Raw genomic sequence first — 72,089 nt, forward strand, 5'->3', positions numbered from 1 at the left:
TCATGAACATCACGAACAAAAATCCCACCTTTTCCAATCAAATGCATCAGCTTCATATAACTTTGCTGAATACAATCGTCGCCTGCAAGAAGAGAGAAATTGAGAAACCTATAATTTGAGGAAGGAGAAAGAAGACAAAGAGAAGGGGATCGTTAGGTTGACAAAGTCAATGTGTAACCGATGATGAGAGCAATAACTAATAGCCAGAGTAATCCACAAAAATAATGTCTTGCAATGGAGCTTCATCAATGAAGAAGGGCATTATTGCCCGATCCATAGAGTGGCGGAGCTGGAGAAGAAAATCTAGAGGACTTGGGTTTGATGAAGAAAGGGCCGGGGAGTGCAAGGTTAAAGCTGTTACATTTTAATTAGGCGAGATGGAGGGAGGAAGGTGGGAGGAAAGTAAATTTCTGAAAAGAAAAAGGGTTGAAAACTGGAAATAGAGTTAAAAAAAAAGAAGAAGAAGAAGAAGAAGGGACAGGTGGGATTAAAATTAGGCGAAGTGTCACATTTTAATTAGTCCAGAGCACATGCAAGGTGGCACTCTTGGAGCATACAAGAACTTCTCCCAACATTAAGGACCGGAGGAGTACATTATAATATCTCATAAGAGTTGTCATCATTAAACATATTAACTTGTTAAGTTCTTTCTTTGGTTTTTTTTTTTGGCACTTGTTAAGATCTTTCATTACTCCAAAATTATGCTTATTACTTGACACTTCATCAAGCTGGGGATGCTTTGATCTAGCATGAATGATGAGTTGGACTTCATTATCGCAATCAATAACAAGCATTAAGCTTATGTTGATATCCAGTTCCACTGTTGAATATCGAATCAAGTTATGTTTCACTCCAAACAAAAACCGAGCTTCTATATTCAGCCTGCCTGGTTAACACAACAGTTCAGCATTAATTTCTTGATCCATAGAATGCTAAGATTATTTCCTATAAAAGTGAAAACCGTCACTACTGCAGACAAAATTTTTTACGTTCGTTGGTCGGGAAGAGCTTTTCATCATATTGGGAAGGGTAACATCTGCGTGTACGTAATGGTATGTTCTAAATTTACGTCGGTAAAACAAAATCAATTCCTACGTCCAACTGATGTAGACACACTTTAAAATTCTAGTTTAAAGTGCTAACTCATTTAAAAATATTAAGAAAATTAATTAATTTAGTTATTTGTCACAAATGTGTATTGGTCTTTCTAAATATTATATTTAATCATATGCATTAGATAATTGGAATTATTCCTTGCTATAACCACCTACAATTAATAGGAATAGTTTGAAAAAAGATAAGAGATAAAATATATTGAAGTTTTATATTTAGAATTAAATCCAACTTCTTAATTAATTTTTATATTAAGAATTGGAGTTGAGGTAGTATTACATAGTAACGAGAGCTTTTATGCCGGATAGATGAGTTAAAAGTTTTTTAACGTGTCACTGTCTTTTTTTTCCTTTTTTTTTAATTTTTAACTGAGGTAGAAAACTTTTTTATGTGGCAGTGAGTTTGTGTACAATTTTTTATAGTCCAAGTTCAATGCCCAATAAGCATCATATATGGCCCGCCCCTCAGTTGCAAATCTTTCTTTTTTTTAATCTTTTTCTTTGCCGGCTCAGCTGCAAATCCTAAAACCCAATTTTTATATATTTTATTTTATATTAATTTAAAATTTAAATGATAATTTTGAACTTAAATATATTTTTATTTATTATTAGATTGATTGGTTGATTTTTAAATTTTTCATAAAAATTAAAATTTTGGATTAAAAATATCAATACTTTGTGATTTCCTATTTTCAGTTTGTAATTAATATTTTCCTCTTTCCTTGGAAACAAGTCTCATATTTTTAGAAAATTAATTTTTGGAAAATTTTGTAATTTCTTGCCTAATTTTTGTGCATATATAATATTTAATTTTGATATAAATTACATTATATTTGGATATAATCTACATTAATGGATGCAATTAAATTCTTATAGGTCAAGTAAGAGCATATAGGAAATCCAATAATACAAGATTATTTCTTAAAATTTAAGCACAATCTAATGGCTAATATCAAATAAGTCAATAGAGCTGGGAATTCAGGCCAACCCTACAGGACTGACGAGCTTAAAAGAACCAGCCTTACAAGGCCAAAATTTCAGAAATATCTCAATTTACTAAGCTCAGCCCTTAAACTAAGAGGCTTGAGCCGACCCGCGGGCTTTTAGCTTATTTAAGAAAAAAATTATTTTTTATATTTTTCATATTTTTTGTAAAATAAAAATAAACCAATAAAATAATTAATAAAAGACATAACTATAAATAAAATTAAGTTACAAATATGAAATATTATGATATCTAAATATCCATCAACATCTTAAGCATTCATCAACAAAACAACAATATCAAAAATTTCATCAATACTACAAATGTGTAATAAGAAAACACTATAATTAATTTTTTGAAACTTTATCATCACTATAATCAACTGCTCTTTATTTTTGTAGCAAAAATATGAAGTTTTTTTTATAGGAATTTCACTTTTAAATTTCACAATCTGACTGTTATTTTATTTTAGTTTGAGAAGTATTATTATTGAAACTCATAAATTTCTAATTCAAAATATAGAATCACATAACAAGTTACATAAGTATAAAAATACTTTCTTATCAAATATATATATAACTTTAAAAATATCAACACGTATAATATAAATCAAATCACTATTAAAACTCAAATTAACTTATTTTTTAAAATTTAATTGGACAAATAATTTTCTAAAACCAAATCAATTAAACCATTATGTAAAATTTAATTTCAAAATGATAATAATAACTAAATATTTGAAATATAATTAATAATGTAAAAAAAATTAATAATATGATAATTATATAAAAAATTTAAAAAAAATTAAAAGGACTTGAACGGGCCTGCCTTAGGTCCTGTAGGGCCAACCCGTTTAGGCCCTCGTTCCTACAGAGCCAATCCTTTTAAATCCGTTTCTCATTTAAAGGAAAAATTTTCAAGCCCAATCCTTACAATTTTTGGGTCTAAACAGGCCAAACCGACGGATTTGATCTGTTTTTCCAGCTCTCTGAATTAATTAATTACTAATGTACTTGAGTTTTGGATAAAAAAAAAATTCTTTTCTCCCATCAAAGTTCTCCCTTCACGCCATAGTCATGCTCCCATGCTCACTCTCGACGCAATTAAGAAAAGCTCTCTCTTGGTAGTTTTCATCTTCCACGCCTACTCCATCACTTACTCATCAGATATTTGCTATTCCCATCCCTCCAGTCACGCCAATTGTTCTCAATCGTCCACCCAACGTCATTTTTATTACTCATTACGTCACATGTCCATGAATTGCACTATGGAACTTGGAGAAGGAGATATGTTGATGGAAGCTTGAGCTTGCTAGGGAGAAGTATGGATGAGGCTTGAACTTTGGGCTAATATTTGAAAACCACAAGGGAGTAATATTTCATTTATCTTTTTTGATTCAAGGACTTGAGATTATTTAGTTTTAAATAATTTTGAGTTGTATTTTTGTGAGACAATTTAGTTCTAAATTGTCATCTTTATGCTTGGATTGGATTAATACTTAAATTTTATTTGTGCCAAAACACTTGCTGGAATTTATGTTTATGAACATTTGTATTATTAATTGAATTTATAATTGAGTTTTTGTTATGGATTTAATTACCAATTTGGTTTGAATTACAAATTTAGGTTCTTTTGCCTCTTGATTATATTGTTTAATTTAGTTAGTAAATTATCTAGTTGCTTGATTGGATAATTTTAAGCATAATTTCCAGAATTCATTTGAATTATTTTTATTGGTTTTAATAAGTTTAATTAACCAGCTTTATATCATTATGAGTACTTTAATAGTTTAAGGGTTTTTGAAATTAAGGGTTCCTTTTGTTTCAAGTAGGTGATTTAAATTTATTAATTCCACTCTCTTATCACTTTCTTTTGATCTAATTAATTGATTTAAGTTATGAAAATTAAATCCATGTGAATTTTAAGTTGTTCCCTTTACCGTACCTGAAAAGAAACTTCTCAATTTTACTTGTTAATTTTCTTTGCTTTATGGTTAATTTTTTTTATTTATCATTTTAATTTTTCTTCTAAAAAAATCCCCCAAAAATTGCATTTGCATTCAATTTAGTTTAATTTAATTTTCATATAGATTTTAGGACATCTGCATCTTACATTTATAATTAGAATTTTACATTTTAGTTTGGGTCTATTTTATTGTATTTTTCATCACCTAAATTTTTATCTTGAGAAACATAACTTTCTCCTTGAAAGTAATAACCTAGGTTAATCCTAAACTACAAATTAATTGGGACCTAGTTTAATTGAGTGCTTTAACGATAGAGGCATCATTAATTTTGGCGCCGTTGCCAAGGAGCAATAGTTAGACTTTTAGGTTTGAGTTATAGGCGATCTTGCATATTTTATCTGTATAATTTTTTCTCTTGCATTTTTCTCTGTATTTTCTTTGCTTTATTTATTGCATTTTCTCTTTTTAATTAATTTTGCTAATTCATCCTGCTCTAGAAATTAAATTTTCACTGCCTAGATTTTTGTGAGATTTGAGTTTTTAATATTTTTAGGTGTGTTGATCATTTTTTATACCTTTTGGTATCAGGTGTGAGCTATTTTGGCCAAAATAGCCCACACCAAATACGAAAAGAAAATTAGAAAACTCAATAAAAATGGTTGAATTTGGTCAAAATAGCTCACACTTGATACCAAAAGGTATAAAAAATTATCAGCACATTCAAAAACGTTAAGAACCTAAATCTGACAAAAATCTGGGCAATAAAAATTTAATTTCTAGGGCAGGATGAATTTAGCAAAATCAATCGAAAAGAGAAAATACGATCAATAAAAAGCTAAGAAAATGTAGAGAAAAAAATTATGCAGTTAAAATATGCAAGATCACATAGAACTTAAACCTAAAGTATAACCATTACTCCCCGACAACAGTGCCAAAATTGATGATGTCTCTGTTGTTAAAACACTTAATTAAACTATGTTCCAATAATTATAGTTTAAAATCAATTTAGGTCATTACTTCCAAGGAGCAAATTATAAGTTTCTCTAGATAAAAATTTAGATGATGAAAAATGTAACAAAATAGACCTAAACTAAAATGCAAAATTCTAATTATAAATGCAAGATGCAAATGTCCTAAAATCTATATGAAAAATAAATTACACTAAATTGAATGCAAATGCAATTTTTGAGGAGATTTTTCAGAAGAAAAATTAAAGTGATAAATAAAAAAATTAACCACAAAGCAAAAAAAAAATTAACAAGTAAAATTGAGAAATGTCTCTTTAAGTACAGTAAAAGAAACACTTAAGATTCGCATGGACTTAATTTTTTATAACCTAAATCAATTAATTAGACCAAAAGAAAGCGATAAGAGAGAGGAATTAATAAATTTAATCACCTACTTGAAAACAAAAGAAACTCTCAATTTCAAAAACCCGTAAACCATTTGAGTACTTATAACAGTATAAGGTTGGTTAATTAAGATTATTAAAACCAATAAAAATAATTCAAATTAATTCTGAAAATTATGCTTAAAATTATCCAATCAAACAACTGGATAATTTACCAGCTAGATTAAACAATCAAGAGGCAAATAAACTCAAATTTGCAATTTAAACCACATTGATAATTAAATCCATAACAAAAACTTAATTATAAATTCAATTGACAATGCAAAGGTTTATAAATATAAATTCAAATAAGTGTTTCAGCACAAATAAAATCCAAATATCAATCCAATCCATATAAAGATGACAATCTAGAGCTAAATTGTCTCACAAAAATACAACTCAAAATTATTTAAAACTAAATAAACCCAAATCTTTGAATTAAAAAAGATAAATAAAATATCACTTCCTTATGGCTTTCAAGTGTTAGCCCAAGGTTTAAGCCTCATCTATGCTTTTTCTAAGTTGTCTCCTTAACAAGCTTAAGCTTCTATCAACATATCTCCTTCTCCAAGCTCCTTAGTGCAATTCATGGACAAATGACGTAATGAGTAAAAAAAATGATGTTGGGTGAACGATTGAGAACAATTGGCGTGATTGGAGGGATGGGAATAACGGACATTTGATGAGTTATAAGTGATGGAGCAGGCATTGAAGATGAAAACCGTTAAGAAAGAGCTTTTCTTGATTGCGTCGAGAGTAAGCGTGAGAGCATAACTATGGAATGAAGGAGTATTTTAATGGGAGAAAAGAAATTTTTTTTTATCCAAAACTCAAGTTCATTAATAATTAATTGATCTATTTGATATTAGCCGTTAGATTATGCTTAAATTCTAAGAAATAATCTTGCACCATTGGATTTTCTATATTCTCTTTCTTGACCTATAAGAATTTAAGTGCACCCATTAATGTAGATTATATCCAAATATAATATAACCTATATCAAAATTAAATATTAGATATGTATAAAAATTAGGCAAAAAATTACAAAACTTTTCAAAAATCAATCTTTCTAAAAATATGAGAATTATTTTCAAAAAAAGAGGAAAATATTAATTTCAGATTGAAAATAGGAAATCATAAAACATTGATATTTTTAATCCAAAATCTTCATTTTTATGAAAAATCCAAAAATCAACCAATCAATCCAATAATGCATAAAAATCCGTTTAAACTTAAAATTATCATTTAAACCTTAAATTAATATAAGATAAAATATATAAAAATTAAGCTTTATCACATAGATACATGCAAACCAGAATACTAAGGTTCCTTTGAAGAACCTTAGTTAGCACTTCTCCAATTCTAAATATAAAATTCCTTTCTTAGTGTAAATTATACTATAAAAGAGGTCTTATATTTAAAATCAGAAGAGTAGTGCATGTGTCTCAGAGCCTTCAACAAATCAAAGACATTTGGGTGCGGGTGCCTATCTGAATCTGTTCAGTGTCTTGAAGATGGGTCTCCATCTAGTTAGTATAAAACAAAAGGCCCTATCGCATCGCTCGTTCCAGTCTTAATTCATAAACATGACTAAAAATGAATACAGAGCTATGCACTCCTTTTAATACTAGCATCTTTTTTGTATTTGTTTTTTAAGGGAAAATCAATTACAATTCAAAAGCCCAAGATGCAAATTTTTTTTGCTAAGCCCAAGATGCAAATTACCTGAATGAGAAACAAACGTGTCTGTATAGAGCCCAGTAGTGTGTGGCCCAAAGAAAGATAAGGCCGCTTGAAAGGTTCATTTGAATAACATCGAGGGCGTTTTTTGATTTTGTTGAATAAGAACTTACTTTGATGGAAAATACAAGTCAAAAACAAGAAAAGTCTAGAAGCTAACCAGCAGAGTACCCTAGAAAAAGCCTATCCTATCCTTCCTCACCACGACCGACTCTTGCAGAAGACGTGGTGGCTAAGAATATACAAATTTCCTACAAGATCATGAGCAAATTTCGCCGAGCGATACATTGAGGGCTTTCATTGAATTAATGAAAACATTTGTGCCAAAAAAAAATCAATAAAAACATTGATTTTTCTACATTCCTCGTCCCATCAAAATTTAAGACCTTCTACAATACCAAGCTCAACAATAGTGTTACTAACAAATGTTACTTGATAATTCATAAAGTTCTGAATACAGATCTGGTTATTTGATGTAAGGATCTTATTAATAAGTGAGATATAAGTATTTCGTATGCACTCTTTGAATTTGGACGCATGCTTTAATCTTGATAAGCTCTTGATATCTAACTTGTTTAAATTTTTTTGTATAAAAGAAACAGTAATGTTACTTATGGAGTGAGGGTGATATGGAAGCTTTTATGGTTTTTTTTTTTTGTTTTAATAAAATCTCTTTATTCAGCTGCCATTTTTGCCTCGAATAATGCAACCACAGGTGGCAGATCCTCTATGATTAACAGGGCCATCAGCATCTAATCTAACCAACCAAATTAGAGTGGCATCCTCTAAAGATGATGCCCGCTTTATTTTTTGCATTTCATACAATCCAATCCTATAAGAGCTAAAAGCAAACTGTTCCTCCCATCCTAAATATAATACTCCTCCGGTCTTAATTATAAGACCCAATTAACTTATTTGAGGAGATTAAGGAAGTAAGTTAAGTTGGTTATTTATAATAAATAAGTGTTGTCATTCCTAAAATATCCTTGCTAATTAAGTATATTGGCTAAAACTATCATTATTAGAAGGATTATCTTGGGAAAAAATGCATAAATATAAGAGACAAGATGGATTGGGTCTTATAATTAGGACCAAATAAAAGTTAAATGGGGTCTTATAATAAGGACCGGAGGAGTATTTATTTCATAATATAATTTGTACTAAAAAAGAAGTCTTATATTTATGATCAAAAGAATATTTAGTTTGAACTTTGAAGGCCTTGATTAATTGTTTGTATTGTTTTTTTTTTATACAAACGTTAGTGAACATTGTGATGTTGGATCTGATCTTTGATGATCACGGTACAGGAGGCTTTGTTCGGAATAAAGTATTGGGCTTGACCCATTCTGTAATGAGGCTGACCAATGGTGCCAAAATTGGGCTCAAGCCCAAAGTGTCTCAGCCATTAGCAAATAATGATACTCCATCTTTGTTAAAGACTTTGATTTGATTCTTAGTATAAGATCTTATTTATTATTTTATATCACATCAATTATCTTGTTTCAAAGTATTCCTATTTTTCAGGCGTTACATAGTATTCCTACTTAATACAATTTTTTTTAAAATTTATATGAATGAATGTCAATAGTCCAACAAATAAGGGGGTTGTTTCAGCAACCAATTTAAAATATGAAAAGTTAAAGATTACATTTTTTTTTTTGCCAAAACAAACAATTACAATTAATTATTAACCAATATACATTTAATATTTCATAAATTGCACAAAAATGAGATAACATTTAAGGTTTTTATTTGGAAAAAATTGTTAATACTGAATTACTAGCAAGAAGAAAATCTCTAATATCATGTCCAACAATACACACATGTGTGGCACGCGCATAAGATAATCAATAAGCGAAGTTGCAAATGGATTTATTGCATACATATCGAATTCTCGGGCTCTCAAGTCTCACCTCAACTTTAATATTTATTTTATTTTATTTAGTTGAGTTTCTATATGTGAATTTATTCTAAATTTAAATAATCCTGGACAGCTTACCATATTTACTATTTTCATCCTCTTATCAAGTTTAATTTCCTAAGGAAAATGAGTGAGTGATGTGAAGGGTTATCTTGTTTCCTTGATATTTGTATATCTGAAAATCTTCTCAAAGTGTGAAAACTGGTATGTCATTTATTGAGTTCATTATGGCTTTCCCACATATCCAGTCTGTCTTCTCTTTATTAAAAATCACTACTATAAATGATATTCATCTTATTAATGTTTATAATATTTGAAATATTTTTAAGTATTCAATTGATATAACAAGGTTTTTGTATTGAGAAAATCATTAGGAAAGATATAAGAAATTTACATATATTTAATTTTTGGAAAAATTAATCTCCATGTCCTTCCAATTTCACCCGAATTTTAATAAGATCCTCATTTTTTTTTTCTTTTTGTCATGTCCGTATAATTTTATTTGTTTTTAATCAAGTTCACGTAATTCTTTTATCAGGTCTTTTTTCTATCTGGAGAAGTCTACTACCCTACTGTACACTAATTCTTTTTTGGGAATATATGATAATCCTTAATTGGTGTCCTATCGTTTGAGTGCGGTTTTACCCTGCGATTAATAACCTTATATTATTAAATCGAATTTAATTATTCACCAAAGTCAATATCTCTGACAAACATAAAAGTGCACTTAATTCTATTAAGATTTTGCTAAAGTCAAAATCTGAATTATAATGCCAAGCAGTATAAACCGAGGAGGTACATATTTCACTCATAAATGGAGATTGGGATGTTATAACTTCCTAATCTTGGACTAAATAATAAAGAGTAACAAATCATTAAAAAGGGACAGTAAATTAATCGGATTTATTGCAATAAACCAAATATTTAGCAGTATAAATACCAAAATGTTAATCACCAATTCCAACAGCGGTAAAATATTTTGCTTTCTTTTTTCTCCTTCAAACATGAAGAGAAAGTCCAGTTCAGGTCGCCAAAAGATCCCAATTGAGAAAATACCAAAGAAAAGCCATCTTCAAGTCACCTTCTCAAAGCGTCGTTCTGGACTTTTCAAGAAAGCCAGTGAGCTTTGCACGCTCTGTGGTGTTGAAATCGCCATCATCGTCTTCTCTCCGGCCGACAAGGCCTTCTCCTTCGGCCATCCGGAAGTGGAATCCATCGTCGATCGATATATCAGTCGAAACCCCACGTCGGAATCCGGCCCTCACCCGCTGGTGGAGGCTCACCGGAATGCAAACGTCCGGGAGCTCAACATGCAGCTGACACAGCTTCTAGGGCAACTGGAAATGGAGAGGAAGCGAGGAGAAGAACTGGACCAGGTGAGGAAGGCGAGGCAGAGACAGTTCTGGTGGGAAAACCCTATTGAAGAATTAGGGTTTAATGAGTTGCAGCAAGTGAGGGTTTCAATGGAGGAACTGAAGAAGGAGTTAGGGAAAATGGCGAGCAAGATGTTAATGGAGCATAACAGTTTGGCTACTGATTCATCGGTGATTGTTGGAGGAGGACCCGGTGGACTTGGACGTTATATTAATAATGATGTCTTCGAGAATAAACATGTTGTTATGAACAACATTAATGCTGCTTCGTCCAGTAATATTCTTCCTCCCCAACATGCCTATAACAATCTCAATTGTAGGCATGGATATCTATGATTTTTTTTCCAATTTAATTGTGTGTTCCTTTTTTAGTCTTGGTTTTGTTTGGAAAAATATAATAATTCTCTCTTTGGTTTCAATCAGATTGTTCGTGTGGAAAAACTCTCTCTCTCTCTCCCTCTCTCTCTCTCTATATATACATATATAGTTTTATATGTGATTTTGTTGATTTGCTGCTCTTGGAATAAGATGTAAATTAACTTCATCGTATATTCTTGAAACAATTTGCTTGTTCTCATTGCCACTTTCTGTTAGGGTTAATAACACATTTGTTAATTATATTATTATACCACCTCCTATTTTTAATACTACCTTCGGTACTTAATAGTATAAGATTAGTTGACTGATTTGAGTAGATTAAAAAAATTAATTTAATTATTTATAATAAATATGTGTTGTCTTCTCTAAAATACAATTACTAATTAAGTGTCATTTGATAAAACATTTAACATGTGCAACTACTACAAAGATTACTTTGGAAAAAATAGATAAATATGAGAAATAAAATAAATTGGGATCTAATATTTAATTAAGACTAAATTGAAAGTTAAACTAACTTTTATAATAAGGACTATAGTAGTATAAAAATTATTTAGTTAATTTGGATTTATAAGCTAAATAAATTAGTTCAAAAAAAATGATAAATACAAGACAAGATAAAATTTGTAGGACTGGTGTTTGTTTATGGTACTCTCATTGAAGTCAATTTAATCTTACACTTTTTGTTATTTGGTTCGAATGATAATTAGTACACTGCCATAATATCCTGTATCTACACAATAATCACCTCGTTAAATTCCACACTTTTCTGTTCAATAACATTTCCTTGCAACCCTCATTTCAACTAGCAGGAACTTAAAATTTTATTCTGGCTTCCATCCAACTATCATTCCATGTGTATGGTTTAACAAATATATATTAATAAATAACAATATCGATTTTCAAACAAATAATAATATTTGATCATCTAATCCAAGCATATGAAATCAAATGATGAGTTAAGAGCCAATTAAAAATTAATAGCTATGAAAATCAACATCAAAATGGAGACAAAGTAACTCAGAGATCCATCAAAAGATCCCGAATTTTGTGTCCCAGAATCTGCTTCAATGGGAATAGGGGCTGTGAATGTAGGAGGACCCTGGTTTTCTGCAAAAGGAGAAGGAGGAGACGAAGATGAAGGAGAAGGAGCCATACATGAAGAAGAAGCCTCTGTGCTATTATTACTAGTACATGAGTTTCTTGCTGATACATCCACTTCTGACAAGACCCCATCAATCCCATGGCATCGAATGGAAGACCCAGAAACACAAATATTGGGACTAATGATCTTCACATTGTTCAGAACAAAATTACGCCTTCCATTGTTGGTGATTCTGAGCATATAGTTCGGTAACGAACTGGGAACAGTGGTTCCTGTGGGGAATTTCTCTAGGGTTTCGAGCAGCAAAGGTGAAGGGATCGAATGATGAAGCAAGAAATCTGAAACAGATCGTTCGGGCATCGCCATCTTTGCAAGCATCTGATCCTTGGGCATCAAGAAAGTAACATTGGCCTCAAGTCTTGGGTCTGGTGGGCACATATTGATAAGCATCACAAATGTGAAGTAATTAGCTCGCTGCATCTCTTCAATGGCTGCAACTAGGTCGTTAGTTCTTACTGGTGTAGCTGATGGAAGAAGAAGGAGAAGAAGCGTCATCCACAGAGATTTTACCATTAAGATTGAATTGTTATTGCTCGCCATTTCTGAACTTTTTTGCCTCTTGATTGTTTACTGATAGATTGATGTCTTCTTTTGATTTTATCTTGATATGGGTACTCCAAATTCTGAGAAATAACGAAGCAATAATTTTTCTTCTATCTAAATGCAAAGATGATGCTTCACCAACTCTTGTGCACGTCTCTTGGATGACTGGTTTTCTTTAATCAATATAGTTTAAATCAAGTTTCACAAATCTTGGGTTTTGAAGCCAGTAAAAACTCAAAGGATTTTATAAAAAAGTAAAAGAGTCTAAGGATTGATTAAAAAATAGAGAAAAGTGTAAGTATTGGGAGATTAATTTTTCCACATTATAATAATGATGCATCCATGTCGAGATAAAGATTCTATATAACTTGCTAATCTCGGAGTAATAAATAAGATTGAATCAAACATTAAATTCCAGGAAATGCCATAGTAGACCAGCTTGACAACATGATTGATTAATTAATTTATTAATTACACATGTCTTTAGTCCAGCTAGCAATCACAAATTAGTAACCCAAGAAAAGGATTATTCGTTTTTATTGTCTCTTTAATTTATGCTTTTTTTAATTTGAACCACGTGATGATGAACAAGACAGTTAATTGGCACTGCTGTTTTGTCACGGAAATGCTACGTTAAAACGATTATATTTTAAAATCCTCCCAATTAATGACCGTTTGAAGAATTAAAATATTATTTTTTGACTAATAAATATTATTATTTCCTAATTTCGTTTGTTCTCCTTTTTGTTTTTGGAGGGGGTATTGGTGAGGGGCTCTCTTGGGTTGGTTGAATCGTTTCTATATATTCCTTGGCCCATTAAGACAGCCCACTACCTCAACCCACGAGGTTGGGCCCATGAGGCCCAAATAAGTCTCTTTTTTTTTGGGTACAAAATCAGCGTCTCTTTGAGGCTAATGCCATTATATATACTTTAACGATTGTATGGGATTCAATTCCCCCAGAGCCTAGTAGTCTTTTATTTTTAGGGCTCTCTAGCCCTCTTTTTTTCTCCATTAATAACCTCACGTTTCGTGGCCATGTGGGAGTAGTGATCTAAAGGGGCTGAAACCAGGGAGAAAAAAACATGGTGCCAGTATTATTGTGATCATGAATTAATAAATTTTCTTCATTATAAGTTTTCTTCTGTTAATTAAAATACAAGGAGATAAAACATTTTCTGATGTTTTCTTTATTTAATTTTTTCATTTTCTCAATTTTTCTTCCATTTTCTCCCCTTCCTTAAAAAAGGATTGTTCTTCATTTTTTCAATAGTAATATTATCTTCAATCCTAAATATAAAAGATAAAAAATTTATATTATCTTAAATTTTAAATCCACTTTGTTTCCTAAATTTATATATATATTTTAAAGTACTCTCATTGATTGTATATAGTAAAAGGATTTTAATCAATGAATAGTTACAATACACATGATTAAAAAGGATACTTTAAAAAAATTAATATACATTTTTTATAAATAACTTTTTAATTTTTACCATCAGTTGTTAAAATAATTAACTAAACTAATTTTTTTTAACATTCACAAATTAAATATTCAGCTTTAATATTGAGAAAGAAAAGGAGTAATAATGAAAAGTGATGCCTTGGACAAGCAAAGACAGGAAGATGGGTTAACAAAATGTTTGGAGAGCACATTTTTGGAGCTCTCGTGATGGAGAAGGAAGAATGGGTAGCTTTTTGGTTAAAAGAAAAACATTTAAAATAAAATCCAAAAAAAAATTTAAAAAAAACGTTGTACGTACAACTACTAGGAATCATGCTGCTGTACAGGTTGCGGCAAGGTTGTGGATCTCGTGGTGCCAAAGGACGGGGAACTGGAAGTGCATTTGGAAATGAGCTGGATGAGGAAGGAGACTGCGAAGCAGAAGCCACGTGTGTGTCTCTGACATTATTAACCCTTCATTTGCACTCATTTAGGAAGAGGCTGCCCTTAATCATGGTTTTTGGCTTCTCTAAGGAATTTCACTTAATCATTATACACATATACTCCCTTTGCTTCACAATATAAGAAGTCTTTCCAAAAAAAATTTTGGTCCAAAATATAATAGATTAAAATATAGTTAATAATAACTTTTTACTTTTATCCTTTGTTATAAGGAGCTGAAAAAGTTTTAGAAGTATGCGAGAGGAAAGAAATTTTCTAATCACATTCTTTAATAAAATTAAAATAGGTAACTTTTATTCATTTAAAATACGTTTAATGAGTAAACTAACATTTATTTTTATTTGTGAGAAAGCTTAACTAACATCTAATAGACTAATACTACCTCCGGTCTTTAATATAAGACTTTGTTTGACTTTTATTTTGGTCTTAAATATTGTCTCTCATATTTATTCATTTTTTCCAAGATAATCCTTTTAATAATGGTAATTCTAACTAATACATTTGATTAGTAAGGATATTTTAGGAAAGAGAATACCTATTTATTACAAATAATTAATTTAACCTTTTTTTAATCTCTTCAAATTAGTCAACTGGTTTTTGTAATTAGGACCGAAGGTAGTATTATAAATTGGAGGGAATATACCAAATCTCAATAGGCTCTCATCACACGGTTAAAAAACCCATTGAGTATAGATGTCTTGATGTCAGGGATCATGGCTTTGAAGGAATATAATGGCTTTGCTTTGGTCATGATTATTCATGAGTGTTTGTGGGCAATGTGAAAAATCAGTATTCACATTTCCCAGATTCAATTATAATCATGCTGGTTTTCTTCATAATTAATAATGCCTCCCCCCTCGTTCAAGAGGAACTAGATTGATGATGAAGACCGCCACTTTGCAGGATTATGTGGCCGGCTATAATGCAATTCCCTCCAAGTTAATTTTGAACCTACCATCTACTATGTACCCTTATGTCCTTTCGAATCACGGGAATATTAATTAACACTACTTCTATTCCTTCCTATAAAAGTTAGCAATAAGTTCAATTTGTTCCCTCAATTTTCTTTGCCTTTAATATTTATCCATTTCTCCACCGGGTAATCCTTATGATCATTGTACATATCAAGGAGTTTTTACTAAGAAATATTTTCAATATATATGATTAATAAATAATATTTTAGGAAAGACAACATTCATTTATTATAAATAACTAACTTAAACTAATCTTCTTAATATCCACAGCTCTTATATTAAAAACAGGAGCTAATATTATATACACACACTCTATTATACCATTAATATAAGCACTAAATAATTAATTTATAAATATTAAGTTGAGTTAATTACTTATAATATATTCTAAAAAAATTATTTATAATAAGTGTTTGTTGATTTTTTTAAAATAATCATTTTTAATCAAGTGTACTAAAATTGTTTTTAATAGAAATACCCTAAAATATGCATGCAATTCATGGGGCACTTTAAAAAAATTATAAATTTAAAATACAAAGTAGACTGAAATAGAACTAAAATAAACCTTTTGCTTAACTCTTATAGTCTTATGCTTACAATGGGTGATAGTAAATTTATACTCCTTTGATCTCTAGTTAACTAATTTAAACAGATTAAGGATATTAATTAAATTAATTAATATAATATTTTTTTAAAATACCCTAATCATCCTTCTAAATTCTTTCCCTCTGTCTCTTATTTTATTATTATTGAAAATATATCAATAAAATAAATTTAAAAAAATAATAAAAATGTGAAATAAGTGTTTCAAAATTGCGGAGACAATGGATTTCGGCCAAACAATATGTCTGAGGGAGGGATGCCCCTGAAAGATGGGTCGCAATAGTCAGCAAGAATCGAATATGTGGGTTTTTTTTTTTTGGTTTTTGGCGAACAAATATCGAATATGGTTAAATCAGAATCTTTCAGAAAAAATCAGAATGAATTAATCTTTAAATCAGTGCGATTTTGTCTCGCTTAACCGATTTAACAACTGAAAAATTAATTTGATATCCTGATGGCTCAAATTATAAGAAGAGTGGAGTGAAATGCAAATAAAGGCGATTCAAATCTTATTAATGTAAAAAACATAACTTAATTATTTCAATAAAACCCAGTAATATTACATTTTAATTTATCTTTATTGTATAAACAAAATAAATTCTATATACCTCCAATAATAATATGCTAGTATTACTCATGGACCTATGGGTAAAAAAATAAATTAGAATTAAATTTAACTACTGTATATATTGGTTCTTATAATTATAAATTAGGCCGTCGAGATTGCATTGCTTTAGTTAAGATTAAAATTAGCGTCATTATACCCATCGTCCGTGGGTTCAACTGGTGAAGGGGTGAGACATATGACCAAGTTGGCATGTGTTAGATTCTTGAGGAGTACCACTTTGTTGTGGTTCCAATCACGGCGTCTGAGGGTAATTGACGGCTCACCCTGCTCAATATTGGTATGACCTAGGAGGAAAGGAGATTTCGCCCTGTCCTTGAATCGTGGGTGAGCGTTATTATTTGCACCCAAAAAAAATAGCGTTATTAGATTTCAGTCTGTGCCGCAGCACCAAATGATTTCTTCCTAGCGAAGGCTGTGTTCAAATGAAATAAATAAACGCTAATAATTAATACTCCCTCCATTCCTTATTATAAGAGACAAATAACTAAATTACGTTGATCAAAAAAACAGTTAAAATTAGTTGAGGACAATTAATGTGTAAAAAGTATGATGTTTTTTCCAATAATGCCCCCATTAATAAGGAGAGAGAATATGAGAGAGAACAAATAAATTATTAAAAGAAAGAGAAGTGAGAGGGAGAGAGAGTATGAGTTGGATACAAAATAAATAGGGGTAAAATAAAAAACTAATACAAAAAAATAGAGACAACTTTTAAGTGTTTCTTATATATGGGAACATACCATAAGCATCAAATATCTCTTATAATAAGGAACGGAAGGAGTAACAGAGAGAGACCTTTTTTCCCCCTTATAATAGCGAGATCATTATTTAGTTGGCCACTAAAATGATTGTTATTTTGATTTAATTAAATGATCTTTTAATTTTATGTAAGTCATACATATTTACTTAATTTGAAATATATATAATTCAGTATATGTCTAAAAAAAGGGATACAAATATGAAATGAAAAATATTTAGATTAAATTTTTTATATTTATTATGTGAAGTTATCTGATTTCAGTTATTGCTAGTAGTTTGTAGGGCACATATCCATAAACAAAAAACATTCTTGATTATTTTTATATTTTATACTTATATATATCAATATTATTTTGTTGTTAAAATATATTTAGCAATTTATTTAGAAATGTTATAAAAAATCACATTACCGATAAATTTTGAATGTAGCATCTTGAGTTTTGTGGGAGTGTGTATAAATTAAAAAACTATCTTCGTTGATTCTTTTGAACTTTTTCGTGATCCCAATTTTCAAAAAACATTTATATAGCTGGCTCTGTTGGCTGGCATCCACTCATCCTGGTCCTGGATATCTATCATCCTTCCAGCGCACCTCATGCACGTGCAGGTTCACGTGCAAACTGAAATATTTATCTTTTGCTTATTCTTTTCTCTTAAAAAAAAAAAAGCGAAACTAGGATCCAATCAGAAATTGAGGTTTAGAAATAAAATAAAAGATCAGAAAAGTCGAGAACAAAGATTCCGTCTCCCCTCGCACGCCGCGCGCTACGTGGGCCCACCTATCCCTCAACGGCGCCCCTCCCTAATATCCACTATGTTTACGTAACTGTAAAGTAATTGTCTTCTCAATTCTCATTGGCCCAGACTAAGGAACCGCATTATATTTTTCCAAAAAAAAAAAAATATTTATATAAAATAAATCTTAGCTGTGTATTGGATGGTCAAAAAGAAAACCTATGACCGTCAATGATACTTCCTCTGATTTTTATTATGAGGGGTTATTTAGAAAAAAAATTTTTTGGTACTTATTATAATAAATCAACAGGGTAATTAATGAATATTTTCCAAATTTATTCTTAATTACAAATTATTATTACTTATGTAAATAACTTTTCACTAGCTCCTCAAAATTTGTTATAATGGTATGTTTGGAAAATTTTATATTTTTGGCACATATTTAATGATATAATTATTATTTATTGGTCTTGTTATCCCCTTATAATAAGGAAGAAAAATAATAAATAAGTCTTCCCAAATTTACAAAACACCACACCAATCTTGAAATAGGATGCCCAGTGCTTTTTTCTTAAATAATTAAAGGCCTTGGGAATATGGTCATTTTTGTAATTTGCAAAAAGTCTTTGTTATTAAAAGAAAGTCAATGAAAAATTCGTATTTAAAAATTTTATTAGTCAGGAAAAACTGAAACATGAATATTATATTTTAAAAAAAATTTAATTCCTAGCAAATATTTGTTGATATAAATTATGAATAAATGCTGACGAAGGAAGAAAAATATTGGTAAAATAATACAAAAACCTAACGGAAGGGGGAATTATTGGTGGGAACGAGGGAGCAGCTGTGGATAATTAGGTGGCAGAAAAAGGAAAACAGAGGAAGAAGATGATAATTAGGGGGGGACCCACAGGAGAGGAATGAGAGAAAGAGAAGGCTGGGTAAGTGGAAGGAATGAAGGAAACAGCTGGGGGGATTAGGCACGGGAGGAAACAGCCAAATTTGGGTATTTCTTTGCTGGCCACTATCGCTACCTGTTCCAGCTCACCTCCTCCAGTTTCCTCCCTCTTTTTGCTTCTTCTCCCTCCCTTTCCTTTCCCTCCCTTTCCTTCCGTTACTCAAAAAGCGGGCCTCATTATTATTAACAATCAAAATTGGAGCCATCCCCAGAAGTGACTTTATACATATGCGTCCACGCTGTAAAATAAAATGAGTTTTATATTTAGAATTAATAGAATAATTTTTTAGGATAAAAAAAAAATCTCCAGTTTGAATCTTGTTTACATAAACTGAATTTGGCACATAAGTGGAAAATATATTCATGGGTTCACCCATGAACCTTTTTTCTTTGGGGATAATTGCTTAGAAGTCTCGATTAAAGAATATAATTACTAAAAAATCATAGTGACAACAGACAATTTGTAATGATAAATTACATTATAATAAATAACAACTACTTACTTGTCATTAGAATTTATTGGTAATTATATTTTTCTGGAACTTGATTATAATTCTCTCTATTTTTTTTAATCTTAAATATTGGGTAGTTTCTAAAAGTAATCTTCCTACAAAATGTAGACTGTGCGTCATCTTATAATGTTAATAATTTTTTGGACATATTTTTTAAAGTTACATGAACAAACTGAAACCATATAAAAAGTTTTAAAACTAAAAATATATTTTATTTTTTATTATTAACTCTAAAACTCTATCCTTGTCTTATTTTCAATTTATAAGCTTCATTATTAATGTGGTTAATAAGAGTAAAAGTAAAAAAGTATTTACCTTTTTTGAAAAAGTAAAGTAAAACTAACCTTTATTATTACTACTACTACTACTATTATTATTTGCCAACAAAACTAACCTTTCTTATACTGCAATGGTTGCTTAGAATTTTCACCAAAAAAAAAAAAGGTTACTTAGAATTGCTCTGTATTTAGGATTAGATGAGTACCTTCATTTGATCGATTCCTTGAGCCCTCGAGCTTCGCTCCTCTAAAAATTTTACAACCAAAAATTAACAAACAAAATGAATCCAAAACACATTTCAATTAGACTCATGATTTATCAGACACATTTTCATATGACATATTATTATTGGGTTAAATTTGAATCATCAAGTAGACAATCCTTCCGCTATAATTTTTTGTTTTACTTACAAGATTTGAATTTTTAATGCCGAGTCTCTTTGTTACTTAACCCTATCAATATTGGTTAATGCATGCTGCTTTCTATCATTATTCAATATTTTGTCTTCGAAATTTAGTTTTTCCCCCTTAAAAAAAGGAATTGAATTGATAACTTGCGTCTTTGAATAAATTTATTGACAATTTTGAAGAGGGTGGGATATTATAATCAAAAGTCGATAATTTGTCACGTTGATTGAAATTTGAAAATCATGTCAAAGTCCGTGGAGAGAATTATCATTTGATGTGGCCATCACCACCAATTGGCATTTCCTTACTTGCTAATTAAGAGTGCAACGGTTTTGGATACTTTTCAAAATGATGAATAATTTAAATAATTGAAATGGAAATTTTAAAATAAAATAAAAATTATAATTGATGATCATATTCTAGGTGTTTGTAAAATAATTTTAAATTTTTGAAGTTTTCAACATAAATATTGTTTTCATTATGTTGCTTATTATGAGTTTGACGCCTGGAATGGAACATCAAAAATGTCGCATCGATACAGTTTAGCAGCCAGCCAGCCAGCCAGCGATATGGATTAGGATTAGACTTTCATTAAGAAAAACAAACATGGATTATGATATAAACCAATTATATGTAGCTGTGGCGTCTTTTTTAAGTATTATTACTTTTATTATAACGTCATGATTTGATGTTTCAAGAGAGATGAAGAATTAAAAAAGAAGAAAAAGGACAACCACAATATTAAATCAATTAATTAGGAAGCATACAATTTATTTAAGCGTTTAGAGTTTTAAAACCTTCTTTGAAACAAAATAATAATAATTTTTCAAGAAAAAAACCGTGTAGTTATGTGTTTGTAATTTTTCAATACTCCTCCGGTCCTTAATATAGGACCCAATTCTTAAGTTAGTTTTGGTCCTAAATATAAGACCCATTTTTCATATTTATCAATTTTCTCTTAATTACCCTTATGAATACTCCCTCAAGTATAATCAAATAGAAGAGGGAGAGGAGGTATTATAAAAGATGTTTATGGTGTTTTAGGGAAAATGTGTCACTTTTCTTATAATTAACTAACTTACCTAACTTCCTTAATCTAATCAAATTATTTAAATGGGTCTTATATTAAGGACCGGAGGAGTACCAAATTTCAGTCCTGTGGGAAAGAAAGGAAGTCACATATAAGCCATAATCCATTATGATAATTACACATCTAAAAATAATTTTAATAAAAACATTTATGGAAAATCACTTTTCCCAAAATTAGTTTTGGGAAAAAAAATTTTAAAAAGAAATTTCATTCATTCTGACTCTTTTTTTTAAGTCAAATTAATTTACAAAAGTCATGCTTGTTCATTTAAATAATCCTATTTGGTCTAACCTTAATACTTGCAGGTAGGCTTATTTAATTTTCATCCTTTGCACAACCGATAAGGTCCACATTTAGTTTATATTATTTTCAAAACTTAAAAATTTATGATATTTAAATGTGAATTACAATAATCAAGGTACACATTTATATTAACATATTAAATTTATGTTAAAGTGATGTGTTTAGACTTTCGATCTATCTGATATGTACTCCGTCTTCACACTGTTTACTCTTTAAGAAATGCCATATGTGTACAGTTCTGTGCAAAAAAAAAAAATTAAAGAAATTTGTATTACATCTTGTCTTTAATATAAGAGCTAATTAATTAATCTGACTAGATTAAAAAAAATTTATTAAGTTAATTATTTATAATAAATATGTGTTATCTTTCCTAAAGTACCATTGCTAATCATGTGTATTACTTAGAATTACTTTTTGATAGAATTTTTGACATATGCAAGTATGCAACTAATACAATAACTACTTTAAAAAAATAGATAAATATGAGAGATAAAGTGAATTAGGGTCTTATATTCAAAATCAAATTAAATATCAAACTAGCTCTTATATTAAGTACTAGATGTAGCATAATTATAAAGAAGATAGAAAATTTTATATAATTTATTCAAAAACTAAATTTGTCTCACATATGATTTCAAATACCTCAATCATCAATCTGGCTTAAATGCATTAAAATTCAGCATCTAACTTTCCCATTGTAATATTTTATGAAAATAAGTTTTCTGATCAAATGAAATATATTAAAGATAAAAACACCTTTTAAAGGGATAACTATAATATGATATTTTCTGGATATAAATATTAATTTTTTCATAGAAATTTTTCTTAACTTTATTATTTGCATAATTAAATCCTATATGCATTTCGTAAATCCTAGTTGGAGATTGAGTATTTTTTCAGAATTTTGTACAATAATTTCACAAATTTTGATGACAATAACAATATCATGTATGATAAGCAGATTTGTGACAATCTATCTAATTAGACCTAAAACAAAAATTAGAACTTTAGAATCACTTTGTCAACCTAATAATTAAACCAAAACAAAGAATCGTTACTAATTAGGTTGGTTCGGGTTAAGGGATCGGAATTACGTGCCCTTTGGACATAATTGGTAGTTGCTACCTAATTTTATCATCAATATTATTAGGAATTAGAAGGAACAACAAAATGGAATGATTTCAGCACATTATTAATGTTGGTGGCCAAATTTTCAAGTCACTATTTATAAATTCAGATCTCTGTTATAAATTACCGTAATGGAACCTACCAAAATCATCCAAGAAATTATTTTTATTCATTCTGCAATCTGCAATCTATTTTTTTAATTTAAGAACGTGTTTTTATTCTTGAATGTATTTTTAAAGATAAATATTTTTTTCCTAAAAGCAAAACAAAAAATATCTAAACCTAATATAAGGTAAATGTGCATCCAACACCTTGGAACATTTTTCTATATGCATCGAATATTCTAAAATATTTTGTGGTACATTCATTATCTTGAAATATTTTTTTTCATATGCATCTACCATCCTAAAATATTAAATATAAATAATATTTTAGAATGTTAGATGCATATGAAAAAAATATGCACCACAAAATAATTTATGATGCTGAGAGAATCATAAAATATTTTAGAATACTAGATGTATTTTTCCCAACTAATTTATTCTAAAGCCCGAAAGTCTAAATAATATAAAAATATTAAATTACATACAACCCCTTGAATTTGAAGTTTTGTATAAATAATCATCTTAGAGTATTTAAAATTTGATAATGAACCCCTCTAATTTTTTAAAATATAAAAGTAACGTACTCTCATATGATTAATAGATCCATTATATGTGATTGTAACATGATTGCATGACAGATAATTTATCTATATAGGACCTCAATTTTAGGGAACGATATAAATTGATTGGAAATTTGAAGGGATTACATATTTACATTAAAAAAATAGAATTTAAAAGGGTATTTATTATCACTAAAGTAGTATTCTTTGTTAGCGAAATAATGGATTAGTTAACGAGAATAGGGTTACGTATACAAATTTAAAAGTTTATAGATTTGATCATGGAGTAATGGAATTATTCGCTCAGTTCAAAATTCAAAGATGGAGTATTACATCATTTTTTGTTCATAAAATAAATAATATTTTTTGCCAACAATAAAATAAATAGATTAGCTCTAAAAAAATGGAAAAAAGAAAAAAAAGAAAACTTGATGCTAACACCAAACCCAGTAACATAAATAAATGTACGTGTGACATAAAATTTTTTTTTTTGGGGTATGGGACAAAAAAAATCAAAATCATTGAACTAATCCAAACTTCTGATATGGTTCAAACAGAGTCTCATCCATTTGACGACTTTTTTTTTTTTTTTGAAATTGCTATAGAATCAAGGTAAGTATCAATGCAAAAGGATCTCCCTATTTGATTTACATTACTTATTTCACGTTTCTCCTTAATAAAACGTGGGATTTAAGTCATTTCAGCTCATAAAAATTTGAATAAGTTCCTCATAAAATTATAATTATATTTTAAAAAAAAAAAGAAAAACTTGTAATAGAATACGAAGATCAGTTCAAAAAATGCCAACTTGCATGGGACCTCCAAGTATTCCCCATCATATCAAAAAGTTAAACGAAAAATCCTCCAACTTACAGGCTGTCTCATTCGCCTTGCCTGCTCAACAACTGTCTTCTTTCTTCTACCAGCCTCTTATAAGCGCGGCTTCCTTTTCCTCTCTCTTCCATATTCACATCAACGATACTACAATTCCTCTCTTCACCATTGTCTCTCTTGCCGGAAACCTCCCCACGATATGGATCCGTGTCCTTATGTTCGGATCCTCGTCGGGAACTTGGCCATCAAATCTCCCGCAGCTGCCAAACCTTCGTCTTTCTCCGGCCAAGTTCATCCTTCTAGTTCTCCCCCTTGCTTTTGTAAGATTAAGCTCAAGGATTTTAAATCCTCCGATCATCAGTACGCCACCGTTCCTCTTGTCTCGCAAGATGCCGGCGACTCTCAATCTCACTCCTTAGCTGCTTCCTTCGACTTGAGCAGGCCCTTGCTCGAGAAGCTTCTGAAATCGTCGAAGAATCCTACTCTGAAGATTTCCGTCTACAAGGGTCGGAGAATTACATCGGCGTTTGGCTTCAGTGCTGCCAAGTTATTGGGGAAAATTTCTGTGCCGTTGGATCTTACTCTGGCTGAGTCTCGCGCTTGTATGTTTCAGAACGGTTGGGTCTCACTGAGTGAGAAGAAAAAGGCCTCGTCGGAGCAGTTGTTCCACTTGACTGTTCGGGCTGAACCGGACCCGAGATTCGTGTTCCGTTTCGACGGCGAACCAGAGTGTAGCCCTCAGGTGTTTCAAATCCAAGGGAATGTTAAACAACCAGTTTTCACTTGCAAATTCAGTTTCAGAGACCGGAATTTGGCTTCTAGGTCATCTGTATCCGAGGCAAGCAATTCAAAAGGCTGGTTGAACTCGCTGAAATCTCAGAAGGACCAATCGCCCGAGCGCAAGGGATGGTCCATTACGATTCACGACCTATCCGGTTCCCCTGTTGCGGCCGCCTCAATGGTCACGCCGTTCGTTCCCTCTCCCGGTTCCCACCGGGTCAGCCGGTCCAACCCGGGAGCATGGCTTATCCTCCAACCTGGTGGCGACGGTACCTGGAAGCCTTGGGGGCGCCTCGAGGCTTGGCGTGAACAGAACAGCTCCAATTCGGTGGGTTTCAAGTTCGATGTCCTCCCGGCAACCGCTGAACCGGTAACACTCGCCGGCTCAACCATCAGCGCCGTGAATGGCGGAAAATTCACAATAGATGTTACCTCCGGGGTCACCCCAGTCAACAGCCCACACGGAAGCTGGGACTTGGGATCCGGTTCCAGATCGAGGTCGGGTTCTGGATCAGGGTCGGAGTTCGGGTTGGAGAAGCAACTGTTTTACAAGGGGTTTGTGATGTCAGCCACAGTGGACGGCGAAGGGAAGCAGAGCAAACCAGAGGTGGAAGTTGGGGTGCAGCACGTGACTTGCACGGAGGACGCGGCGGCGTTTGTGGCTCTTGCGGCAGCCATGGACTTAAGCTTGGATGCTTGCAAGCTGTTCTCTCAGAAGATCCGAAAGGAGCTGAGGCAGTAGATTCGTGCGAGGGTCCTTTTTCCCCCTGTCGTTTTACTGGGCATTGCGTCGTTTAGGCATCGGATTCTTAATTTCCCACAACTACTAACATCATTTTGATCGATTAATTACCTAGATTTTTTTTCCCTGGGATTTTTTGAGTGACAATGTACAGCTATTGCGGCAAAAAACCAAAAAAATGTACAGTGAAATTGAAATGGTAGGATTGGGTTTTGATTCCTTTTGCTCATACACATCAACTTCTGAAAGTTATTCAATTTTTTTTGCCCAGAGAAATCATGTTCTGTTACTTGTGTATTCTATTTGTTCGATGAATCCCTACTATATTTTAGATTTATGTACTCTGTGGACTTGTGAGGTGTGGGATAAAAAGAATGAGAATCCTATGTTCATTTTGGCCTGAGGCGCATGCATTTATGAGATTTAACCATTTTACTTTCTAATAAATAAGACAAACTCCACTTGATCTTAGCCAAAAAGGCCGGGAAATCGTCAAATTTCAAGATATACTAATACTATCTCATGAGTTTGATATTCAAATATAAAGTCTTAATTTATTTTATTTTTTTAGATTTATTCATTTTTTTAAATAGTTTTTATAGTAATTTTGCCTGTTAAAAGTTTTATCAAATGATAGTTTTAATTAATACATATAATTAGTAAGGGTCTTTTAAGAAAGATAATACTTATTAATTACAAATAACTAATTTAACAAATTTATTTAATTTATTTAAATTAGTCAACTAATTTTTATATCAAAAATCAGGAGTAGTATAATCCAGATGGAGTTGTGGTCTAATTTTTTTAATGTTTGAAAAATGATTTTGAAGGAAAAATTACTAAAAGAATCCAAGAATGAAAATGAGTTGTATCCGCTAAATATAAATATGAGTTGTACTAAAAGTCTACTTAAAAACTAGGTCTTTAAATAAAATTCAAGCACCTTTGGCCAACAAAGAGAAATTTTAAAACAATTTTCCTTACTTTAAATTGTTTTAAATCGGAAAAGAAAGTGGCACAAAATGTTAAAGAAGCATGTTAAGGAATGATCACTATACAAATAAACTTAATATATTTCACATTATACTAGATACCGTATTATTAGTCCATATTTTATATAAAATTTGAGGTAAATGACATTGTATATAATTTATAAGCAGTACTACCTCCAATCCTAATAATAAGACCCAGTTGACTGATTTGAAGAGATTAAAAAACTTAGTTAAATTAGTTATTTGTAATGCATATGTGTTGTTTTTTCTAAAATATCTTTGCTAATCAAGTTTATTATTTATAACTACCATTATTAGAAGGACTATCTTTAAAAAAATGGATAAATATGATAGACAAAGTAGATTGTAGTCTTATATTTAGGATTAAAATAAAAATCAAGTAAAGTATTTATTAAGGACGGGAGGAAGTATATTCTTTATTTGTGTGTATACATATTATATGTATGGGAATTTGAAGATAAAAACAGAAAGATATGACTCGTGGAAAAAATGTCATAGAAAACGATATTGCATAGCCATAGGTTGTCCGAATACGTTGAAGGTTTCTAAGTGTTCATTCCCCAACCAAGCATAAACATTTGAAATATGGTCCACATAAAAGCGTATGAAATTAAAAAAAATTGAAATCATCGGCTGCTACGACTTTGCTTTTCAATTTAATTACTAATTATATTAATTGATGTATTCACAAGGCCTAACATCCCTTAATTCCTTCCCATATAGGTTCCCACCGCCACCTATCACATCCATTATTATTGTACTCTTTAAATACTCTAGGGTTGAGTGGGGATGGGAATTTTTTTAAAAAAAAATTGATAAAGTTCAGTTTTAAAAAGTGAATATAAGTTAAAACGATTTGTGCACCTCGTATGTTAAAGTATTGAGTAAAAGTAAACCTTTTTGCATAGACTTTATGAATTTAAATATGACGATTAATTCCATGTTCACTGGTAGCTTCAATGTAATAGTTGCATTTTTTTTTGTCAAAACAAAAATGTAATATTTGCAAATTGGGAGGTACAATTATTTAACTTTAACTTGAAATTTCAAATCAAAAGATAAGATATATATATATATATATATAAAGATTTTATCAAACAAAATAGACTCATCCATTGGATGTTCATATAAATTTGAGTAGTTTAAATTTATTTTAATTTTATTAATATATATTTATGTTTTTCTCTTACTGCCCATTTTTCAAAAATAAATTTACTATTGCCTTTTATCTTAAATATAAAATCTAATTTTTAATACAAATTGAATTATAAAATAGATTTTATAGTTAGTATCAGGAATAATATTTAGAATTGTAATCCAAATTAAATTGGATGGAGGAATAACTATAAGATCTCAACAAAAAGGCTTAATTAGCCAAAAATTTGTTAGTCACACAGAGTTTATAATAACAAATTTCAACCAATAGGGGTTGGATCTAGCAGAAGGGGCTAGCCCCTCACAACGTGACGAATTAAGGTTCAAATTCTTACTGGGAGAGGTGTTCATATTTAGTGCCTGACAGTGTTTCGAATAAGATTGCCTCCAATAAGAGGCTACTTATGTTTTAGCAAAAAAAAAAAAAATTCAGTGTAGGAAATAACAACACATCTAAACTGTTCAATTGTTATTGAGATTTTTTTATAATTTAATTCCTTTCTTGGAATCTTATAGTAACTATCCCAATTAAATTTGATTGATCCAAATTTTATTATACTAATGAGCGCCTGCATTTGAGTAAACATTGCTGCCAATATGGTATGACTATTGGTATTGATTGTAATTTTTTATCATTATTTAATTTACTAATATTTAATCTTCCTTTTTACCCCCCTAATCAAGGACCTGAGAATATTTTTAGTACAGAAAGCAAGAGATTGAGTGACCAAAAGTTGAGTTGATGACAGCCGGACATTGCTTTCTTGTTTTTAGTAATGCCAAGGGGAGAGGTTTGTAAAGCGGAAACCATGGTCCATGACCAAGGGTACTGGGGGGCTGTTAGGCCAACAAGTTTAGCAAACAAAAGAGGATCATATTTCATTTCCTTCTCTCTTTTGGGGCGAGGATATTTTTGCCTTTAAAATATTCGTTAAGAAGTTATTATGAAAGTGTTAAAAAAAACAATAATCTTGCCTTACCCAATTTTAAAAATTAAAATTCACAGTTCACACAAGAAAATGATGGCAATGACGATATTATCCCCTTTTAATACTTCTAAGACAATATTAAATAAGAAAACTTCTTAATATTCATAACATCTTTTACAAATATTTTTAGAACAAAAAATACCCTTAACCTTTTCTTTTCATCTTTTAGTTTTTGAATTTTTATTATTTATTTATTTATCTAACAAATCCAAGAATATCCCTTGCCACTAGCTGGCAAGACTAATATCTTTTTGTAGTGAGGACAAAGGAAGGATTCTTCTAAACTATGTTTGCTCCATATATGAGAATTGAAATTCAAATCTCTGACCACTTGTTCAAGGGAAGAAAGACCGTAGCAACTCATGCCAATCTGAATTGGTTGAATATTTAATCTTAAGATGAATAAGGAAATTATGTTCAACCTTTGAAACAAAGCATCAATTCATGAACCTGAAATGTGTGGTTTGCCGTCTGAGAAGGTTTCTTTTTGATGACTTGCTTCTTTGATTCCTTCAGTATACAAATATGTAAATGAGTGGTCACAATTTAACTTGAAGCGTCAGCATTATACAACAATGTGCCAGCTTCGATTCACATTTCTTGATTCTTAGTTATGGTATTGGATCAAGCAAATGTGCATGAATCCAGATAATTAAGTGCTCATTCCTCCTTAAAATAACAATGTTCTCGAGATTGCTGTTCCTGTAACTTGAGCTATCTTGGTGGGAACAAAGTGAAGATGTTAAGTAAAAATGCGTGTTGTTTATGTATTTGTTTAATAAGGTATCCTCCGATCTTTAATATAGGACCCAATTCTTGAGTTAGTTTTGGTCCTAAATATAAGACCCATTTCTCATATTTATCAATTTTCTCTAAATTACCCCTATGGATACTCCATCAACCATGATCAAATAGAAGAAGGAGATGAGGTATTAAGAAAGATGATTATGGTATTTTAGGAAAAATGTGTCATTTTTCTTATAATTAACTAACTTACCTAACTTCCTTAATCTAATCAAATTAGTTAAATTGGTCTTATATTAAGGACGGAGGAGTATTTCGCATGTTATTAAAACTCAATTTTAGTTTGTGAGTTCGAATCTCATTACTGATAATATAAAAACTTTATTCTGATTTGTAAATACTTCTATAAATATCTTTTGAGTATGAAGGTATACTCTGATTTTAGTAAACCATCGGACTCAACTAAACCAAACTTTAGTTTATTAAAAAAAAAGAAGACTTGATTTGGGTTGCTTGATCTGACTAGTTAACCAGCTGGGTTTTTAACAAGTTTGATTAAGGATTTTGGACAAGTTAATAACATGAGATAGCCTCGTTTTGAGTTAAGAAAATAGTAGTCCATCATATTTGTGTTTTAGTAACACTCTTATATTGGATTATGTGTGGTTTATACATGAATATTCTATTTATTGTTTAATTATTATCTTTTTATTTAAATATTACTCTCTTCAAAATTATATATTAAACTTTTTTATATTTTAATTAGATTATATTCCTCTGGTTTTAAATATAAAACACATTTTGTAGTATAAATTATATTATAAAATAGGTTTTATATTTAGTACTGAAAGAGTATTATTCAATCGTGAACGATCTAACACTGTTGTTCATGTCTAAACCACAACCTCAATTGATTTAATAACCGGTCTGTTTTTCAAAACCTTTGTATTTAGAGATAAAATGAAAAAAGGACGTGAAAACTTTTTGTTTAAATATAAACTAAAGCTATATATAAATAAAGAGAAAAACAGTCATACAAATTAACAAACCTAAGAAACAATCTAAGTTATGCCCGAATATAATTTGTGGTTATATTTGTATGTGATCACTGAGTTGTGAAATCTATTTTAAACATAATAGGCTTGCTAAGTACTAATCTAAACTCTTTTAATTAATACAAAAAATTAATATTACATGTAGAATAACTTTAAAAAAAATTGGGTTGTGGATTTGGGGGATGAGCTGTCCATCTTAGTTGTCCCCTCAAACTTTTTCTACTTCTGAAGTATTTCCTTCCTCTTTCCTTTTACCATTAGATCCTATCTAAAATAAGTAAAATTTTGATATTTTATGAATAAAAAACAATGCAGTTTTAAAATTTTTTATGATTTTTTTTAAAAAAACCGTAATGCACCAATTTTGAAGTATTTTGTTTGAAAAATAATAAAAAATTGAAACCTCCACTATTTTTTGCGCATAAGATATAATTATTTCTCTCATTTTATGTAGAATCTAATTATAAAAAGAAATAATAAAAAAATTTGGAAAGTAGGAAGAACTTGAGAATTTAGGAGCTCCCACCCAAATCCATTGTCGAAGTCTTAATTCTGACTTTGCAGAATCCGCAGTCGTCGTTTGAAATGGATCGCAGCTTTCGATCTATGAATTGTCCCTCTCATGAAGGCATAGGTAACAGCTAAGCGCCCATTCGCCCAAGCAAATTGCAGTTTCCTACTTGCTTCATGGCCCCCACTTCCTATTAAACTTCCTTTCCACTTCGCTTTTATTAACTTTTTCCCAAATTATTGTCTAAACCATAATTCAAGCTAGAGTGATATATGTAGATGATGTAATTGACACAAATTAGATAATTCAAGATTTGTGTTCTTTTCTCAATGAACACTAATATTACAAAACACAACTTCAAATGAACAACACACAACTTCAAGATTTGAGGCTCTCTGATGTAAGGGGATGGTTAGATTGGCTTTTCAGAAATACTTTTACGGATTTCAAGCTAAGCATATGGGAAGAGTTTTATTACGATTTGTATGAAAGTATTTTTTTGAAGTAATTTTTGGGATTTTCTCACATGCGAAGACTCATAGCACATTTCCAGTAAATTTTTGGAACGACGAACTGTGAAGTAATATGTGTCTACTTGTCATTTTCCTGGTAAAACATACATCCATTATCTGGAAAAATGTACTTTTTCTAAGTTCAATCTACTGCCCATATGGTCTTTGTGACAACTCAGAAGCATAGAAATATCCGTTCGGATGGACAAAGATGGACAACACTATGAGGTGGAAATTACAAAATATGCATCTTTTATTCTTAATATGTCCCCTCACTTTTTCCCATGTATTTACGGCTAATGTAAGAAGGAAAAGTAAAGCTTAATCTCTCAGCTCAAGCAAAAAACAGAGATAAAACCAAAAGCTAGCGAAACATATAAGAGTTGAGTCAACAAATAAGATCGTTCTAGGAAGATCCTCATCAATAAATACAGGAAGTGGGGAGACTGATCTGTCTCAGTCAACAATCACATGAAACTTTCTCAGTGGAAACAGATGTGGAGGAGGACTGAATAGCAGCGAAGAATCTGCCGACTGAAAATGGAGGTGCAAATGGGCGAGGAAGATTGCTGGAACTTGCTAGCATTAGAACAACCGATGACATAGTGGGCCTATCTTGTGGGTTCTCTTGAACACATAGAAGCCCAATATGGATCCATCTCAAAGCTTCATCCTTATCAGCACAAGTTTTGACCAATTCACTCTCCACAAGTTCAAGTCCTTTGCCTTCATTCCAGAGTCGCCATGCCTGTTCAAACTCTCACAAAGGTTAGATGATTTTATTTATTTATTTATTTATTATATAATACTACTTTTAACCTTATTTCTCCATAAGGGGACAAAGGAAAAAAGAGCTTACGTGGGAAAGAAGACTTAAACCACGTTCTGGTTGGTAGAAGCCGGTGTTTCTTTTTCCACTGATAATTTCTAGCATGATGACACCAAAGCTGTAAACATCCGACTTGATGGAAAATACTCCCTCTAAGGCATATTCAGGTGCCATATATCCACTATAGAATGTTTAAGAAGCCTTTAGCAAGTCAGGCGGATAAGCAATAAGAGTAAACACCTTTTAGGTGCTATTCAGTTTAGATAATAGAGCAAATTAGCGATGAAAAAACATCAACGCTATGCACATTCAATTTCTGTGTAAGGGTATTATTGATTCTGCTGAAAGGAACAATACAATGGTGAATAATTTTGAATAAACATTATGTAGGATGTGTGACATTTGGATGTAAGTTGAGTTGTGAGAATCATAAATACTTACTATGTACCAATAACTCTTTCGGTACTAGCTTGATTTTGATTGCTGCCAAAAATTCTAGCTGTTCCAAAATCGGAAATTTTTGCATTCATCTCTTCGTCTAGTAACACATTGCTTGCTTTTAGATCTCTGTGGATAATTTTTAGTCTTGAGTCCTCATGCAGGTACAGAAGTCCTCTTGCAATTCCCTTTATAATATTCCTCCTCTTGGCCCAATCTAGTTGTTGACGTTTTGTTCGATCTGCTTAAAAGGAAGATCCTTATTAATAACAAGCAGATATAGATATTTAGGTAATCAAAAGAGGGAGAGAAAACGAACCAAACAAGAAGGTGTCAAGGCTGGTGTTGGGCATGTATTCATAGACTAGAAGCTTTTCATTTTCTTCCAGACACAACCCCAAAAGCCTCACAAGATTTTTGTGTTGAAGTTTTGCTATCAATGTCACTTCATTTTTGAATTCTTCAAGGCCTTGCCCTGATTTGAATGAAAGCCTTTTAACTGCTACCTCCTTGCCATTACTCAACATCCCCTGCATGTATACTAGATTTTAATCACAATCTAGAAATATGAAAAAAAAAGAGAGGCTAGTTTTCTCTTTTCTGGCGAAAATGAGCACTGACATATCTTTGGAAAGTGTAGTTCATTCACAGTCGTTGGTTTTAAAGTTTGCAAAATAGTCCCTGGAGGTGTTATCAAAATAATTATCATGTTTAATCATTCTCTTGGTGTCTACAATGTCATTCAAATTTCAATTTGATTTTTAACGTTTGTAATTAAATCTCTACAATTTTTTGCCTCCTATGTTAAGTGAGTTGGACGATAAATTGTGCACATTTATAGTGTCAGGACGGCAGATGGTTGATTAAGGTGAATGATCCATTTAGTTCACGAAAATTAATCATTACTAATGCAACCTCCACATCATACAATTGAATTGAATAGACTCAGGCAAGAAAGTTTGCTCTCCAACCTTGAAAACGAGTCCAAATCCTCCTTTCCCAAGTTTGGCTTCTTCTGAGAAATAGTTTGTAGCAACCTTAATGGTCTTCAAACTAAAGTTTTGAACTTCACCATCGTACTCATCTTTTGATGTTCCTTTCTCTTTAGAGTAGTGCTTCTTTGAAGTCCCCGACTTCTGCAACAGGATTTCATCAGTTGTTTTTCCCCCTGGATAAAAAAACTGGTTAGAAAGTTAGAGAGTTATAGCAACTACATCAAAATTTTAGTGCGTGTGAAAAGTAGAAAAATATAAATCAGGCTTCGCTCTCATCATGTAACATATCTTTTGACCTGAGGATCAGAGAGGAAAGAAGTGGGGTTCACTGATGTAGAACAAACACGGTGGATATAAGTCCCACCTTGTTCCTCTCTTTATCTCTTCAAACTTCAAGTAAAATAAACTTCAGAGGATCTTGATCCTTCTCATCACATACCTTTAAGTCTTCTTTTCCTGTGAAAACATACATAACTTGCAAAACCCAAAAAAGCTGCAGCCATTGCAACTGGTACGAGTATAACTACACTGGCTCTAAGGTTTGATGTGAAATCTTCTGCAGAACCTGCTCTTCCACGAATTGTGTCAGTATAGATGTGGAATCTTAGCCAACTTTAAGCATCAACCATATTCTTAAGGGAAAAAAGAAAAAATGGGTAGTTATAGTATGTATTTTTAAATATTCATCCTTTTTAATTGATTTTGGGATTGAGATACAAACTTAGATTGACTCAAACTTCCGAAGAAACTAAAACATTAGAGGCTGAGAATATATCTACCTGCATCATCTGGCTGGTTCATTGGTGGTATAGGGGCAATCTCTGGTCCCAAGATTTGCTGATAGAATATGTAATTTTCATGCCTGATATTGCAACTTGGACCAAATATTTGCCAACCAGCCTTCTGTTGGCGAAACTTCTGTGCTTCTACCATTAATTTTGACAAACAGAAGCTGCATGAACTACTATTTAAGTCTCTTGTGCACTGCACAAGACCATATCGATGCTCAGAACTATTTGTCACCACCTCTGAACCGTTTGCTCTGAACAGCATAGATGTATTTGTCGCTTCTTTTATGAGTTGGTAAATCAGAGCTAGCGCATCGACATCAGGTTGATTGAGTGAAGTTCTATTTCTCTGATTCCACATGAGTTTCTGAGGCTTAATTTGTGCCACTCCAAAGAAGTTCTTTGGAGAGTATCTGAGCATGCACTGATCATACCAGATGATTGCACTTGGGTTATATGCACATTTGATTTTGATTTCTCGAGTTGCAACTTTGATACAATTTTGGCAGGTTTGAACGGAAACATCTCCCCTGCAAAGGTAGAGGCCATAAAGATTACGTGAAAAATCTTTGTAAAAGCTGTGAAGGGATGATTTGGAAGACAAATAATTCAAGAGGAAAGTGAGATTGGATTTGAATTTTGCAGGATTTCTGCTACTAGGTAGTTTATCACAGGCCTTATAAAGGTAGGTTATCTGGGAGTTATGGGGGATGATGAACACAGAAACTGAGAGTAAAATCAGAAGTAAATTTCTGCTGTTTAGGGAGGGAAACATTTTCACCTTAGGCTTCTTTGGTTAATTTGTTACGATGGATATGAAGCCTTTCACTGATGGAAAGAAGTAAACGGAAGGCCTGTATGTCTCTTTCAGCTCCATGTTGCCTCTGGGGAGCACCCAAATGTTAATTGTTTGTTTATAACTGCCAATGCTTCATGGTTATGAACTGAACCAATCTAAATGAACCTCCTTCTCTGATATTTTAATATTATCTTTTCTCTTGGCTTCTTTTTCGAAATGTTATCACTGTTTCCTTTAGTTTAATCTCACCAAAAAAAAAAAGAGGGGAAAGAAAAATACTAATTCCTTTGGATATTGACGGGGGGTCAAAATCAATATGGTGCACCGCAAGGTTAATAAAATTTTGTTGTGGCCAGAACTTTGATTGAGGGGCAAACACCAGCAGATTGTAATTGATGGGTGGAAACTACAAAAATAAAAAGGTCAATACCATGTTTAGTCCCTAAAATTTGATTTTGGTTTAGATCTTGAAATTTGAAACAATGGTTTTGGTACTTAAAACCTTGTTTTAGCAACCCAAAACACTGTTTCAGAGTCAAAAAAGTCTTAGGTGGATCAAAACAACGTCAAATTCTAAGGATCAAAATCAAAATGAGCTTAAACTTTAGAGACCAAAGATGATATTAACGCAAAATAAAATTATCAATGACTTGCAGGCCTTTTGGCTAAGGTCAAGTGTAGTATTTGTTCTTGTCAATTTATTTTCTGACCCAGTGTCCATTGGCTCACATGTTATTAAAATAACACTGATTTCCCATTAGTCCTATTGAGGAATTGAGATTTGTTAATGCGTGGTGGACGAGACAGATTGATAAGGAAACAAAAGAAAGAAAGATACAGGGCAGCAGGAGCAGTTAAACACAGCCAACCGGAAAGGTTTTGAACCAATGAGAAGAGGAGGGGACAACAAAGCGCCAAAAACTATTTGTGGATAGATATTTGAGAGTCGAGATAGAATTTCTTTAATGAAAGATCCAATCAAGCAGGTTGGACGATTATCATCATCAAAAGAAAGGAGATCCTAAAAGCATTTATCTTATTTAAATCAATTTGAAGCAAGATTCTTTCTTTTCCAAATTTTTAAGGCTTCCATCAGAAGAGAAGGTTATTTAGATGGACAACAGACGTTCTCTCCTGGATATCACAAATCGACATTATTTGGCATTCACAAAATTTCCTAGTTCAGGTACTGATCACTAGTGGTAAAAGAGCATCCCTTTTGCACTACAAAGGAAGAAAGGAGTTCACAAAGACATCATCAAGAAGGATATTTGGCAGCTGTCCCTACCATGTTTTGTCTACAAGTTAGAATCTAGTAGTTACATGAGTTACTGTCAGATTCTCATGAACTTGTTGCAATTGAGTTTTACTGCCAAAACGGGACATTTTAAAAGAACTAGGAAGCATGCAGAAAATGCAGGTTAGAAGGATATTGGAAGTGAGAGAGAGTAGCTGTTAAGTCGTTTCGTTTTTCATGGGGGCATGCTTGAATAGTTACGAAGGGTGACCAAAGGAGTTGGGAAGATTGGGCTTCTCAGAGGATTGTCACTTATTAGAGTTATTATCAATATTTTTCATCGCAAGTTCAATCGACCAAGTGTTCATACACAAACGCTGTTGTTGGTAAACATACAAGTGGCATAAAGATTCTGGAAGTTCACAAAGTTGCATTCAAACTTGTACAAGCAGCAAGGAAGGAACTGAACAGCTTTTGTTTCGATTCTACACCAACATTTGTGGTGGTGTTGCACGATTAAGAGGGCTTCGAGCATCTGAACGCCTAAACCTGCAAGAAAAGCTATTTTCTTTATTGCTTCCTTCATCATCCGTCAAAATCCCTATTGACTACACATGAACTACTGAATAGGGTGGGTCTTCCCATGCTCATGGAATTGGAGAATGCTTTCATTATATTGGCAATCATGAAGTATTGTTTTTCTTCATAAACCATATTGTAAACTGGTAATTGAGGCTCATAAGTTTAACTTCCACACTTGCATTTGCAAAGAAAATTTCTTCTTTATCATGGGGTTCTCATCATCAAGCAGGACTAGAGCTGGTAATATGGATTGGATGGGGTTCTCATCATCAATCAGGACTAGAGCTGGTAATATGGATTGGACCCGCGGGTCCAACCCGCCAACCCGTAAAAAATGGCGGGTTAGGGTTGGTCAAAAGCCAACCTGCCACTACCTTGAAAAACATAACCCGCACCGCCATAACCTGAACCCGCAGCGGGTTGGCCCACCAACCCGCGGGTTAACCTACCTATTTTTTTTAAATAAGATAATAAAAGCAAAAGTAAAGCAGACTTTCACTTCAAACTTTATTGTCATTAGAAATAATTAGATAAAGAGGGTTATTCAGTATTGCTCATTGGTTTTATTGAAAAAAAAAAGTGTAAACTTGTGTATTATCATGTTGAAAAATTGGATAATCATATACTATTTGTATTTTATTGTGTTGTAATTTTTATTTGGATGTTTGTAATATTTTATATCATCTCTAGTGTTTTTATTTTGTATTATATATAATTGTTAACACTTAAAAAAATAAGAAAAATTATTTTTAAAAAAAGCAAGAAAAAAAATAAAAATTCTGGCCGGTTGATGGGTTAGGGTTGGCAAAATGCCAATCTGTCAGAAAACGGGCCTTTTGAGCCCGCACCGCATAACCCGCCACGGGCCAACCCACAACCCGCGGGTTGGCCCGTTTTACCAGCCCTAATATGGACTGTTCAGATTGATTTTGGATGGTCCAAATCTAATTTAATTTTAATTTTTATATTTGAAATAACTGTTTAGTTTAATATATACGGAATCTGAAAATAAAGATGCTCTTATAATGGCTACTTTTCAACATCTAAAAATAAAGATGTTCTTATAAATTGAAAATTTTAAATTTGGATGACACAATCTCGTCACCGTGACAAGTATTACGTGCCTATTGCTATGATGAATAGTGAATGTAGACCTTACCTTTTAGCAAGGATATAGCTTAGTTATTGAGGCCTCATCTATTGATAATATGTCAGAAGTTTTACTATTTTGTTCACTTGAGGCTGTTGGCACAGAGCTATGCTCCTCAGATTTGATGTGTGATAAACTGTTTTTATTCATAAAAAATGCAGGCTGCAAGGGTTCTGGAAGAGAGAAAGAGTCGCTCTCAAGCATGAGCAAAACTGAAGCCATGGTTGGTCTATTAAAAGCCCTTTCTTGAACACAGAGCAATCCAATGTGAATGCATCTCAATATTTCACTTCTTGAACTATCATTTAATGTGGGATCTACAATATTTGATGATGTTCCTTTCCTCCAGTTTTTCTATGCCTGCAAGAAGTTGTTTAATTGCAAAAAATTTCAAGTAATCTAATATAGTTAATTTTTTAAACTTAGTTCTAGGGACAAGAAGTTAAATAATGAAAAGAAGGAAAACATACAAAGCTTGGAAGGTGCTCAATATTCTCCCCATCATGGATGCCACCATTCTTTTGGCCCCTTACAATCTCAAGAATTAGTACGCCAAAACTAAACACATCTGACTTTATAGAGACTCGTCCATATCTTGCATACTCTGGTGCCATATACCCTTTGCAAGTTAAAATGATCAAATACCATCACATTCAAGTGCTTGCTCTCTTGTTTTGTTTGTTATGTCGGGTCCTTAGTAAGTAGCTTTATCAAATTGTTACACTTACAAGGTTCCCACAATTCGATTTGTCTTGGCTTGAGATTCATCAATAGAAAATAATTTTGCCATACCAAAATCCGATATTTTAGGATTCATCTTTGCGTCCAACAGAATATTACTTGCTTTAAGATCTCGGTGAATAATTCGCTGTTGGGAATCCTCATGGAGATAATGAAGTCCTCGAGCAACGCCATTTATTATATTGAAATGTGTTCCCCAATCCAAATATCCACGTTTAATAGGGTCTACATGTTTCAAATCAAGATATAAACATCTAAAGATTTATCAAGATTGTTCCTCATTTATTCACACAACAAAAAGTGAGGTGATTTTTGTTTAAAGAGAATTTCATACCAAATATGAAGTAATCAAGGCTTCCATTAGCAAGAAGTTCATAGATAAGGAGTCGTTCTTTCTCTTCCAAACAAAAACCAAGCAGCTGAACTAAATTTCGGTGTTGAAGCTTAGCCATCAACAGCACTTCATTCTTGAATTCAGTATCTCCCTGCCCAGAAACCCCAGACAACCTTTTGACAGCAATATTTTGTCCATTGGAGAGCTTGCCCTGAAGTTGACCAAGAACCAAGATTTATTGTAATTAGACTTGGAACTGATATTTATTTAACATGACATTGTTATATCCTAACCTTATAAACAGGTCCAAATCCACCTTGCCCAAGCTTATTTGCATCAGAGAAGGAATTTGTAGCGACTTCGATGGTTTTAAAGTTGAACTGTATTGATTCAGCAGGCTTAATTTCATTATTGTTAGCTTCAAGTTCACCTGGTACAGAGGAATTTGAGCTAGTCGTTGTAATTATGTCACTGGATTTTTCATGGCTACCATATTGATTGGATGTATGTGCACTTACTTTGAATAGCTGTTCGCAGTTTCCTTCCTTTTGCAACATAAACCCCAACGAGGCTAAGCAGTACCACAAAGCCGACTATAGGCGCAATTATCTCAATGACAACTAGTGACTTACTGTGTTTTCCTAAGAAAAAAGATCACGTTCATTAATCAACAATAATTAATAAAATAAAAAGATTCATAATGAAACATGTTGGGTGTTTTTTTTGACCGGGGAAATGTATTCCAGTAGAACCAAAAAAGGTTACAAGGGAAAAGAAAGTTACTACACAAAACAAAAACACAGGCCCAAACAATAAAGCCCACAAAACAATCATGTTGGATATGTAAAGCCCACGAAACAATAAACACTTATAGTTTGATTGAATTTTGGTATTAATCAATTTTTTAAACTCAAGACCCTTGACGTGGCACTTCTTTTTTCTTTCTTTATTTTTTGTCCTGATGAGACTGTACATTTTTAGAAAATTAGTTGCAAATTATTTTATAGTCAATAGTGAACTGTGTGGATATGCACCATGCTGAATTTTATACAAAATTAGTTAATAATAAATTGGGAACGATAAGTGTCAAATCGTTGCAAGAAGTATTTCTAAAAGCCAGAACATTAGTTGCAAAATTTCACGTATCATCTAAAATTCTGGAAACTTAGTGTAAAATTTCTATATCTATATGTATTAAAGATTGTTTTACTTTTCCATGTTACAAGTTGGAATATCATTTGTAAATTTTTCACATATTAGTGTCAAGTTTTGGAAAGTTAACAAAAAATTTTGAAAATATTTATTGAAAAGATTTACATATAGTCTTCTGCAAACTGATATTCATATAATGATTTATAATTGATTTTTTTTTGTAAAAATTATACATGGAACATTTTTGAAGAGTAGTTATGGAGTTTGGTGTCATTATTAAGGATTAGAAGTCCTTAACTGAAAATTTGACATTTTGTAGTAACAAATTTAAATTAAATTACCATATAGGTGTCAACTCCAGTGTCATTCCCTCGTTCCCCTATGGATAAGGATTAGATGGTATTTTTGTCTTTGCCTATTTTTATGGAAAAGAAAGTTTTTAATGAAGATAAAATACCTAAATTTCAATTTGATCCTATAAACTTAACAAATCTCTAATAAGATCATAGGATTTCTAAATATGTGTCTTTTGCTAAATTACTTTTCGTTTATTTCTTCTTTCTAAGTTGCCTCTATTGACAATCGGCCGCCACTCCCATCAGCACTAGCTGAAGCTCCGACAATCTCCCAGTGTTAGAGCTTCGGTCACTAGGACTTCTATCGTGACGGGTTCACTAAAACTTCGGCCACAAGTGGGGTAGCCTTTTTTCTTGTTTTTTTTTTTCTTTTAATTTTTTTTAAAGAAGGGCGAGGAGCAATGTCGTAAAATAAAAGTACAAGATTCTCAAATTCCAGATTCATCCTCATGATCTAATATAATGAGAGATTTGTTGAATTTGATGGGCCAATTAATTTGGAATTTGAACATTTTTGTTGGATTTAAATGTGGGATTGTTCATATTTTTATTTCGTTTTTTTTTTAATTAAAGGATAGCACTAATGGTTTTTCTCTTTTTTTTTTTTGGTTTTTTCCGACGAGAAGTAGCCCTAACAGTTTAAGATTGAAAAGTACCAAAAAAACAACGAGAAACTGTTAATTCAAGAAAAGTTGAAAAGTACCCTGTGACGATGTCATATAGACGGAACGAGGAGAAACTAGCGGTGCCGGTGCCGGTGCCGGTGCTGATACTGAAATTGGTACATCAGCCGTAGCTTCATAGAATCTGTAACTCTCAAATCTGATATTGCAGCTCGGTTTAAAAACTCTGCCTCCCGCGCTACCATTACAACATTCTGGAATTTTCGAGATAGCACCGTCCAAGCAATTACGACACTCCGACTCATCCAAATCAGGCATGCACTGAACAACACCGTATATCTTCCTCCCACCCGATCCTGCTTCAGTATTCCCGGCGGCGAATTTCCGGCTAGAGTCACCGGACGCTGCTTTCCGACTCAGACTCCCAAGTAAGCCATTCACACCTAGCTTATACTGATTCCAACTTGTTATATTATCCCTCACGCTCCTATCGTAGATAGCGGAATATTACATATCCTGAGTAGAACAATAGGCACTCGTCGTATATTGAAATAGCGCTGCTGTAACCATAACAGGAATGCGTGACGGTGGTGGAATTTCTGAGGCAGTCGCGGCAGGGGGTCGGAGTAACATCTGCTCGGCAGAGTCCGATTGCGTAGACTGTGTCTGGGGATTGACCGTAAGAGGGATTGTAGAAGCCATAATCGACGTTAGGGTTTGAAGTGATTTTGGATAGTAGGATGTTGAGGTTGAACTGGTAGGTGCTGTTTGGCGCATAGGTTCCAAAGGAAGTGAAGCAGTAGTCATAGAAATGCGAATGGAGAAGAAGAAGAGTACGAAAGGAGGTGGTTCTCACAGAATCAATAGCCATTGGTGCTCTGAGTAGGCTGAGGAGACTGGGTCAGTTAGTGTATGAAACGGAAGGGCATAGTCTCAACGCAAGGAAGATATTTATAAAGCTTGTTTGGCGTTCAGTTTTCAAAGCAGTTTTTTGTTTTAAAAAAACTAAAGAAAAAACATATAAAAACATGTTTGAAAATGTATTTTTGGTTGTGTTAAAAATAAAAAAAGTCAATTTATTTTAAAAGACGAGAAAAAATCAGAACATCTTTTTTATGTTTTGTTACGTTTTGTTTTACGAAATTAGATAAGAGGGGAGAAGAATATTATATTTTCGATCATAATCATGCTAATCGAAAGATATTATTTCTCCTTTCATTTTAACATTTTATAAAAGTATTATTATAATTATACTTAAAAAATACATAAGTTTGTTTAAAGTGTCAAAATTTGATCTAAACAAAACTGTAATAAAAAAAAGTAAAAAAAATCCATTAATAATTGTCCGTTCAAATCAAATTTTAACAGTCTAAGTTTATTTATACATTCATGCATGTAGAATCATAATAGTATTTTTATAAGATGTTACATTTGTACCATTAAAATTTTAATTCAATAGTGTGAAAGAAAAAGGAGAGACGATCCATTCCTTTTCCTTGCGTGTTATTTTGGTTCAGAAAAAATTGGAGAAGAAGAATGCGAGCACGTTGAGAAGAAGAATATGAAGGTCTATCTTCATATGACTAATTCATCATTTTTGATGTTATTTCTATTTCTAAAAATCAGTACAAGAGAAAATTCTCTTCCTTTTTCTGGCTATCCATATAAATATATATATATATATATATATATATATATATATATAAAGTAGCTTCGATGAGTTCGGTTTTGTACTGTATATGCTTTAAGTGCGTCATCCATGATGAAGCTTGATCTCATTAGTCAGGCTTGTGAATTATTCCTCCGATCCTTAATATAAGACCTATTTAATTAATTTGATTAGATTAAGGAAGTTAGGTAAGTTAGTCAATTATAAAAAATATGACATATTTTTCCTAAAACACCAAAATCATCTTTTTTAATATTCTCTCTCTCTTTTCTCTTTGATTATAGTTGAAAAAGTATCTATAAGGATAATTTAGAAAAAAATAGATAAATATGAGAAATAAGTCTTATATTTAGGATCAAAATTAACTCTACAATTAGATCATATATTAAGAATTGGAGGAGTACTTCGTTCCAGAGTCTTCAGTCAACGAAAGAAAATAATTCAACAGATTATATTCTGGTGGGCGTTTTTTCTCAGAGCCGGAAATAGTATTATAGAACCAAGATGAACATACGCGTAACTAAAAGTACCGCAAGAAGTGCAAGCAAACTTTGGTCCACAAGTTTACTAGCTAGCTTTGCTCCCATAAAAGAAAGAGTGGATTAGGCCTTAAGAATCATTTAAGAGAAGGGGAAAAATGGTATAAACGTGTCTTATGTGGCAGCAAACACCTATCGAGTCATGATACAGAAAATGAGACGAGGGGGATGAGTGTGTGAACGTGGTGACTTTGTGCTGAAAATCAAGGGATATGTAGTGTGACGAATTTTGGACATGGCTTGTAAATAAAAAACATCAAACTCGAACACAAAAAAATTATGCCTGGTTGAAATGACTTATAATAAACAGTTTTTTAATCATGATTTACCAAATATGAGATATATATCAAAAAAAAAATTTTATACAAAATATGAAATAAGTATATGTAAAAAATTCTTACCAGAACTTACAATATTAAGAACTAGTCAATCAAAGTGTCTCAATAAGGACATTTATTGCGCTTGTCTCAACTTATGATTTCAAAGTCACGTTCTTTCATAATTAATTTTGTCTGTAATTCTTACAGTCTCCATACAATTTCATTTCATTCATTCATTGGCCCACGCAAATGCTCCGTCCTGTCCAGACAGAATTATAATTAAGTCTAAAAAAAGAGAAATAATTACTAAAACGTCTCAATAACAACTTAAACAGTCTATAATGACAAGTTCTAGAGTGAAAAATAACAACCTGTGAGATTTATTTTGTAATTTTTTCCTTCCTTAGGATCTTATTGGAATTCTCCCTAAATTTTACTTTTAGAAATAGATTTAATTCAAAATATAAGCTTTATTTTAGTTTTTTTAAACATCTATTACTTTTTTTTAAAATTTTATTCTCAGTTGATTATATATATCTCATTAATATTATCTCCATATATTTTCTTTCATCATTTTATTTATTTATTACCTTTCATTTACTATCTTAATAAGTAAGTGCAAATCTTTTTTTAAAAAATATATTTCTTAACTATTTATTATTTTTAACTAATTTTAACTGCTGGTTCGTTAAACTTAATTCGGTTATTTGAAACTTGCGTATAACACCGGAGGGAGTACTAGCAATATATACACATATAATTAAACTGACCAATAAGATAATATAGCATCCAATTTGTTTCGTGTTATGTTTTACCTTTAGACAGTTTTTAAATTGTGCATGGGGAAATGTTAGGACGTGTGGGGATTTTTTTTTTTTTTGGGGGGGGGGGTGGTTGTTGGGAGCACAAGATGACAAGACTCATAAAAAAATCGCAGCGATTTGGATTCAAGCTTCACATAAACACGTCAACACCGGTTGACTCTATTATTATATACTCCCTCCGTTTCTTATTATAAGAGACAAATAACCAAATTACGTTGATAAAAAAAACAGTTAAAATTAGTTGAGGATAATTAATGTGTAAAAAGTATAATGTTTTTTCCAACAATACCCCTATTAATAAGGAGAGAGAGTATGAGAGAGAACAATTAAATTATTAAAAGAAAGAGAAGTGGGAGGGAGAGAGAGTATGAGTAGGAGACAAAATAAATAAGGGTAAAATAGGAAATCAATACAAAAAACTAAAGACAACTTTTAAGTGTCTCTTATATATAGGAACATGCCATAAGCATCAAATGTCTCTTATAATAAGGAACGGAGGGAGTATAATAAACCCACGTTTAAGCATTCCCCACACAACTCTATACAGATAGGTATCATTTGATACGGAGTATTAAAGTTCAAGGATTGAAATTGAGATTGAGATTGAGATTGAGAAAATAGTGTTTAATATGAGAGATTGTTTATTATATAGGATTAGACAAACTCATGTACGTGAGATCGGGGAATACTATGGGGGAAATGGTATTTCTTAATTTCACATACATGGTGATGTATCCCTATTTTATAATATATTTTTATATATAATTAAGGGATTTTATAATCTTTAAATGGTTTAAAATGCAAAAGATACTCATATTTTGAATTAAGAAAATTATATTAATTAATTACTTAAAGTGTATTTTTTTAATTTTTTATAATTTCCTCTTTGAAAGGTATCTTTGCTTTAATTTTACGTTTTATCCAATATCATTTAAATTCAACGGCTCTTTTATTTTTGTTGCCATGAAGATCACACCAAATCAAGAGAATTCAAATTTAAAATCCTATCAAGATTACAAAATAAAAGAAGATAAAAGATCAAGTTAGAAGATTGAAGGGTTTCTTCATCCAACTAGGACAGATTCAAAAACTATAAAAGGATATCAAAGAAGCCTTGGAGAAGCAATAAAGCCATCTACACTACATAAGCACAAGTATACACTCAACTTCCTCTAGTGTCTAGTTGTTTTACTATTTTTTTTTATTATTTTCTTTTTATCATTATGGTGTCATCTATTCATATGTGTGGCTAGTTCTTTTTGTTCCCGAGGACAAGATGATGTGGCTTGAGTTTCTGTTTGTATCAGGGAGTTTGTTAGTTTTCATATTTCTATCCAATAGTACGTTGCTTTTATGAATTTCCTAAGTTAGGATTTTGATTTCTTTTGTGAACTAATATTTGATTTGTATTTCAGTTGAACAATTATGTTTTAAAGTTTTCAATGAATATATTTTTAGTTTCCCCATGATTCTATGAGTATTTATCTTTATGGATTTCTATTTTGATTTGCACAAGTAGTTCATGTTTTAAGATTTTTGATAGATAACTCTCTTTAAATAATAAGATATAATTGTTTAATTGAATTCTCAAGCTAAGTGGTTTTTAAATGATTAATTGAAAGGTGATTATATGCTAGCTCTTTAGGTATAATTATTAATTAATTAATTAATCATGACTTAAAATCATGGTTTTGTTTTTACCCAAACACCCTCTTAGTAATTGTTTTCATACAAACTCCTCATCTTTTTGAACTATGATAGCCACTCATCAATGTCCTTGGGGAGTGTTGCATTTTGGTAAAATCTTCGTTCCTTTCGCTTTCTTTTACTTATTGTTATTTTCTTTTTATTTTTGTTAATTTATTTTCTTAAACAAATCAATCAATTTTCTTTCCCATTCCTTCCTTCTCTATATCACGTTTTTCTTAATTAAAAAGGTTTTAAAAATTTTAACAAAGCTCCTCATAAAGAGAGACGACTTAGATTGACTTCTATACTATACAGGGTTAATTTAGTTAATTAATGTGAGAGTTTACATGATAGGGCAATTACATGCTTTTGCTTAATCTCATGTAACAAGTAATTACTCATGCCAAAGACTTTTTTAATAATTTTTTTTCAATTAAAATTATAATCTATCTCTTATTTTTAATGTTTCGTATCAAACGAGATCTAAGGTGTCCATGCATGGACTTTTAGTGTGTATTATTGAGCCTTACTTTTGACAAACTAAATAATAAATTCTGCTGCTAGCTCTTGCCTAGTGGCAACACAACAAATAATGGATTTGTTAACAGAATTAGATCTAAGCTCGTGTCTAGCATTCACATGTTTGCATATGTTAACCTTGTAAAATTCATGTTATTTTAGCACATTTTTTTAGTTATTATGTTTTTTTGGGTGAATTAAAGCATATTTGGAAGTACTTCTCTAGTCTTATTTATAATTTATTTTCAATATGTTCCACACAGATTAAGAAAAACCTTAAATTTCATTAATTTTCATTTAAAATTTAATAACTTTCCAACTTTATCCTTATTTAATATACATTATATTTCATGTAAATAAAATCAATATAATAATAACTGAAGGGTCAAACTGTACATCTATATAAAAAATTTCTTTCAGTGCTGTATAAATAGAACCAAAAAATGTCTTCTCTCCCTATCCTATAAATAGGACCAGAGGATTACTTATGATAGGAAAATGTGTATAGTTGATATTTGGGCAAAAGCTATGAATCTTTAGTTAATTGTAAATATTTTGCCCCTAGTTCATCGATTTTGGCTTTCATAAATTGTTTTGTTAAGTGGTTGAAACTTGCAATGGAATTATTTATGAAGTCATTTGAAGCAGATGTTATTGCTTAGGAAGTTGGAAAGATACTTAAGAAACCATGACATGATGCAAAAATCAAGTAAAGAAGCCAAGAGACAAAACAATGATCTATTAGCCTTAGCCAACAAAAAAGCAGAGAGTAATTGGCCATAGCTAAGAAAAATCTTGGCTTTTCTCGGCTGTAGATATTTATTAAAATTCTGCATTTTGAAGACAACACCCATCCTAGAACTCTTTATGCTGTGTAAATCAAAGGGAAGCGATGTTTTCACTCATTCCAGAGGTTTTAGGTGCTTGAAGGGCTTGGAGCAAGAGATTGAGCAATGGAAGAGATTTGGAGCTCCTTCTTTTTGGTTTTTTTTTTTTACTTTGTTGCTATTTTCCCCTTTTCTCTCTCGTAACTTGGTATGGCTATAATTTTCTTCTATAGTTGTGGCTTGTGGCTGAATATGAGTAGCTAAACAATTTGCTCTAAGATTATTTTGAATCCTTGTATAGATTAACTCTTGATTGCTCATCTCTTTTTGTGATTGATGATGTATACATGTTTATTTTATTCTTTGTTTAATGCATTTTGTTCATTGACCACCAATAAGATTATTAGGTTCTCTTTATTGATGCTTGATCGGTTTTATTAGTTGGAACAAATGATTGAACAATTAATGAAATTAAACACTTGTTGACTTGATAAAGCTTTTATGAGTACTTTTTGAATAATAAACTAACACATATTTTCATTAATTAAAAGCACCTATGACACGAGATAAATTAGGATTCGTTTGGTGCGAGAGAAATAGAAAAGAGGGGAGGGGAGGAGGAAAAATTTTAATGATGAGCTTGATTTGAAAAATTAGAGAAGTGAGGTTAAAAGCTTTTAGTTAATTTTTATTTTTTTTTTGGTTAAAATTTTGAAACCCCAATTCTCTACCTTTTCAAATCAAGCTCATTAAAATTTTTTCTCCCTTGGCCTCCCCTCCTTTCTATTTCTCACATACTACTAAACAGTACCTTAGCTTAAAGATTATAATATACCAGGGGGATAAATAATGTTAAGTCCCTTTTATGTTATTATCTTCGTCAATTTCTACTTACAATCTAAAACCTTTGAATGGACATGAAGAGCTACTATCATGGTATACACTATTTCAATACTCTAAACATTTCAATATTCTAAGGTCGATCTCGGGCACCAAGCTCAAAACAAACTAACCCAAAAGCCCAAAATCCATTTCCATTAAAATTTTTGGCAGAATATTTTTAATGATGTTGAGAATTGGACAAAATGTAGGTTTTAAAAATTGATGAAAGCTTCATTAATAACTTAAATTCAGTTAATTTCTTTTGACAGTTTTGAGCATAATCAAATAATTGATATGCACTGTAATTAGTTAATTAACTATATATATCATCCAAAAATATAACAACCGGAATACCATAAGAAAGACAGTGTTAATATATCAATAAAGTTAATAAATTTATTTTAAAAAAAAGTTCATAATTGAATTAAATGAAATAGAAGCATAAATATGTTTGGCAAATTGTTGGCAAAAAGGTGATTGAAAAATTCAGCCAGAGATGCAATTGGCATGATCTGGATTGATGAAGCTTTCCGATAAAACCTTTTGATAATCAGATCAAAAAAATCGTTTATATCAACACATATTCAATTGTAGAAGGAAGATTTCCCAAAGATATGGAGAAAAATAAATATCCTCAATACTTATATCCAGATCTGTAAAATTTCTAGAAAAATGATGAACAGTATCTCTGACAACCATTTCTATATCCTCCTTTATCGAGGATATAGATCAGTTATGGAGACTTCATTAGCTGATAATATTTCAACGGATTTGTTTTCTTGTTTTCCGGAGCTTGTTGAATCAAAACTATACTCCCCATTTTGGATTTCTGGGAAGTTTCTGTGATTAATTTAAAATCCAGGTTGCATGGGAGATGGAAGACAGAAAGAATTGCTGCTAAGCATGAGAACAGTTGGAAGCCATGGTTGGTCTGCAAGCAGCCTTTTCTTGGACACAAAGTCAGCCAATGTGAATGCATCTCATTATTTCATTTCTTGAACCATCTTTTAATGTGGAATCTACAATATCAAAGACAGTATCTTTCATCCAGCCTTTCCATACCCGCATGAAGCTGCGTGCTCAGTTAGTTCAAAGCTGTTCAATTCCTTCAACATAAATTATAATGACTGATTTTCTAAACTGATAGTTCTAATGGAAGGCTGAGAAATCATGCCAATAAGGTGGAAAGCGTACAAAACCTAGCAGATGCTACATTCTCTTTGTGGTAAAAGCTTCCCTTCTTTTGGCTACTTATCATCTCCGGATCAATCAACACACGATAACTGAAAACATCTGATTTTAGTGAAAATTGCCCACATTTTAGATATTCTGGCGCTATCTATCCATTGCATATCATTGCCATCAATAAAATTATCATTATATCTCTTGACAACTATGTTAAACCTTTTTTTGGTTTGTTATGGATAAACATTTATTTATTCATGCTATAATTTGATACTCACCCGCGTTCCTGCTATTCTATTTGTATTGACTTAAGCGTAATCTAAGACAAATAATTGTGCCATGCCAAAATCAGATATCTTAAGATTCATATCCACACTTAAGAGAATGTTACTCAGTTTAAGATCATGATAAATAATTTGTTGTTGAGATTCCTCATGAAGGTAAAGAAAACATTGAGCAATGCCTTTCTATTATTTTGTAGTGAGTTTCCCAACTTAATTGTGAACGCTTGGTAGGATCTATGCTCACAAGTTGAAATAAGGGAAAATTATCCATAGCTCTTAGGTAAGAAAATTAAATATAAGAAGGTCCCAACAGCAAATTCATATTTACAAGACAAACTCAACAATTTATGTTTACAAGTTAAACTTGTATATTTATGGGTCAAATTGCGTCATTTACAAATCAAACTTGTATAACTTGTTAAAAATTGAATTTCACATGACCTCTTTACATTTAATCTTTTTCATGTGGATTTATAGACAATCTTCCCCTTGAAATAACATAGTTTAAAGTGTAGTGATGGAGCATAACAATTCACGAATTTAGTCATGTAAGAAAGCAAGGAAGTAATGAATTTTTCGTTCAAGACTCACCAAATACACTACCAAAAAACATGCGATTAGTGACAGAATTTTTATTTAACGACGGAACTAGCAACGGATTAGTGACAGAGTAGCGACGGAATCGTATTAGTGATGGAATTTGTTTTGTTGCTAAATCTTCTGTCACTAATTGGATTAGAAATTTTGTCGCTAATTACTGATGGAATTAGCGAAGGAATAATTTTCCGTCACTAATTATTGATAGATTTGCGACAGAATTTTTCTGTCTCTAATTACTGACAAAACTTTTCTGTCGGTAATTAGCGACAAAAATATTCCGTCAGTAATTAGTGACAGAAAATTTTTGCCAGAAATTCCATTGCTAATATGATTTTTTTTAAAAAAATTAAAATGTCACGTGGTGCCTCTATCAACTACTACCTCATCACTAGCAACAATCATCGGCCACCTCCATGTGTTACCACCTCATCTCCAAGTGTCGCTGCCACCATCGCTAATATGATTTTTTTAAAAAATTAAAATGCCACGTGGTGCCTCTACCAACTGCCACCTCATCACTGGCAACAATCGTCAGCCACCTCCATGTGTCACTACCTCATCTCCAAGTGTCGCTGCCACCTCACCTCTACCTGAGTGGTGTTGCCATCTCGCATGCCACCTTATATCGCCACGGCTTGAACCAAGGACCTCGTCTGTGATGTGTGCGGTTTTACCAGTTGAGCTACAATGAACTTATTGACTTATTATGTAAAATTAAATATATATATATATAATATTCTCTTACACAAAGAATTATATATACACATATATATTATTAGAAACTAAAAATAAACTATACGATAATTTTAATCATAACCATTTTTTGACAAAATAATTTTTAGATATTTGTTTTACTATTTATTTTATAATGCTTTATTTTTTTAAAAAAAATATTTTTAATATAATATTAATTTCTAGTGACACTAATTTGAATTTTAAATCGTAAATAATTTTTTCATAAATATATTTTTTAAATTTAATTTTTTATTTAACATTCATAAGATATATAATTTAATTATACATTTATTATATAATATTATATTTTATTATCTATATTTGTTTTATATATTTGATGAAAATAATTTTATAATCAGTAAAAAAAATCTTTTTATTAAAAAAAAAGCTACCACAATAAAATCTAATAGATTATTCTATATAAAAAAATTAAATGATTTGAATGGATTATGTAAACAATATTATCCTATTTATATATGTATTTCACATAATTTATTTTCTTAAAATTTTTTCTATACACCATTTTTTTTTGCGTTGAAGATTAAAATCAATCTATATTATGAGTATTAATTATGTCATGATCAAATTTCATTGTTTAATGATTGAAATTCAAAGTTCACTTCAACATTAGTTTAATTTATAATCATAAATTGAGATATTCATATAAATTTATTTTTTGGTTTTGAATTTCTATCATATATTTTATCTTTCAATATATTGTACATATAATAGAATTATTTCTTTCTTGTATCAATTTGCATAAGAAAGTTATTAATATTCTTATCATATTTGTTTAATTATTAATAATAATAAAAAGGAATTGATTTTAATGAAATATAAAGAAATTTTTTAAGAAATTGTCTTCCAATTCTCAGTATATATTTAATGAAAAGATAAATGATAATGATATCTTCATTAACACTATATCAATTTATTTTATAATTGAAAATATATTTAAATTATTATATTCTTAATTATATTATTATATAAACTGTTGTAAGATTATAATCTAAAATAATGAAATTTAAAATTAGTAACGGATTAGAGACAGAATTAGCCATGAAATTTTTATTGACAAACAATTTAGGGACGGAATTTTTTCCATCAGAAATTTCTGTGGTTAATTCCATGACTAAAATTTTGTAATTAAAATTTATGATGGAATTTTTTTCGTCAGAAATTTCTATCGCTAATTCCATGGCTAAAATTTTATAATTAAAATTTGTGACGGAATTAGCGACAGAATTTTTTCTGTTAGAAATTTTCATCACTAATTTCGTCACAAATTTTAATTATACAATTTTAGCCACGAAATTAGTGACGAAAATTTTTGACGGAAAAAATTCTGTTGCTAATTCCATGACTAAATATTTACTGATAAATTTATCAACAGATTAGTGATAGAATTTAGAGATAGAATTTTTTTTCGTCACTAATACGTGGCTAATTTTAGCAACGGAAAGCGATGAAAAATTTCTATCGCTAATCCATTACCAAATTTAGTGATAAAATTTTTGTCAGTAATTAGCTGTTTTTTTGTAATGATATAAAGTAATCAAGACTTCTACGAGGAAGAAACTCATATATTAATAGCCGTTCTTTTTGTTTCAAGCAAAAACCAACGAGTCCATCTACATTTCGACGCAGAAGTTGGGCCACTAATAACACGTCATTCTTGAACTCTGTCTCCTTGCCCAGAATTCCCAGGCAATCTTTTCACTGCAGTTGATGTCTTGTCCATTGGAGTGCCTACCCTGAAGTCAACCAGGACGCATCAGTATTCAATGTTAGACAATACACACACGAACGGACCCTTCAACATGAGCTTTATCTCTCTCTTTACCCCGTAAACTTGCCCAAATCCACCTTCTCATTTCATTTGAGAAGTTATCATTACGCAGCAGCTTTGATGGTCTCAAGTGCACATTGTATTGATTCAGCAAGTTCAATTGCACTGTCAACTTTCAGATTCATCTAGAAAATAGAATTTAAGCTAGTTCCTTAGATAAAATTTAAATGGGCTAATAATTGTTCGTAATGTATCAAGATCAACTTTTGCATGAGAGAATAAATGAAATACAGAAAAAAAAGGGGGGAAAGTGAATAATGGATTTGAGTTCCCAGATGTCCAGCAGGAAAAACGGAAGGCAAAATACAGAAAAAACAAAGAGGGGAAAGTGAATAATGGATTTGAGTTCCCAGATGTCCAGCAGGAAAAATGGAAGGCACAAGCATAAAAGAAAAGGTGAATCCCATCTCCAGAAGCTTCATAGTTACAATAGCTTACTTTGACATAGAACGTCGAGTAGCTCTCACTTTCCTCCTCTTTCTATCTCTTTTCAAAAGCTGCAAGAAATTTAACCATGTTTTGATTTACATTTAGATGGTTTGCGATCACAGAATATGCAAGCTTACTTTGATTACGTCTTCTTCGGTTCATTCTTGCTCGTACAAAGATCCAAACAATATAAAGCAGCACAATAGAGGCAAGAATTGGCACAACTATGGTGACAACCTGTTAGTAATGTCTTGATCTTTCCTGAAAAGAAGTTTCCATGAAAAAGTCCCTAAGAACATTAAATCTTAAAGCCTGGTATGATATACTGGTATCTTTTAAAATATGCATCCTTTCCTTCCATAGATGGAAAGAGAAGCCCCACCAGAAAGTTATCGTTTGAGGAGACGGAGATTAAAGAGAAACAGAGAGTTGAAAGCCGACTTAAAGAAGCAGAACCCAAATCTTCCCTTATCTCTATATCCTTCTAGGAAATGCATAAAAAAGAGAATAATTTTTCACGAGTTTTCAAATTACATCACAATTTCTCCATCAAACTTCATCACATGGCGATGGGACCAAATTTTCGCAGAATAATTTGACTGGCACGCACCTCGAGAGGCTGACGCTGTATAAGAAGGTGTTGGCGAGCCAACAGTTGCGGGATCATAAAACAGGTAATGTCATGATGCCTCCCTCGGATTCTCAGTGTAAGAGAATAAGAGACAGAAGATTTATTTGAACGCGTGAATTAAAAAAAATTAATTAAATTAATTATTCACATTATTTTTTTTAAAATATTTTTGTTAATTAAGTACTCTTATATTAGTAACAATTATTATTATTACAAAAAATATTTTGAAAAAATTATAAAAAAGACGTTAAAATATAAAAATTACATATAGGAACCAGTTTATAGAAACTGCTGTCAAAACCTATGTTATTGTTGTCAAAACTCATATTAATACTACTATAGGTCTTTATTTATTATTATTTTTATTTCGATAATCTTTTTTTTAATTTTCCCAAATATTTTTTATAAAAAATAATAAATATAAAAAATAAAAGAAGTTAATATCAAAACAAAAATAAATCTAGCGGCTGTTAAAAGGAACGGAGAATCGGACTCCGCCATCTTTGACATCGAACAATTTGAGTACCATAGTTTCCCATTGCTCCCTTCTGATTTGGACACAACTTTGGGAGAAGAATTGAGGCATTCTTGAGGCAACTACGGCATTCGTCTTGCTTAAACCCACCGCTGCAGAGCCCAACCGCATCAACCCTGTCAGCATTTTGGCCATGAGAGATATTGACGAAGCCAGAGTTGCTGATTTTTGCGTTCGAATTGAGGCGCGAAGGAAGGATATGAAGGTTAGTTTGATTTGTGTTTCCTATTTGTGCAGTGACTTTTCGAATCGTAACAGTGGCTGTGTTGGAAATCGCGTGGGTCGAAGGCACTGAGAAAGGGAAGATGAGAAAGGAGAAAAAAGAGGGTAAAAGAAACTATATAAATTGCCATCTAGAGAGATGACTGGTGGGAAAAAAAAAGTTGTCATAGCAACTTCAATGGAGAAATGTGTAGTTGCTTCTCTCTTGTAGAATTTTCCCGGGGACTTCGTAGGGATCGTCACCATCATTCACTGAGTGGTTTCTCGGCAGTGAAGTTTCTTTGAGCTTAGGGTGTCGAAGTTTCTAACTTCTTAATCATGTTTGCAGTCGTCTTCTTGCTCTGTTTTTCTGCAGAACAATTGTGGCGCAACGAATATACTGTTAAATTTAGTGTATATGGTTGATATTTTATTATTTTTTATGAAAATTCAAAATTGTGCATGTTTGTGGGTATATATAAAGAAATACAAAAATGAAATTAATACAAGATGAAAAAAAAACCCGATAAGAAACGAAGTTGAGACTGGGGGATATTATTAGAAAAGGAGGAAATAGAAAAGCGTATCTCAAATCAAGAATAAAAGTTAAATCCTTCAGCTGTCAATTGCATATAGAGGAACCGCAAAAAATTTAGACTAAGTTTTAGTCTTTTAATTTTATACAAGATTTCAATTTAGACATTAAAGAATATTAAAGGAAACTTGGGTGCTAATATTTTGTTTAGATGAGATGAACTAACCAGTTTATTTTAGCTACTACCATAACACGAGAACTCAATATTCATCGATAGTTTGTATGAGCATCTCATTGACTTTAGCAGATTCAAATGGCCTTCCAACAAACAATAAATCTTTACTAAACATTTTCTATAACTCTGAATTGATGGATAAATGGGATGCAGATAGCTGGTGGAACGAATAACAATTGCCAGGTTTGTTGAAAACTAATGCTTGAAACAAGTGAGATTCTATTAAGCATGAGCATTCATACAAAAAGCGACAATTTCTGCAAGCCAACTAACCTTGAATAATCAGAATCAACGCTGTTTTTATCCGCATTGTTCCCATGATATGAAATTCTCTACTTACAATACAGAGAACTTTTGAACTAAAATACACTGCATCCTTTCCTGTTTATGCAATTTTAAAAACTCTATCGTTCTCTTTGGAAAAAAAAAAATTTAAGGCACTCAGTTATATTGGCAGCAATTATGATTGAGAGTATCACCTCTACAACTCAAATTAACGAGGATATATATCAGTTATTGAGGCCTCATTTACCGATAATGATTTTGAAGATTTACTATATCTGTAATCCCCGGATTGTCCGCCTGATAAACTTATGTCATTCATGAAAAATGCAGGTTTCATGGGTTCTTGAAGTGAGAAAGAGTGGCTGCTAAGCATAAGCACAAGGGAAGCCAAGGTTGGTCTGTCAGCAGCTTTTTCTTGAACACACAGTAAACCAATCTGAAGGCATCTCATTATTTCATTTCTTGAACCATCTTTTAACGTGGGATCTATAATGTTAGAGGCTATCCCTTTCCTCCAGCTTTTCCATGCCTGCAACAAATTGCTCAATTTTGGTAAGTGTTAGTCCGAAACTCTTAATTTATGTTTCATGCAGACCAATAAAGATTAATTTCCTAAACTCTTAAGAATTTCAAAGCCAAGGAGGAATAAATAGTGAAAAGCCTGAAAATATACCAAACTTGGTAGATGCTCTACATTCTCCATGTTATGAATGCCACCATTCTTCTGGCCACTCACAATCTCTAGAATTAGTACACCAAAACTAAAAACATCGGACTTTGTTGAGAATCTCCATGTCTTGCATACTCTGGTGCCATATACCCACTACATGTCAAAGTAATCAAATACAATATGTAACACTTCTCTTGACTATCATATTCAAGTGTTTCTTTTGCTTGGTCTAGGACAATTAGAAACTAATTAAATATGACATGTTTTGATACTTACTAGGTCCCCACAACTCTGTTTGTATTGGCTTGGGTTTGATCAATAATAACTAGTCTTGCCATACCAAAATCTGATATTTTAGGATTCATCTCCATATCTAAGAGAATATTACTTGCTTTAAGGTCACGGTGAATAATTCGTTGTTGAGATTCTTCATGAAGGTAAAGAAGGCCTCGAGCAATTCCTTCTATAATTTTATAGCGTGTTTCCCATCTCAATTGTGCACGTCTAATTGGATCTATATCACAATCCAAGATATAATCAAATAAAGTAGAGTCAGGATATTTGCTCATTTATTCTTGCAACAAAGCGTAATGAATTTCATTTTCTATGCAGAAATAGAATGTCTAACTTACCAAATATAAAGTGATCAAGACTTTTATTAGGAAGAAGCTCATATACGAGAAGCCGTTCCTTTTGTTTCAAACAAAAACCGAGGAGTCTAACCAAATTTCGGTGTTGAAGCCTGACCATTACTTGCACTTCATTCTTAAATTCAATGTCTCCTTGCCCAGAATCCCCAGCCAACCTTTTTACTGCAATCTCTTTTCCACTGGAGAGTTTGCCCTGAAAGTTGGACAACAAGCATCAAAATTTGACCAGGGGTGCTGTGTTAGAAATACTGTGAGTTTTATATCTGTCTACCTTGTAAACTGGTCCAAATCCTCCTTGTCCAAGCTTGTTTTCATCAGAGAAGTTATTTGTAGCAACTTTGATGGTGTCAAATTCGAATTGTATTGACTCAGTAACATCAATTGAATCATGATCCCCAATCTCACCTGGGCAAAATGAGTTTAAGCCATTTCCTTAAGATGGTGTTGAATCAAAGCTGTAACTTCTACAGAACAAATGCCTTAAAAAAGTCACAAGAAATTTAATAAGTTTGTATTTGCTCGACCTTGTTAGGCCGTTAGCAATATTCCTACGTGTACTTACTTGGAAATTTCCTTCCTTGCCTTCTCACTCTTACACAGATCCAAACACAGATAAGCAACCCAACCAATGCAGAAGTTGGCACAACAATGGCAATGATGGTTTGTGATTCCTTTCCTGGAAAAAGAAAATCCCTGTTTATCAAGAGAGATAATGGAAAAGAATGTTGATTTTGAAGCCTCGCTCACCCTCTAGCTATCTGCTAAAAACAACCTATTCCTCCCAGCTGGAATGGGAAATCCCAAGAAAGGGGAAGTTTTGGAGGCTTAACTCCTAATGAAAGTACCTTCTGAGGATGTTGTATCTGCATATGGAGGAGGTGATGAAGATGTTGTGTTGGTGGATGGAAGTGATGGAGGCGTAAGCAGAGGAGGGGGAGGGGGAGACAATAGTGGTGACGGAGCTGATAAAGGTACATCAGCTGTAATTGCATAGAAGCGGCTACTTTCATATCTAAAGTTACAAATGGGTGTAACAACCCTACCACCCGGCCTGTCATTACAGCAAACTGGAATCTGTGAGATGGCCCAAAGCAAGCAGTTATTGCATTCTGACTCGTTCAGATTAGGTGTGCACTGAACAACAGCATATATATTTTGAAGGTCAGGTCCTTCTTCATTTCCTGCAGCAAACTTCAGACTGGAGTCACCAGATGCAGCTCTGCTACTTAGATTTCGCAGCAAACCAGTAAGGACCTGATTATACTGATTCCAACTTTTTGCAAAGTTTACGTTCCACATGTAGACTGTAACAATAGGATCCACCCGATTGCCTAGTATGGAAGTGTCTGAATAAGATAACATGCACTCATCGTACATCCCAAAAGCTTGCTTCTGATTTGGACATAGCTGTGGCAGCAGAACTGATGAATTTTTGAGGCAGCTACGGCAAAGTTCTGGCATAACATCTCCCCTGCATAACCCAACTGCATATATTGTATTTGGGTAACTACCATAAGAGAGATTGTAGAAGCCATAATCTATTTGTTTGTTGGAAGTGAGGTTTGATAAAAGGGTATTGAGGTTGGTCTGGTAGGTGCTACTTGCTGTTTTGCTGCTGCTGCAATAATGGTATCGTAATTCTGGCTGGCTGATGGCTTCATATAAAAATTGAGTGATAAGAACACAGAGAAATTGAAGCAATGCTAAATAAGCTCTGGCCATTGAACTTTGTCAAGGTGTTATAGCATTCGGAGAAGGTTTGAAGTCTAAAGCCTTCAGCTCTGCTTCATGGGTTTCTTATCCCGTTTCGCTCTGTGAGGTTGTTGTTGTAAAGTACTCATCAATCTCATTAATAATATCAATATCATCCACAGAGTTGACTTGACTTAGATATGGGTAAATTTCAAAGTCAGCTTTATCGTCTTTGAAATTTGTCACGCGTAAATGGTCTTTTCTTATTAGAGCCACATTTTTGAGATTTTCTGATGCCAAGGTACAATTTTTCTATGACTCTGTCTTACTGCAGCGCCAATCATCAGCATCATAACACACTATTTAACAAGTCATAAATGTTCTACTCGGTCCTAAATACAAAACCTATTTTGTAGTGTAATTTACACTATAAAATGAGTTTTATATTTAAGACCAGAAGAGTATAATTTATTTATCAAACTCGAGATAAAAGATATTAAAAGGGGGACAGAAAGTACGTAGTTTTTGGGTCAACAATCTATTAATGGGTATTATTGACTATTGTAGATTGACTTCTCTAGTTGTCCGTCATCCCCAAAGTGCAGGTTGTGAAAGTGAATATTGGAATATCCAGGCTGCAGGGAACCTTCCCTGCGTAATAACGTCTATAAAACGAAAAATTTTGGTGCGCCGTCGGTAAAATTTCTTCAACGCAGGGCAGGCATTTTCATATAAATTTTACCAATAAACATCTTTTGCACTCTAAAAAATGAATTTATATAATATATATTAATAAGGAATACATACAAATACAAAAATGACAAACATATATATTTCACAGACGTTTCTAGTTTTTAAATGTATAAATATAGGGTTAGTAGACGCAATATTGCCAATAAGACGGATTGGTAAAATTGAAAGATGATTTTCTATGTAAGTAAATGAAAGGATGAAGGTTCATAGTTCATAATACCTTTTTCTTTAATATAAAATCTATTTAATTAATTTAGATAAATTAAGTAAACAAGTTAACTTAGTTATTTGTCAAAAAAATAAGTTGTTTACTTAAAATACCCTCTTAAATCATCTGGATTGAAACTACTTGCAAACTCTTTTAACATGTGAAATTAGTAGAGACATTTTTTTAAAAATGACAAGTATGAAGAACAAAATAGTTAAGATGAAATCCTCTTATTCTATTAAAAAAAATCCTGTTTCATTAGTAGTATTTTATATATATATATATCTGTGTGTGTGTGTATAAGTAATACTCTGTTTTATTCTTAATATGCGTGCTATTAAATAAATTTGATAAGTATAGAAAATAAAATAGATTAAGAACTCATGTTTAGAACTAATTCCAATTTCAATAACCTCGTATGCCCGATTTCCAGGGACGAAAGTAATATATGTTAATCGACCACTCGGAATCCTCTTATTCTATAAAAAATACTCTGTTTCATTAGTAGGATGTTATATATGTATATATGTATAAGCAAAATACTCTGTTTTATTCTTAATATACGTACTATTGAATAAATTTGAATAAATTAAAAAAACAATTGTATAAAAAAATTAAACAAATTAGTTAACTTATAACAAATGTAACATAATCTCTTTAAAATACCTCTCAACAATATAACATTATATATCAGTTTGTAAATAAATTTTATAGACATATTTTAGGACTAAATTTAACTTTTTAATTAGATCTTATAGCAACTGTAATATTTTGAAAAGCATGACCTGAATGCTTTGCCAGGGAAGGAGCCAGTCGACACAGGAGAACTCAATATCTATCGATAGTCTGTATGAGCACTTCATTGACTTTGGCAGATTCAAATGGCCTTACAACAAATAATAAATCTTTACTAAATGTTTTCTATAACTCTGAATTGCTGGACAAATGGGACGCAGATAGCTTGTGGAACGAATAACAATTGCTAGGTTTGTTGAAAATTAATGCTTGAAACAAGTAAGATTCTATTAAGCATAAGCATTCATACAAAAAGCGACAATTTCTGCAAGTCAACTAACCTTGAATAACCAGAATCAATGCTGTTTTTATCCGCATTGTTCCCATGATATGAAATTCTCTACTTACAATACAGAAAACTTTTGAACTAAAATACATTGCATCCTTTCCTGTTTATGCAATTCAAAAAGCTCTATCATTCTCTTTTTTTTTTGGGGGGGGGGGTTTAATGCACTCAGTTATATTGGCAGCAATTATGATTGAGAGTATCACCTCTACAAGTCAAATTACCGGGGATATATATCAGTTATTGAAGCCTCATTTATTGATAATGATTTTGCAGATTTATTATATCTGTAATCCCCAGATTGTCTGTCTGATAAACTTGTGTCATTCATAAAAAATGCAGGTTTCATGGGTTCGTGAAGTGAGAAAGAGTGGCTGCTAAGCATAAGCACAAGGGAAGCCAAGGGTGGTCTCTCAGCAGCTTTTTCTTGAACACACAGTAAACCAATGTGAAGGCATCTCATTATTTCATTTCTTGAACCACCTTTTAACGTGGGATCTATAATCTTAGAGGCTATCCCTTTCCTCCAGCTTTTCCATGCCTGCAACAAATTGCTCAATTTTGGTAAGTATTTGTTCGAAACTTCTATGTTTCATGCAGACCAATAAAGATTAATTTCCTAAACTCTTAAGAATTTCAAAGCCAAGGAGGAATAAATAGTGAAAAGCCTGAAAATGTACCAAACTTGGTAGATGCTCTACATTCTCCATGTTATGAATGCCACCATTCTTCTGGCCACTCACAATCTCTAGAATTAGTACACCAAAACTAAAAATATCGGACTTTGTTGAGAATCTCCCATGTCTTGCATACTCTGGTGCCATATACCCACTACATGTCAAAGTAATCAAATACAATATGTAACACTTCTCTTGACTATCATATTCAAGTGTTTCTTTTGCTTGGTCTAGGACAATTAGAAACTAATTAAATATGACATGTTTTGATACTTACTAGGTCGCCACAACTCTATTTGTATTGGCTTGGGTTTGATCAATAATAACTAGTCTTGCCATACCAAAATCTGATATTTTAGGATTCATCTCCGTATCTAAGAGAATATTACTTGCTTTAAGGTCACGATGAATAATTCGTTGTTGAGATTCTTCATGAAGGTAAAGAAGGCCTCGAGCAATTCCTTCTATAATTTTATAGCGTGTTTCCCATCTCAATTGTGCACGTCTAATTGGATCTATATCACAATCCAAGATATAATCAAATAAAGTAGAGTCAGGATATTTGCTCATTTATTCTTGCAACAAAGGGTAATGAATTTCATTTCCCATGTAGAAATAGAATGTCTAACTTACCAAATATAAAGTGATCAAGACTTCTATTAGGAAGAAGCTCATATACTAGAAGCCGTTCCTTTTCTTTCAAACAAAAACCGAGGAGTCTAACCAAATTTCGGTGTTGAAGCTTGACCATTACTTGTACTTCATTCTTAAATTCAACGTCCCCTTGCCCAGAGTTCGTAGACAGCCTTTTTACGGCAACCTCTTTTCCACTGGAGAGCTTGCCCTGAAAATTGAACAACAAGTATCAAAATTTGTCCAGGGGTGCTATGTTCATAATACTGAGTGTTATATCTATCTATCTCGTAAACTGGTCCAAATCCTCCTTGTCCAAGCTTGTTTTGATCAGAGAAGTTATTTGTAGCAACTTTGATGGTGTCAAATTCGAACTGTATTGACTTAGTGACGTCAATTGAATCATCAGCGTCAATCTCACCTGGGCAAAATATGTTTATAAGCCATTACCTTAGATGGTGTTTAATCAAAGATGTAAGTTCTACCGAACAAAGGCCTTGACAAAGCCACAAGAAATTTAATAAATTTTGACTTCGCTCAACATTGTCAGGCTGTTAGCAATATGTCAACGTGTACTTACTTGGTAATTTTCTTCCTTGGTTTCTCACTCTTACACAAATCCAAACACACAGATAAGCAACACAACAAATGCAGAAGTTGGCACAACAATGGCAATGATAGTTTGTGATTTCTTTCCTGGAAAAATAAAATCCCCGTTCATTAAGAGAGATAATAGAAAAGAGTGTTGATTTTGAAGCCTTACTTATCTGCTAAAAACCACCCGTTCCTCCCAGCTAGAATGTGAAATCTCAACAAAGGGGAAGTTTTGGGAGCTTAACTGCTAATGAAAGTACCTTCTGAGGATGTTGTATCTGCATATGGAGGAGGTGATGAAGATGTTGTGTTGGTGTATGGAAGTGATGGAGGTGTAAGCAGAGGAGGGGGAGGGGGAGATGGCAGTGGCGACGGAGCTGATAAGGGTACATCAGCTGTAATTGCATAGAAGCGGCTACTTTCATATCTAAAGTTACAAATGGGTGTAATAACCCTACCACCTGGCCTGTCCTTACAGCAATCTGGAATTTTTGAGATGGCCCAAAGCAAGCAGGCATTGCATTCTGACTCGTTCAAATTAGGTGTGCACTGAACAACAGCATATATATGTTGAAGGTCAGGTCCTTCTTCATTTCCTACAGCAAACTTTAGACTGGAGTCACCAGATGCAGCTCTGCTACTTAGATTTCGCAGCAAACCAGTAAGGACCTGATTATACTGATTCCAACTTTTCGCAGAGTTTACGTTCCACATGTAGACTGTAACAATAGGATCCACCAGATTGCCTAATATGGAAGTGTCTGAATAAGATAACATGCACTCATTGTACATCCCAAAAGCTTGCTTCTGATTTGGACATAGATGTGGTAGCAGAACTGATGAATTTTTGAGGCAGCCACGGCAAAAGTCTGGCATGACATCTCCCCTGCATAACCCAACTGCATATATTGTATTTGGGTAACTACCATAAGAGAGATTGTAGAAGCCATAATCTATTTGTTTGTTGGAAGTGAGATTTGATAAAAGGGTATTGAGGTTGTTCTGGTAGGTGCTATTTGTTGTGTTGCTGCTGTTGCTGCAATAATAATCTTGAAATTCTGGTTGGCTGCTGGCTCCACATAATAATTGAGTGATAAGTACAAAGAGAAATTGAAGCAATGCTAAATAAGCTCCGGCCATTCAGGGAAGGTTTAAAGTCTAAAGCCTTCAGCCCTGTTTCCTACGTTTCTTATTTTGTTTTGCTGTGTGAGGTTTTTATTGTAAAGTACTCATCCCCAGAGTTGACTTGACTTAAGCTTTCTAGCTAATACAGAGAAGAAAGGAAATTAACTCTGAATCTTATTCAACTCAACTGAACTCTGCGAGGTTTTTCAGATTGCTTTATACACATAGTAATGCATAACAAAGTAACTGACTACGGTTACTCAACAAACTCAGACTCAGACATTTGGGCTTAGGCCCAACATAAGCCCAATATACCCAATACACTAATATCCCCCCAGCTTTTCCTTTTAAGAGTACAATACGTTGACTGGGACCACACGAAGCCTTTCACGACATTCCGCAAATGCAGCAAGTGGCAGGGCCTTAGTTAGAACATCAGCTACTTGCTCTGCAGCTGGAACATAGTTAACCCGCAGAGTGCCATCATTAATTTTCTCTCGAACAAAGTATAGGTCAATCTCAAAATGCTTTGATTTACTGTGTAACACTGGATTGGCAGAGAGAGCAACTGTTCCAGAGTTATCACACCATACAGATGGAGTGCCGATGACATCAACATGCATTTCTTTGAGCACAGCAAGAAGCCACAGAATGTCAGAAACTGAATTAGCAACACTGCGAAACTCTGCTTCGGTAGTAGAGCGAGCTACAACAAGCTGCTTCTGAGAAGTCCACATGATTGGATTTGGACCTAAGTAAGTACAATACCCACTTGTGGAGCGCCTATCTTCCTTTGATGAAGCCCAGTCGGCATCAGCAAACCCTTGGACAGTAAAATTTGTTGCTGGTTGAATGAGCAGGCCATAAGAACTGGTCCCACTAAGATAGCGAAGTACACGCTTAATCCCTTCCCAGTGCACTTCTCGAGGACACTGCATAAATTGAGCTAGTCTGTTCACAGTGTAGGAAATGTCAGGTCGAGTAAGACAAATATACTGTAAGGCTCCCACTATGCTACGATACAACGAAGGGTCTTGCAGCACTTGACTATCCATATTAGTGAGTTTAGTACATGTAGTCATTGGTGTGGGCTTAGCATTTGACATCATCATATGTGTCTTTGTAAGTAACTTAGTAATGTACTTCTTCTGTGACATATGAACTCCCACTTGAGTTCTATGGAATTCAATCCCTAAAAAGAAGGAGAGTTCACCAAGAACTTTCAAAGAAAAGAATGAATTCATCTGAGAGACAACATTCTTGATAGCATCATTACTGCTGCCTGTAAGAATAAGATCATCGACATAGACAAGAAGGTACAGAATATGCTCCTCCTGTTGACGAATGAATAGGCACACATCAAATTTAGTTTGCTGAAAACCCAAGTTACAGAGTGTATCCTTGAGTTTCTGGAACCATGCTCTGGGGGCTTGTTTAAGCCCATAGATTGCCTTTTTAAGTCTACAAACCAAACCAGACTTAGAGTCATCAGTGTTAGGATTATAGTTTTGATGATAACAAAGTCAGAATATCAGGGTTAAGTATTTTGATCGATCAACTGATCGAGCAATCGGTTATCGCTAAGGTTTCAGATAAATGATCAAGTGTAAATCAGGTCTATAGTAGTCTTTTTGATCGAAGAACTATTCGATGAGTAATTTATCGATAAAGTGATCGATAATCACTATCGTAAAAATCACATAAGAGTATGGTAAATTATCGATAAGCTGATCGATAATATCAGGTAAACAATCAGAGACCCAAATCTGAAGTGTATTTATCGATCAAGTTATCGATAAATCAGTCATCAATAACGACCTCGATAAAAGGTAACACAATCTACTTGTTCTGCACATTAGTTCTGTTACAAATTTATCGATCATATTACCGACCATTTGTTTATCGATTACGTGTTCGAACTTTATGCTCTAACTCTCTGAATGCAGGTGATCAAATTCACTGATGGATCGATAACCTTATTGATCATAAAATTATCGATCACATGATCGATAATCAATGTCCTTACCCACTCTTACTCAGTTTTGTTACAACTAAATTATCGATAACATTATCGATAAGTTTAACTTGTTTGCTTAAATAAGTTTTCACATAACGTGATCGATAAAGAGTCTAAGAATTGACATATTCGCATTAAGTTATGGTGAACTATTTTTCGATCAAGTTATCGATCACTGGTTTTTCGATAATGTGATCGATCATTCAATTCCTCGGATTTCATGTTTCACAAAACGTGATCGATAATCATTTCCTTTACATTAAACTTCTTCCTTCACCATTATCGATCACTTGTTCGAATGATCAATGATCGATCAACTGTTCGATCATTTCAGATAGCCTGTGTCTTTCATTGATTATTTACATAACCATGTTTTATCGATAATATTATCCATCATACATTTATCGATAAGATGTTCGATCATCAATGACTGAAGCTTCATTTCAATAACATTTGAATTATCGATAATCTGTTCGATCAAATTTGTGTTCGATCACTTGTTCGATCATGAAACGATTTCCTCTTTCTATGATAATCTTAGAGTCAATGATCCAACACTTGATCGATAATTTTGGTGATCTATTTCGAAAAGTCTTCATTCCGTTTATCGATAACTTGATCTATCATCAAGTAATCGATCACTTTTTCGATCAAACTAAACCGGAATGACACTCTGTTCTTCTTGCTGATAAATGATTTCGTCACAAATCCTTGAATGATAAATTAGCCTTCTTTTTGTTCAAGATTAAAGCACTCACCACAAAACTCTCATTTGTTCGAATCTTAAAATATGCAGATTAATGAAAACGAGTGCAACGGCTCTTCAACGGGATTACGTAGACTGCGACCTACAGTGTCAGAAACTCAGACGCATTAATGGCGGAGCCGTTGAAACCAGCGAAACACGCAAACGAAGTCACAACGGCTAGAAGCTCTTCCGTCTAACGGCTACTTAACGGTATCAACTATAAAAGGCGCGAAGAAGCATTAATGAAGAGATTGAATACCTGAACTACCACCTGCGATTATTTAGTTACGCATTCAATACTCTGTTTTTCACGTTACTACTGAGCATCAGTGTTTATCATTGAATTCACTCTGTAAGAGAGCCATTCACTACTTTTATTAAAAACTTGAGAGACACTCAAGAGTGTGGACTCTTGAGAGGGGTTGTATCCTTACGGGAGTAAGGGGGAGTGATTGAGCGATTCAATTACTGTACCGAGGCACCAAGAGCCCTGTCGATCTTGGAAGATAGTGAAACACTCAGAGGTGTTCTGGGGACTGGAAGTAGGTCACGTGGTTTAGACCGAACCAGTATAAATCTTGTGTCTCCTCTCTGCGGTTAAAATTCTCCTTACTCTGACTCTCTGTTTTTTCAATACTTGCACGCTTTTAATTTTAAATTTTTTTTTAACTCACCCAATTCACCCCCCTCTTGGGTGAGATTGTTTCTAACATTTGGTATCAGAGCAGGTCTCTTCACTAAGGATTTAACAGTCCGAAGAGAGATCAAATGGCAGGATTTGGAGATAGCGTGCTACCTGAAGGATGCTCAACATCTAAACCGCCAGGCTTCAGTGGAGAAAATTATACCTTCTGGAAAATGAGGATGAAAATCTTCATTAAGGCCACAGAGTATGGGTTGTGGGACGTAATAGAACACGGCAACTATGTCCCGATGAACACAATAGATGGCCAGCAAGTACCCAAGAGTTCCGCGGAGTTCAACGAGGAAGATAAGAAGCTGGTGACTCTAAATGACAAAGCTATCAACATACTCACGTGTGCGCTTAGTCAGAGGGAATACTTCAGAGTCTCAAGTCTGGAAACCGCGAAGGAAATGTGGGAGGCTCTGGAGATAGCTCATGAAGGAACCACCGGTGTAAAACAGAGTCGAATCAACACTCTCACTACCGAATTCGAGTTATTCAGAATGAAGGAAGGAGAGAGTATCCGAGATATGGAAGTCAGATTCTCACATCTCATAAACCACCTCACTGCACTTGGGAAGAAATATAGTCAAGAAGATCAAGTGAGGAAAATACTGAGCGGTCTCACAAAAGAATGGGAACCGAAAGTAACAGCTATTGAAGAAACCAAAGGAGAATCCATTGGTTCTGTTGCAGCACTGTTCGGGAGCCTTGCTGAATATGAGAGCAAGCAAAAATACAAAAAGGAGATGAACGAGAAAAACCGGAAAGGCATCGCTCTTAAAACTCAAGAGAGCGAAGATGAAAATGAAGATGATCTTGATGATGATGAAATGGGCCTTATAGTCAAGAGGTTCAAGAAATTCTACAAAAACAGAACCGGAAAGAAGTTTCAGCCGAAACGCAGAATTTCCTCATATCCGAACGAATCAAAGGATCCAATCATTTGCTTCGAATGTAAGAAGCCAGGACATATCAAGGCGGAATGTCCCCAACTCTCCAGAGCAAAGGACAAAGAAAAGAAGAAAGAAAGATTCAGAAAGAAGAAAGCCTTCGTCACATCAATCTGGGGAGACAGCTCCTCCGATGAAGAAGAAGGAAGTGATGATGAAGAGACAGCTAATATCTGTCTAGTGGCCCAAGAAAACGAGGAATCAGAAACAGACGAGGTAATAATTTCTGAACCATCTTATGATGAATTGCAGTCCGAATACAATGCTTTACATTTAGAATTAGTAAGAATTGCAAAAGAGTTAGTTAGCTCTAAGAAAAGGATAAAGTTTTTAGAAGATCAACAATCAAAGGTTGAAGTCAATACAGACTCGACTTTGACTTGCAAAAGTTGTGAAAAGAATGAAAGAAAGATTGAAGATCTTACCAGAACCTTAGAAAAATTCACTAAAGGTAGCGAAATGCTTAAGGTGATTCTAGGAGCTCAACGATGCTCTATGGACAAGACTGGTATAGGATACGATCCAACCCAAGATAAATCGAAAGGAAAGAAAAAGAGTAGTGGTAGATCATATCTTACATATTTTAGAAATTCTGTGCATTCCTCAAATCCTTTTGCACTTTGCTCTCATTGCAACCGTAAAGGCCATTCAACTTCTTCTTGTTACTATAAGAAGAAAGGAGATTACGGAACATTAAAATGGGTGCCCAAAGGTACTTATGCACCAAAAATAACTCATACTAACCAAAAAGGACCCAAGAAGGTATGGGTACCTAAAACATGATTGTAATTTTTGCAGGTATGTCTCAAGGCATCCAGAACAAATAAATGGTATATAGACAGCGGATGTTCCAGACACATGACGGGTGACACTGAGAAGTTTACATCACTCAAACCAAAAGACGGAGGAAAAGTAAGCTTCGGAGGAAACCAATCGGGAAAAATTGCTGGAATCGGAGAAATCGGAAGTAGTATAGGCATGAAGGTCGAAGACGTGTACTACGTGGAAGGTCTGTGTCATAATCTCCTCAGCGTCAGTCAGAGTGCGGACAAAAACAACTGGGTGATCTTTGATTCTGAAGAGTGCTTAATCATAAGCAAAGATGACCTACCTTTGAAGAAAGAAGAATTGAATACGAAGCTGAGAGCTCCGAGGGACGGTAACTGTTATACACTTCAACTTGATTCTAAAACTTCTGAAAATTGTTTTATTAGTAAAAAGGAGGAAAGTTGGATTTGGCACAAACGACTTGCACATGTCAACATGAATCAACTTTCAAAATTAATAAAAAGGGATCTAGTTGTTGGTTTACCAAAAATCCAGTATGAACGCGATGATGTTTGTGATGCATGTCAAAAAGGTAAACAAACAAAATCTTCATTTAAATCAAAGAAGATAGTTTCAACTGAAAGACCTCTCCAAATGATTCACATGGACTTGGTCGGTCCATCTAGAGTAAAAAGCTTCGGGGGAAATCTTTATACTCTTGTAATAGTTGATGACTATTCAAGGTTTACCTGGACTTTGTTTCTTTCCTCTAAAGATGAAACTTTTAATGCTTTCATTGTTTTTGCCAAAAAGGTCCAAAATGAGAAAGGTATATCTATTGTGTCTATCAGGTCAGATCACGGAGGAGAATTTGAAAACAACGAATTTGCAGACTATTGTGAGGAACATGGAATTGACCACAACTTTTCTGCACCAAGGACTCCTCAACAGAACGGAGTAGTTGAACGAAAAAATAGAGTACTCACGGAGATGGCTAGAGCAATGCTAAATGAGAAAGGGGTCTCACAAGTATTCTGGGCAGAAGCAATGAGCACAGCCTGCTATATTTCAAATAGAGCCTACATCAGAACACTGCTCGGGAAGACTCCATATGAATTGTACAGGGGAAGAAAACCCAATCTGTCACACCTAAGGATCTTTGGAAGCAGATGCTATATCCACAACAACAACAAAGAAAACCTGGGTAAATTCGATCCTAAAGCTGATGAGGGTTTGTTTCTTGGCTACTCTAATCGTAGTAAAGCATATAGAATTTTCAATAAACGAACCTTTACAATAGAAGAATCAATTCATGTGGTGTTTGCTGAAACTGAAACAATTTCGAAACCTGTAGATGATGATGCTGAAATCGTTCAAAATTTTCAAAAACTGGATTTGAACAAAAACTCGAACAAATTATTTTCAGAAACCGTTTCAGAAAACAGGGATGTTTTAAACGATCCCTCTTTACAAGAAAATCTAGAGCAGCCAAAGGCATGGAGACACAACCGAGATCATCCTCTGGATCAAGTCATCGGTAAAGTCAATGAAGGGGTCAAAACCCGGAGACAAATTGTCAATGAAGTTCTTTTCTCTGCTTTCATATCTCACATTGAGCCCTCTAATATTGACGAAGCACTATCAGATGAATTCTGGATAGTTGCGATGCAGGAAGAACTTAACCAATTTGAGAGAAATCAAGTTTGGGAATTGGTACCCAGACCAGAAGACCATCCGGTCATTGGCACCAAATGGGTATTCAAAAACAAGCTCGATGAATCGGCTCAGATCGTCAGAAACAAAGCCAGATTAGTAGCAAAAGGCTATAATCAAGAAGAGGGAATCGATTATGAAGAAACGTATGCTCCTGTAGCTAGATTGGAAGCCATACGAGTTCTTTTGGCTTTTGCTTGCATCAAAGATTTCAAACTATTTCAAATGGATGTTAAAAGTGCATTTCTGAACGGTTATATATCAGAAGAGGTGTTTATCGAACAACCTCCCGGTTTTGAAAATTCAAATTTTCCAAATCATGTTTACAAACTTAAAAAAGCTTTGTATGGTTTGAAACAAGCGCCTAGAGCCTGGTATGAACGACTTAGCAACTTCCTTATAGAAAAAGGATTCGAAAGAGGTAAAGTGGATGCCACACTTTTCATTAAAAGAAATAGGAAAGATCTTTTG

The 72,089-nt window shown here is 32.8% G+C and overlaps 3 protein-coding genes and 3 pseudogenes across 3 annotated transcripts; 3 read left to right on the top strand and 3 right to left on the bottom strand.

Annotated features, from left to right (window-relative positions):
- The first annotated feature begins 10,118 nt into the window (after positions 1–10,118).
- Positions 10,119–10,823, top strand: LOC114729849 (agamous-like MADS-box protein AGL61). The gene has a single exon (XM_028916887.1). It carries the CDS (start codon positions 10,119–10,121, stop codon positions 10,821–10,823), a length of 705 nt encoding a protein of 234 aa, XP_028772720.1.
- A 1,012-nt stretch (positions 10,824–11,835) lies between these two features.
- LOC114729850 (FAS1 domain-containing protein SELMODRAFT_448915-like) lies at positions 11,836–12,570 on the bottom strand. The gene has a single exon (XM_028916888.1). It carries the CDS (start codon positions 12,568–12,570, stop codon positions 11,836–11,838), a length of 735 nt encoding a protein of 244 aa, XP_028772721.1.
- Positions 12,571–24,414: 11,844 nt separating this feature from the next.
- On the top strand, positions 24,415–26,132 carry LOC114729845 (uncharacterized). The gene has a single exon (XM_028916883.1). It carries the CDS (start codon positions 24,553–24,555, stop codon positions 25,873–25,875), a length of 1,323 nt encoding a protein of 440 aa, XP_028772716.1. The 5' UTR covers positions 24,415–24,552; the 3' UTR covers positions 25,876–26,132.
- Positions 26,133–32,314: 6,182 nt separating this feature from the next.
- On the bottom strand, positions 32,315–42,812 carry LOC114729852 (cysteine-rich receptor-like protein kinase 4; annotated as a pseudogene).
- Positions 36,349–36,455, top strand: LOC114729859 (uncharacterized; annotated as a pseudogene).
- A 13,742-nt stretch (positions 42,813–56,554) lies between the features above and the next one.
- LOC114729853 (uncharacterized) lies at positions 56,555–64,749 on the bottom strand (annotated as a pseudogene).
- Positions 64,750–72,089: the final 7,340 nt, after the last annotated feature.

This window comes from Neltuma alba, unplaced genomic scaffold (genome assembly GCF_004799145.2).
Source record: "Neltuma alba isolate B1F8T4 unplaced genomic scaffold, ASM479914v2 tig00012686_pilon, whole genome shotgun sequence".
Taxonomy (NCBI): domain Eukaryota; kingdom Viridiplantae; phylum Streptophyta; class Magnoliopsida; order Fabales; family Fabaceae; genus Neltuma; species Neltuma alba.

Excerpts from the sequence above, each read along its gene's own strand:
- LOC114729850 (XM_028916888.1), bottom strand. The coding sequence starts at position 12,570 with ATGGCGAGCAATAACAATTCAATCTTAATGGTAAAATCTCTGTGGATG.
- LOC114729845 (XM_028916883.1), top strand. The coding sequence starts at position 24,553 with ATGGATCCGTGTCCTTATGTTCGGATCCTCGTCGGGAACTTGGCCATC.
- LOC114729849 (XM_028916887.1), top strand. The coding sequence starts at position 10,119 with ATGAAGAGAAAGTCCAGTTCAGGTCGCCAAAAGATCCCAATTGAGAAA.